A 72,089-nucleotide genomic window follows, 5' to 3' on the forward strand; every position below is an offset into this window, starting at 1 on the left:
CTATCAAATACAAATACACTCGCAGGATATTAAACATCACTCTTACTTAGCCCAAGATTTCAGAGTCTGAGAGAACATGGAAAAGGTTGTTTGACTCATTGAATCTACTGTAGTCAAAGAACCCTGTGATAAAGGCTGACAAACACGATGCACATTCAGGATTCTGTTTTTATTTTTTGTCTAGCTGAGAATGTATCAATCTGCTGAGGCATTTTAAGGATTTGAATTGCTTTGCCAATATTTATTTGAGATGTGACTAGAAGCTACAAGTTGATTATGAAGCCAGGAAGAGTATAACAGGAACATTTATTGAGCTAAAGACATTGGCAGCAACTCAACCCACAAGAGGCAGATAAAAATAAGTGAAAATAAACAATTAGTAATGTGTCATTTAGCTCACAACACAGTATATGTTTTCTTGGATATGAAACATTCTATACCTGACTATGCACATATCAGCTTATAAAGGCAATAGGGCTGAATAGTAGGCACACTTAAAATAATTGTATAGTGGAAAAAAAATGGCCTTTCAAGTATTCTTTGGGTATGAAGGAACCTGAGATGTTTCCTAGGCATGAGGTTCTATTCTTTCAAAAATGATGAGACTGGTATTTAGACATCTTTTTTGTCTTATGATTTTATTTCTTTTTATTTTTTAATTTTTTATTTCAAGTTTTTATTTATTTTTAATACTTTCTTTTTAAAGATTTATTTATTTATTCATGAGAGACACACACAGAGAGATAGAGAGAGAGGCAGAGACATAGGCAGAAGGAGAAGCAGGCTCCCCACAGGAAGCCAGATGCAGGACTCGATCCTAGATCCGGGATCATGTCCTGAGCCAAAGCTAGACATTCACTGCTGAGCCACCCAGGCGTCCACAATATTTTTATTTATTTCTTCATGAGAGACACACACACAGAGAGAGAGAGGGAGAGATATAGGCAGAGATATAGGTTGAGGGAGAAGCAGGATCCCTGTGGGGAGCCTGATGAGAGACTCAACCCCAGGACCCTGGGATTATAACCTGAGCCAAAGGCAGGCACTCAACCACTGAGCCACCCAGGTGTCTTCAAGTTTTTATTTAAATTCTATTTAGTTAACATATAGTGTAATCTTGGTTTCAGGAGTAGAATTTAGCAACTCGTCACTTATATGTAACACCCAGTGTTCATCACAGTAAGTCCCCTCTTTAATGACCATCACCCATTTAATCCCATCCCATGCCCCCTCCCTCCATCAATCCTGTTTATTCTCTATAGTTAAGAGTCTTTTATGGTTTGCCTCCCTATTTTTCCCCTTTTCCTTATGTTGATCTGTTTTGTTTCTTAAATTGCACATATGAGTGAAATCATATGGTATTTGTCATTCTTTAACTGACTTGTTTTGCTTAATATTAATACATTCTAGCTCCAACCACATCATTGCAAATTGCAAGATTTCATTCTTTTTGATGGCTGAATAATATTCCATTGTGTATATGTGCCACATCTTTTTTTTTTTTTTTTTTTTGGAGTTCAATTTGCCAACATTTAGCATAACACCCAGTGCTCATCCTGCCAAGTGCCTCCCTCAGTGCCCATCACCCAGTCACCCCAACCCCCTGCTTACCTCCCTTTCCACTATGCCTTGTTCATTTCCCAGAGTTAGGTGTCTCTCATGTTTTATCACCCTCACTGATATTTTCACTCATTTTCTCTCCTTTCCCTTTATTCCCTTTCACTAATTTTTATATTCCCCAAATGAATGAGACCATATAATGTTTGTCCTTTTCAGATTGACTTATTTTACTCAGCATAATACCCTCCAGTTCCATCCACATCGAAGCAAATGGTCTGTATTTGTCATTTCTAATGGCTGAGTAATATTCCATTGTATACATAGACCACATCTTCTTTATCCACTCATCTTTCGATGGACACCGAGGCTCCTTCCATAGTTTGGCTATTGCACATCTTCTTTATCCATTCATCTCAATGGACATTTGCGCTCTTTCCATAATTTGGCTATTGTGGATACTACAACTTTAGACATCTTGAAAACAACAAGCATAAAAGACTCTTTTTCCACTGTTGAGGTATGCTCATGTTTTATATTACTTTAATAGAAGAGCAATTTAACAGTAGACCCCCAAAGCACCATGGGAATCTAACTTTGCTGAAAGAAATAGAAAGTGCCCTGAGGAAGGAAAAAGAGGTAAACAGTGATTGGCTGAGGCAAACCTTGTGCCTTCTGGGAAAATAGGAGATCATTATTTTTCTATGTCTGAAATTTGGAATTTGCAGGAAAAAAATGACTCTACAAGAAATAGCTTCTGCCTTAACCTGATATGTAGATGTAGTTACCCTGATTAATATCCAGGATGAGGTTTTCATCCAGTTAGGCAGGACAGAAAAAAATGAAGCTAGACCACCAGGTGAAGTTCAGCAAAGCAGTATTTCCTGAAGAGCCCATGGTGCCCAACAAGAGAAAATAACTGATTTAGAGGATGGCATCCTTATTAATGAGAAATGGAGAGAGCTTCAAGGAATGGGTAGAGATGAAAAGAAAGCAGACTTTGATTCTACATGCGGAACAAATAAGTGTGGACACACACCTTACATCCTTCACAAAAATGAACTCAAAATGGGTCATAGACCTAAAGCTGAAACAAGCAAACAAACAAACCCTATAAATCTCCCAGAAGATAACAGAGGAGAAAACCTAGTTGAGTTGGGGGATGGTGATGTCCTTTTAGATACAATACCAAAGATACAATCCACGAAATAAATAATCAATAACCTGGAATCTACTAAAATTAAAAACTTCTGCTCTGCAAATGGCACCATCAGGAGATTAGAAGATAAGCCACAGAGGAAATATTTTCAAAAGACACATGGGATAAAGGACTTTTATCCAAAATATACAAATAATTCTTAAAACTCAACAGTAAGAAAATAAAAAACCTGATTAAGAAATGAGCCAAAGACCTTAACAGACATCTCACCAAAGAAGACATACAGATGGCAAAGAGGCATATGAGAATATGTTCCACATCCTATGTCATCTGAGAAATGCTGATTAAAACAATAATGACATATGGCTACACACCTATTGGAATGGTCAAAACCCAGAATGCTGATAGTATCAAATGCTATGAGGATGTGAAGCAACAGGAACTCTCATGCTTTGCTGGTAAAAGTAGAAAAACAGTTCAGACACTTTGAAAACACTTCAGAGATTTCTTACAAAACAATCATGCTCTTACCATATGATCCAACAATCCCACTTCCTGGTATTTACCCAAAGGAGTTGAAAACTTATGTGCACAAAAACCTTTTACATGGATATCTGTAGTAGCTTTATTCATAGTTGCCCAAACTTGGAAGCAATAAATGCATTCTTCAATAGGTGAGCGAATACATCAACAGTGATACATTCAGAGAATAGAATATTATTCAGTGCTAAAAGCAAATGAGCTATGAAGCCATGAAAAGATACGGAAAAACTTTAAATACATAAGTGAATGGAGCCAATCTGAGAAGGCTGCATGCTGTATGATTTTAACTGTAGGATGCTCTGGAAAAGACAAAACTGTAGAGAGAACAAGAAAACCCATGGTTGGGGCACCTGGGTGGCTCAGTGATTGAGCATCTGCCTTTGGCTCAGGTTGTGATTGCAGGGTCCTGGGATCAAGCTCCACATCAGGCTCCCGGCAGGGAGCCTGTTTTTCCCTCTGCCTGTGTCTCTGCCTCTCTCTCTGGGTCTCTCATGAATGAATAAATAAAATCTTGAAATTAAAGAAAATAAAACCATGGTTGCTGGGGTGAGAGTGGAGGGAGGGATGAAAAGACAGAGCACAAGGAATTTCTAGAGCAGTGAAAATACTCTGTATAGTATTATAATGATGGATAGATGTTATTTTTCCCAAACCCATAAAACGTACACCACCACGAGTGACCCCTAGTTAAACTACAGACTTTGGGTAATTGTAATGTGTCAAGTGTAGGTTTGTCCTTGGTGAAAAAAAATGTCCTATTTTGGTAAGTGATGTTCATAATGGGGAAGGCTGTGTGGGGGCAAAGGATATTTGTAATCTTTGTGTCTTTCTCTCTGTTTTGTCGTAAATCTAAAACTCCCTAAAAAATCAAGTCTTTGAAAAAAAATAATAGCATTAGTAATTCTTATCTTAGATCTACCAAGATAACAATTATTTGAGGTCACTAGCACAGTACATATTTATACATAAATATATAAATTAACAGCCTCACTCGCTGCCAGCCTAAAAATCTGTTTGAAAAACAATAGTCAGGGAATTATGCTATAAGGATTCCAAACTGTGGATTACAAATGTTTTTCCTAGTTGGATATCCTTTTAAAAAGACAAGTGATAAAACTTCTATTTTCAGACAGGTTCCAAGGGGTAGTTCTGAGATGACTCCTGAGTTGGTTTATGTTAAAATTGACTGTTTTAAACAATCCTTCCTTTATAGAGAAAGCAAGTAATAAATATAGTCACAGGGGCTTCTTCTTCTTTTTTTTTTTTCTGTTTACTTAATGCACAATCTTTTTTTTTATTAAACATTTTAAATCCCCAAAATGGACAATCCAACAATTGTATTTTCTCCTTAAATAATATAATTAGAAGATAGATTTGAACCAAAGATTATCATAACACTTTCTTTTTCTTCAAGCTGATATTGGCACTTATGCATTAATACATTTTCACAGAAATACAGAGCTCCTCTATGTCTGAGTTTTCATCAGATAAAAAATTTCCTGAATTCATCTTTTCTTTAATCAATTCATGAGATCTGATATCTTTTTTTAAAGATCTACTTATTTATTTTGGGGAGAGCAAGAGAGAGAGAGTGAGAGAGAGAGTGAGAGAGAGAGAGGAGGGACAAAGAGAGAGGAAGAGAAATCTTCACACAGACTCTGGGCTCAGCATGGAGCCCAATGCGGGGCTAACTGAGATCATGACCTGAGCCGAAACCAAGAGTCAGACCCTCAACTGACTGAGCCACCCAGGAGCCCCAAGACGTCTGATATCTTAACTACTAAGTATCCTCAAGAAAAGCAATGGATGGAGTATAAAAGGTGTTTCTTTTTTTTAATAAATTTATTTTTTATTGGTGTTCAATTTGCCAACATATAGAATAACACCCAGTGCTCATCCCGTCAAGTGCCCCCCTAAGGTGTTTCAATCACCAAAGGACTTTCAGAAAACTTCATCATCTATAACAGCTTGTTTCTCTGAATGTGTCTATTTTATTCTGATTTACCAGTTATCCTTATCACATATATCTCCTCTCCTCTGGTGATATCCTCTTCCAAATGAGTTAATACCATATGTAGCAAAATTACACAAAAATGTCGAGAAAAATAATTCCTATTACATACCCACAAAGCAAGCATATTACATATGTTATATAAGCCTTACAAAAAAAGGAAAAAAGAGAAATAAGAAAAAGAAAAAGAAAAAGAAAGAAAGAAAGAAAGAAGAAGAAAAAAAGAAAGAAAGAAAGAAAGAAAGAAAGAAAGAAAGAAAGAAAGAAAGAAAGAAAGAGAAAGAAAGAAAGAAAGAAAGAAAGAAAGAAAGAAAGAAAGAAAGAAAGAAAGAAAGAAAAAATCTTTTTGCATGGTAAGTTGTATATACACTGTTAACTTTTAAGGAAATTGAAGCAAAGTTTTAAGAGATTAAGTGATTTTCCCAAAAAATATTCAACAAAAGAGTGATGAAACCAGAATTTGAATCTATGTTTGCTGACCTACAAAGACTAAACTTTTCAATAATCTTAAATGGTCTTCCACATTTGTAAAATAAGTATAATATTTCCCTTGGATAGTTGTTGAGATAATTAATTAAGATGTTTACGGAGTGCCTGGAAGATGGTAGCCATGATTCAACAAATGCTATGTCAGTGACCTGGAAGTGGGGTGAGGCTGTATGTAAGAAATACCTAAAAATGTAGAAATCACTTTCAGATTGGGTAAGAGGCGACAGCTGGAAGAATAGGGAAGAGCATAGTAGGAAAATACAAAAAAAAACAAACTTGTTATTTTAGAAAATTCTAAGATCAACATAAACAGATCATTGGCAAAAATATGGGCATTCAAGATACTGCTGGTGAACACTCAGAAGGAAATTAGAAGAGCAATAGAGAAAACCTATCTCTTTCTAGACAATAACTACCCCATCACAGGAATAATTTTAGTAGAAATACATGTGTTAAATCATTGCTATTCAGGTTCAGAAGGCAATGAGGACAAAATTTTTGGAAACTGGAGGGAAGAAGACCCCTGTTATCTGGTAACAGAAGACTTAGCTGGATTTTGTCCTGAGATGAGGTAGAAAGCAAGATTTGCAAAGAATGAATTTGTATATTTATCTGAGGAAATTTCCAAGCAAAGCGTTGAAGGTGCAACCTGATTTCTTCTTGCTGCTTATAGTAAAATATGAGAGGAAAGAAAAAAGTTGAAAAAAGAACCATAAAGCCCAAAGGAACCAGAACTTACTGGCTTGGGAAATTCTTAGCTTATCCAGATTTCAGAATATGTTAAAATTAAGAGATTCATGGCCAGCATAGTGCTCTGGAAGAAAGCCAAGGATGTGGCTGGATGACGTTCTGTTGGTGCCTGGCAGGGACCAAAAGGTCAGAATGTTCAATCACATAGAAGGCTCTTAGAAGATATTAGGTGTACGAATGATGAATTTCATCAGACAGCTCAGTAGAGGCCAGGAATAGAGATATGTTTATCCAGGGAAGATTTGTGAAGGAGCCTCCTGTGTAATGAAGTAAATTCCCCAGACACAAATGGGAGACCCACAAGGCTTTTAGAATGTTATATCAATGGAAACACCATAAGTTTGGACTCAAAAGCACAATGACAAGTTAAAATAAAGGAAGGCTATCTTATCCCCCAAATCCTACAGTCAGGAAACAGGCTGATGAAACCACTTACCTCTTAGAAGATATCAGGTGTACGAATGATGAATTTCATCTTACCACTATCCTTCAAGAAACAGGAGGGACAAGTCTGAGGGCAGAGCCACAGGTCCAGAGGATACTCAATTCATGAGCCTTGAATTCTAATTTGCCCTGCTGAATTTGTGAAATTCCTTGGGACCTGTGATTATGTCTTTCCTTCTGTTTTATCCCTTTGGATCAGGGATTTCTATCACTATCAACTCTTGTCCTATACCAGTCTCACCAGTGTATCTTGGGAGCAGATGACTTATTTTTTACTTTCACAGGCCCAACAGATTGAGAGGGATTTTGCTCCATGATGGATTAGACCCAGAGCCTCATCTATGCCTAATTTAGATGATTTAGATGATGAGATTTGGGACTTTGGAGCTGATAAGACTTAGATGAGATTTGGGATTTGAGCTGATGCTCTAATGGGTTGACAGTTGGGGGGATCCTGTGGTGAGATGAATATATTGTGCGTGTGAAATGGACGTGAATCTTTGGGAACCAGGTGGCAAACTGTGCAGCTGAATAGGGCTTCCTGAGGATGCCATACCCTATTCTCTGGAACTGGCGAATATATTACCTTACAAGGAAAAGGAACTTTGCAGATGGGATTAAGTCAGGATCTTGAGACAGGATGATTCTCCTAGATTATCCAGATGACCTGGATGTAAGAGGCAGGTTCTAGAGTCAGAGTAAGAGAAGGTGATATGGTGACAGAAGCAGATTGAAGTGATTTCCTTTGGCTATGGATCATGAACCAGGAAATGCAGGGGACTTCTAGAAGCTGGAAGAGTTAAGGAAACATATTCTCCCCTAGAGTCTCTAGAAGGAATGCAGCTTGCAGCTACCTTGATGTTAGCCTATAAAGCCCATTTAGGACTTCTGATCTCCAGAAACATAAGATTATCAAATTTATATTGTTTTGAGCCACTAAATTTTTGGTGATCTGTTACACCAGTAATGGAAAACTATTACAGTATCATAATAAAAACTATTAATATTGTGCCTTTTCATTTATATATTTAGCCATGGTGATAGATATCTTTCTTATATGCATTGTTCAAATCAATTCCTTAAACAGAAAATACTAAGCAAAGGAGGACATTTCATTACAAAGAAGTCTTCTCATTTTGCCTAATGCCTGATGTATCATGTTATAATGAAGAGAAATAAATATTAACTGGACCCAAATGGACTATTTTAAAGATTTAATATTTGCTATTTATAACGGGCTTTTACAGTATCTTGATCTGTATCAGTTCAAATGTCTAGACAATATTATTTTGCCTCCAGAAGTCCCTTTTCCCTTATAAATTGCAACCCTACCCTACAATTCGCAATCTATAATCTACGGTCTTCAGCTACTACAATAGCAGATTTTCTAACAATTTTTCTAGAGTGTGCAATAGAATTGAATTTCACTTGGAGATTTTTATTTGGCTTAACAAAATTGATAAAAATGTGCTGAAATAAATTTTTGAAAGAAATTTATATATATATATTTTTTGGTTGGTCTGAATCTGGGGACCATATGGCTTAATAGTTTGAGCATTCTTTTCCAAACTTTTTAGATTGCACATTCCTATCATTACATATTTTAAGCACAACCCACAGTATATGTAAATTTTCGTATTTATATACTATATAAGCTTACTATATTATTCATATTGTATATCCTATACAAAAACAATTTTTAAAGAACAAAACACAAAAATTGAAATGAACCTCTTTCAGATTTTCTGCTTATACCCCAGCAGGTCATTTTATATGTCCACAGAGATGTGCACAGCCAGTTTGGAAACTGCTGATGGCAAAGCTTGAGTGGTAGAGGCAACCCGACTTTGTTGGAGGACCAGCTCCTCTTCAGGCATTGTAATCTCTGACAAATTAAATTGGTTTGTTGAGTGAACTAATTCACTTAAGCACATCGGATAGGTAGCCTTTTTCCTGGAAATTAGAAAGAGCTTAACCAAAAATTGTGGTTATTATTAGTATCTGATAGTATTATTATATTATATACCTTCTATATATTATTATATTATAGTATTATTATATTATAGTATTCTTATAGTGTTTATAATACTTGCTGAAATATCGTATCAGACTTTTTGCTTGTGTTTCTTCTGGGTTTCAGGTTTGCTTGGGGGAAAAAAAAGTGACTTTTTGATAAGCAAAGAGTTGTCCTTCTTGAGAAATGAACTTGTTTTTAACTTCCACGGTCTCTCTCTACCTACGGTGCTTATCTCAGTGGCATTGTGTTCTGATCGTTCTGCTTTGCACCAGCCTTTGAGCTTTTACTGGACTGGTTGGCCCTTGTCGATTTGGTAATGCATGTTTTATGTTTACATGTGTTCTGATATGACAGACTTCTGTAGAACAGAAAAACATTTTCTAGTCTATGTACCTTTAGTCCCATGCCTTATATTAGCTGGAAAATAAATGCTTTCTTAATCACAATTTTTATTATAAAGAGCATTCCTTAAGGTGATAGGATACCTTCGGTTCGGTGAGGGGCACAGCCTCTCATTTAGAGGAAACAGGCTTTATAGGGAAAAGGCAGTCTCATGTTTTCTTCTCCATGTCTCGCCTCCTAGGTTCTTCTCAGCAAGCAGGATGAATGAGTCTTGTACTTATTGATGAATATTACATTCCCTTATTTTTAATTAACCAACCCTTCTATAACAGTTTGCGATCTATTAAGTGCTTTTCTAATTGTCGAGAGAGTCCCGTAAGTTGGTTTAATTGCAGCAGAATGATTTTGTGGGAAGAGAAACGTTGGCTTTTTATACTTGAGTCTAAGAGATTTGTATTCCTTTGTGTTTTTAAACTACCATTTCCTCCTCTGACCCCCTCCCCATCCTGCACACACCCCTACTCAGGGCAGTCAGGTGTAAAATTAGAAGGGAAAGAAATAATGCAAGCATGGAAAATATGAGATAACATTTCTAAAAATAATTCTGGTAACAGAAGCCGTCCACTTTGAAACCAATAAGAGGGTGTTAAGTCCTCTCCAGACTGTATTTCTCAATCGTTCTTCATTGGTGCTGCCTTCCGCAGCAGGCTAGGACCTCACATTTCTCAATCGTTTTCCTGGGTCACTTACCTATGATTTTAGAAGATTGCCCAACGTTTGATGCCAAGTTTCTTTTTATAACCCAGAGAAGTGCGTGTTCCCACCACACTTCCTCCATCGCTTATTTCCTCCTCTTACTGTCTTGTTTACTTCTGCCCACTATGGGGGGCCAGCCTTTGGTTAAGTTGTGAAATTTGTAGAATGTTCTATAGGCTTCTCCAACACCTCTCTGCAGCAAGCTGATGAGATGTCTTGGAGAATTATTAAGCCCAGTCTCTTTACCTCCTAACAATTAAAACTAGGACAGGTTGGAGAGAAGTTATAAGAAAATATTTCAAACTACAATGAGGAAAACTTGCTTAAGAACAAAAGCTGTTGAAGAATAAGATGACTGACTTGGGATAGGATACAAAATCTTATATATATAATATATATATATAACATATATATATATAACATATATGTTATATATATATAAAACAAAAGTAATACATTCTCATAAGAAGTAAAATAAATCAATCAGAGATGTAGAAAGAAGGAAAAAAACATGAATTTACCTTTTTCGGTACCCTTAAGTCCTACTGTAAAGAATTTAGCATGTATTATCCCATCCTTTTTCTTTTTTTCCTTTTTAAGATTTTATTTATTTATTCATGAGAGACACAGAGAGGCAGAGACATAGGCAGAGGAAGAAGCAGGCTCCCTGTGGGGAACCTGATGTGGAACTCGATCCCAGGACCTTGGGATCAAGACCTGAGCCAAAAGCAGATGCTCAACCACTGAGCAACCCAGGTACTCCCATCCCATCCTTTTTCTATGTCCTTTTTCTTAGCTTTTTTGGGAAGAGTTCCTACGAATATGTCTTATTATGGCAGAGGGAGGGAGCTATTAAACATAGTTCACCACTCCAGTGCTTAAAACCTTCCAATGAATCTTCACATCATGCAGAGTAGAAGGTGAAATCCTGGATGAGTGACCTCCCCACCTCAGCTTTGACTTCCTCTCCTGCCACTCCTGATTTCCTCTGCACTAGCCACCCTGTTCCTGTTCCCCGAGCTCGTCCTTGAACACACAAGGCTCCCTCCAGCCATAGAGCCTCCTGGAAGTGTCTTTTCTCTGCCTGGATTACACTTTTCTCTGATACTCATGTAACTAATTCCTTCATGTTCTTTATGTTTTTGCTCAGATATCATTTTCTCAATAACTTAGTAGTCTTGCTACCATTGCTGCTCTGCTTATTTATAGAAAGGGATTCAGGCCTGGTTAGTACTTGGATTGGAGAAAGAGATTCAAGGAGATGAAAACCCTACATCACTACTGTAGCATTCTTCCGGAAACCTACTGCATGTTTGCTTTTAATTCAACAAATAGAAGTTATGCTTGTATAATTTCTGTTCTTTTTTTAAGATTTTATTTATTTATTCATAAGAGACACAGAGAGAGAGAGAGAGACAGAGACCCAGGCAGAGGGAGAAGCAGGCTCCATGCAGGAAGCCTGACGTGGGACTCGATCTCAGGACTCCAGGATCACATGCTGGGCTGAAGGTGGTGCTAAACCTCTGAGCCACCTGGGCTGCCCATAATTTCTGTTCTTAAGTCCTCTTTCACAGTATACCCTTTTAAAATTATTTTTAACCTTGAGATTTTATCACTGACTCTTTCACTTAAGAGATCTCTTCTTTCCCCTTTGTTACTGGGATTCTTAAGTTGTCATTTTTGCTACCCAGAAACCTCGAACTGTGTGTCCCTCTCTAGCCTGGCTCATTCAGGATTATGCCTTACTCTCCTCTCATGTCTTAGCAAAATCTATTTGGTTTTGTGGAAACTTCTCCTAAAAGGCACATTCACTGAGGGGAGGAGGGGAAGAAGCTGGAAAATCCATGTATTTCCTTAATAACCCAAAGGAGTGCATTTCAAATGGTGGGATCCAGACATTAAACATAAGCAGGTCTCTTGCTTTCTGTAAGATATGTCCTGTACCTAACCGCCAAGGATTAGAAATCTTCGGTCTTGGAGAATATTTCTGTTTTTCATGACAGTCCAGGGGAATTAAAAAGAATTTAGAATCCATCATGCTAAAACAAATTTTATCACTTATAGTATATGTTGCATCTAGATAGGGAAGATCGACAAGAAAGATGGCTTTCCAGCCCTTGGCTCTTTTGGAGTACTGACTTTTTCATCCAGTTCCTGAAAGCAAGAAACTAGAGAGTAAAAAACAGTATGCGCTCCTGACAGCTGCAATGCCAAGATAACTGCCATTTCCCAGGAAGGGAAATGTCATAAGAACTGGGACACTGATTGGAATTAAATGAGATAATCTTGATATTGATGATATCTACTTAGAGTTACATATTGCTGAATTCCTTGTCTGTTCTCTCTGTTTTTAACTAATTGAGTTAGTACTTTTTCTTTGCCTTTGCTAGCTCAAAAATAAGGAGGGCAGAGTTTTCTTTGACTCCTAGCATCTTTTTCATTGTTCTTTCTGTTAATGTTTGTGTTGGCCTCCATCACACACCTATAAATGGACAAGTGAAATAAAAGATCTAATAATATTGTATTAATATCGGTGATATTGCTAAAGAGAAGCAGTATTATGGGTGGAGAGTAGTTAAAAATTATGCAATTTATAATTTTTTTAAATTAATCAATAACATTTAAGATTACTTTTCCAATAAAAACATAAAGCTAATAGCCTGATTTCCTATTATCAAATCCACTGTTTTTTTAAATGCATCTAAATGTTCCTGATGTGTTAGTTCAAAGTGAATATTCACTTGTTTCATTGTCACGGGATTCTCTAAACATTCTCTCACTATTTGTTTCACTAATATAATAAGTGTTGACGTCAATACTCTTTCCTTGCTTCCAACTTTATTCACTCCATGATGGTATCAAATAGTTTCCTGGATGAAAGAGAGTATCATAAATATTTTATTATGATACAATCATTATGTCAAATACTTCCTGATCTTCTCTTTGAACTGTTTATTTTTTGCTTTTAATGGGACATGGTTTGAATGACAGTTTTGGATGTTGACGTTATACATGTTATTTGGAATATTTGACATGTGAATTTAACCATACTTTGACTTTGACATACTTAACCACTATAGATATGTATGCATGGTTAGAAGTATATTACTTCTATTACAGAGCAAATATTTACTAGTATTAATAGTTGTGAATTTCACTTTTATTCTACATCTACCCTAAAGTCCACTGAGCTGACAATTATTTTAGAAGTACTATATGCAGAGGTCTGTGCTACCTAAAAAGATCCCGTCCTCCAGATGTTTATCATTCAGACATGCTATCTCATTCCAAGAAATTTTGGAGCAAAAAAGGCTTCCAATATCTTGGAATCTTCTTAATGAGTTGTTCAGTGTAATGAATATACTAGCTTTAACATTTTAAGTCAGTTTGCAATAATTTATAATGATTCAGGAAGAGACAACTTAAAATGCAAATGTTAAACACTAGTCAGCATTTATCCCAAATTAATTCTACCGTTAGACTCCAACGTGAAAGTCCAAGCAGCCAAAGTGGATTAAAAATGCTTGCACAAAAAAAAAAAAAATGCTTGCACAATATTCATCATACAGTTAGTAGCAAAACCTCCAAATTTATTTTGTAATCCCCCCTTTATTTTCAAATAACACAATAAGCAGAATTGAGAGCTTTGTTTGAAAGGGGGTACAGTCTTGGAATCATAGTAGTGGCTTATTCTACGGGAACCACAGTTCAAACAATGTCCACATGTCCAAGAAATAAATTGGATTTATGTATTTTATCTGGTTTTCACTTTATTGATATAAACTTTCAAATTTGATAATTTAATTAAATTAACCTATTGACAGAAACTCTGCTTGTTAGGAACTATATCTAAATTAGTGATGTCCTGTTTGACAGAAAACTGGGCTTTTTACTGTTTAAAAGCAGAATCTAAGTATTTCAAGGTTATGCTCCCAGGGATTCTGAGATATCAGTATTACGATATAGCTGTAAGTCAAAGATCCAAGCTCCAATCCACAAAGCTCCAGGGCCCCACAAAGCAACTTTAGAGGTTCTTTAAATAACAAGTGCTAAATCCTACTTTCATAATACTGGCAAGAATCGAAGTTCATGAAAAATAAATTGTAAATCTGGTGTTCTGGTCCACTAGCATTACTCTCTGCCCTTCCAGATTTATTCTCAGGCTTGCTTTCCATCAAGGGAGCTTCACTGTAGGAACTACAAAGCCTAGGATCTTTCTTCTGGCCTCTGGCTGTGCTCTTCCAGTGAGAGTTATCATCAGAGGCACAGAAAGTGGGCATGTAGCCTTCTGTCACTTTCTTGTGGGGCTGTCACTTTTCCACTATGGCTTTTGCAGGGTGACTCCTCGTCAACATCTGCAACTCTCTCTGGGTTCTAGTAACCCAATTTTCTCCTTCTCTCTTCCAGGTTTAGAGGATTTATGTCTGGACTGGTGAGCCTCAGAAGGTAGTTCTGGGCACGGTGCCATCCCTTTATGATTCTGTTAATCCTGCCCTACCTCAGCAAATATTCCCTTCATTGAACTCTCTCCAATTAACCATTTGAATTAATTGTGTTTTCAGTTCCCTGCCAGAGCGCTGCTGATACGCGTGGTTTCATCTTCCTCCTTGCCATGAACCTATCAACAGGTCTCTCCACTCAGCACCACTCTTTCTCATCAGGAGTATGGTAACCACTGCCACCACAGACAAATATTAGTAGCTTACTACATGCCAGAGTGAATGCTCAACGCATGCTGGAAACCCTAGCAGGTATTTTATCTGTATCATTACCTCAATTGTAGACTCACAATAGTCCATGAAGTAGCTGCAATTATTTCTATTTTACAGATGAAGTTAAGGAACCTGGCTGAAATCTGTCAGCCACAAAGTTGTGAAGCAGACCAATGCAGGAACATTCGCTATGGAAACCCTACTTTCAACCACTTGAGTTTATTTCCTTTCTGTAGATAGCTGCCTAATTCGTTGGCATGAGTGCCCAAACAAGGAGCTTTTTATCTTAAAAAACCTAAATGCTTCCTTTACTTTATCTGAGTCTGAGATACCTACCTTGAAAATCTAAACCTCAAAGACTATATATTATATCCAAAATACTAACACTGAAAGAAGCAGCATGTGTACCATGCATGAGATGTGTTGCCTATGGGTGGTTTGCAACTGGGAAGCACAGAGTGACCGGCATAAAGTCTGAAGATTTACATGCCGTTGGACAAATGGGATGCCTTAGGAAATGGGTATCTCTCACCTCAACACTGGTGGCAGCAAGAGGACTCAGACTAGGCAATGTAACTAACAGACCCCAAACTGGGCTAGGAGTTTAGTGGGAAGAGGGAGGACAGACCAAGAGAGGACCCACCAGCAGTAAATCTTCAGCATTTGCTAGCTGGGTTCTGAAGAGACACATCACCTGTTTCACATGCTTGACTAAGGCCTGGCTTTCTCCTTTAAGCTTCCATTTCATCTCCCCAAATACGATTCACAACAGTATTTTAAGCTTAATGAAATGCCAAAGCACCTCACCCCACCCCCGCCCCCAGAGTAATGGTCCTGTGAGATTTGGATTATTATCTTCAAAAATAACTCTCTGCCTAAGAGTTTTAGAAGATACAATCAAAATAACCAATCCACTCCTTGGGTTATCTTACTATCCTCTTTTTAATGGGCACTGCACAATTCTCTAGTTTGAATGTAAACTTTCCTTATTCATTTTATTCTTTCAATTTCCATTTCTTTTTCTTTCTTTTTTTTTCTTTTCCTAACTCACTTATCCTTTCCTTTGTAGGATTTTCTTTCTCTGAACTTCATCTATTATTACTTTTAGGAATCAGGGCCCCTACCAGTTGAACTCTTCACCTGGAATAAGAATAATCAGGCAGCGAGCACCTGGAAGGCAGGTACTCCAAGGTGAGTCATGCTATCTCCTCATTGTGTTCTGAGGCTTTCATGCCCTCCTCTCAGGAAACAATGTCTCTCATTCAATTTTAAAAGTCAACAGATTAGAATGGAGTCAGACAAAAGCAAAGCTGTGCAATTGTCCAGTTCTAACCAAGGTTTTATGATGAAGCCTTTGTACCCCTAGACAAGAGTGTATATCTCGTGTTTGAGAAACACACAGTGCCTGTACTAATACCATCTCCGACTGATGTAAACAGGCATCGTTCCCCAAAACAGCACTTTCCTTTAAAATAAATATTAGCCTGATATATGTAAGGATTTTTTTCTACCTTTACTATTTAGAACACAAAACAAAGAGTTGCCTCGATAGTCAGAAAACAGTGAAGCATCTGTTCTTACCAGTGAAACCATCTATTTTCCTCCTAGTGCATATAAAACAAAATTAAAGACTTTTTGATCCCTTTTCATTTCAACCTGATAAGGTTTAAGGCTTGGAAAGAAAAATGCCCAGGACAATTTTTAGGACACATTGTCACAAATGTTCAAATGAATAAAAACAAACCTCAGAGTACTGTGTTGAGGAAAGTCGAATGAGATTATAGACCAGAATGAGGGGAATCACAATCACGCCTTTAATGTCATGTTTTGTTGAAAATATGTTGATGGAATCCTGATGGAAGGAAAGAACTGGCAGCTAATGGAGAGGAGAGGAAAACTATTTGTCCTGAATAGTTCCAGGGGCCACCCCATTCTCACTTACCACCATGGGGGAAAATGCAGACTAATAGACACTCATCTAAGCTGCTTTAGCTGGAACTCGATGATGGAAATTTCATAGAAGTGTTCTTTCATGAATATTACCTGTCTTTTCATTTACGGAAGAGGCCAGACATTCTGCTAAATAGTCTCTCCCTGGAATTTTAGAGTTTGGATGCTTGTCCTGGAAGCAGGAAACATCAAGCCTGATTAAAGTGAAAAAAAAAAAATCTGAACATATATTAACCAAATTTTGACTTTTATGTCTTACCCAGATAGTTCCATTTTAATCCATCCCATTCAAAAGCTAAAGAATCCTAAAAGATTTTATTTTATTTATTGGCCTGAGGGGAGTCCAATTTTCATTGTCTATTTTAGATGACATGAGAAATAGTCCCAAGAAGTAAAATGTGTTTAAATTTATTTTTAAAAGGTACTTACACTTCCAGAATTACTTCCAAAAATGCATCAGGCTTCTTTCATTTAGCATTTTAAAAGATAGTATGATATTTTAATTTGTGATCTGTGACTACCAGAGCTTTTTAGAAAAACAAACACAAGTCATGCCAGCATTTTTATCAACATGGCTCTTCATTTCAACAATCATTGATTTTTCAAACTTTAAAATTTCCCAACACATCCATAAAATACACTTTCTCTGGCATGAATCATGTTATTACTGTGATTCAGGAAGTTCTTTGCAGGACTAGCTAATGACACCCAACTTATAAAATGAAATGATATGCTACCTTCAACAATTGGTGTTAGGAAAAGAGAACACGATAAGTTTGTCATATGTAAACAGTAGTCTCAAAACATAGGTGACCATTATTTGGAGAGAGTAATCATTCCAAGAACTATAAAGATGGATGAGAACTAAAACCTTTCTGTCCATCCTTGGACAATCATTTTCCTAAATCCTTGAGAAAATTAGATGTTGAATGCTAAGAGGAGATTAATGTTTTAAAGGAATAGCTAACTTTGGATCCGAAAGTGATCTTAGAATTTTTTCACATGAGTCTGTAACTGTCCTGTACTTTTAAAAATTCAGCTACTAAAAGCTGGAGCGCCGGGGATCCCTGGGTGGCGCAGCGGTTTGGCGCCTGCCTTTGGCCCAGGGCGCAATCCTGGAGACCCGGGATCGAATCCCACGTCGGGCTCCCGGTGCATGGAGCCTGCTTCTCCCTCAGCCTGTGTCTCTGCTTCTCTCTCTCTCTCTCTCTGTGACTATCATAAATAAACAACAACAACAAAAAAAAATCTTTAAAAAAAATAAATAAAAAATAAAATAAAAGCTGGAGCACCTGGGTGGCTCAGTAGGTTAAGTATGCGCCTTTGGCTGAGGTCACACTCACAGGATCCTGGGATCAAGTCCCACATTGGGCTTCTATTCCTAGTTTGAGATCATAATTTAAAAAAATGTATTTTCTAAAAGAAAAAACAAAACAAAATAAACAAACAAAAAAGTAAACAAACAAAAATGTATTTTCTAATGCAAATCATCCACTTATTCTTGGGATAAACCCCAGTTGGTTTGATGTATACCTTTTTCTTTTCTTTTCTTTTCTTTTCTTTTCTTTTCTTTTCTTTCTTTTCTTTTCTTTTCCTTTTCTTTTTTAAGATTTTATTATTTATCCATGAGAGACACACAGAGAGAGAGGCAGAGACACAGGCAGAGAGAGAAGCAGGCTCCATGCAGGGAGCCTGACGTGGGACTCGATCCCAGGACTCCAGGATCACGCCCTGGGCTGAAGGCGGCACTAAACAGCTGAGCCACCTGGGCTGCCCAGATGTATACCTTTTTCATCTAATGTTACATTATAAGTTAATTTTTTTTAAATTTTGAATTTGTGTTTATGTATATGAATAACCTTTCTGCCAGATACATGTTTCTTTTCTCATTTTGCTTGTGTACTATTTAATGCAAAATAGTTTACATGTTATGATTATAAATCTATTAATATGATTCTTTTTGAGATTTGTTTTCAATGTAATGCTTATAATAAAGTCCTCAAATCCAGGGTTATGCATCCTAATATGTTATTTTTAAATACTTTGATGGTTTCATATTTCTTCTCAAGATTCACATCTGTGTTATGTATATTCGTTTTTAATAAGATATGATTATTGGATAGCCTCTCTATTCCCATCAAAGTGCAAGCCATATGATAATTTATCCTTATATATCTGGGTGTATTAGTTACCTATTACTTTATAATAAATTACTTCGAAACTTAATGGCTCAAAACAATGATAAATCTTTGCTGTCCCAGAGTTTCTATTGTTCAAGAATTTGAGTGCAGCTAACCTGAGTGATTCTGGCTTGGAGTCTTTAAAGAGGTTTACAGAGGTTACAGTCAACATGTTACCAGAGCTATCATCATCTCCAGGCTTGAACTGAGGTTGGAAGATTTACTTCCAAGATGGTTCATACAAATTGCTTGTAAGTAGCTTCTGACTGTTTCAAGAAGCCTCAGTTCTTTGTAATATGGACTTTTCCTTTGGGGTTTCTTGTATACCCTCAGAACATAGTAGTTGACTTCTCCCAAAGCAGGTGATGCAAAAGGGAATAAGACAAAAGGCACACTGCCTTTCATCAAAAGCCAAGTATATTTATTTCTACAATATCCTATTGTAGGGTAGGTCAGCACTATTCAATGTTTGAAGGGAAGAATAAGGACATGAATGAATATCAGGAGACAAGAAGTATCTAGGGGCTATCTTGGAGGCTGGCTACAATGTTGGATCTATTAATGAACTACCCATTCTTTACCATTAAATCGAATATCCCTTTGGGTTCCAAATGTACAGTAGTTTCTTATTTATTTATTTATTTAAAATATCTTATTTATTTATTCATGAGAAATACAGAGAGAGCAAGGCAGAGACACAGGTAGAGGGAGAAGCAGGCTCCACGCAGGGAGCCCGACGTGGGACTCGATCCGGGCTCTCCAGGATCACGCCCTGGGCTGAAGGCGGCGCTAAACCACTACGCCACTAAGGCTGCCCTGCAGTTTCTTATTTAATAGGATAATGCATCTCAATTTATTCCTCTGTTGTATTTTTTCAAATATTTATTTTCATAGGTGAATTTCAGAATTATTCTATCAATTTGAAAACAGATGAGGAGAATTTTTTATGAAGGCATAATTTATATATAATAAAATTCACATATCTTAAATAGATAGGGTTATTTAGTGGTATGACTGATGTATATTAAAATATAGAGAACTGTTTTCCAATCTATAATCAGAGTATGCCTTTCTATCTTTTTTCATTGTGTTCTGTCTTGTTCCTCAGTAGATATTTTTTCATTTGTTAAATTGAAATTTGTTACATTTATTCCTATTTTATACCTTGCTCCCATTGTGAGTGAGATTTTGTTCCCATTATTTTTCCAAATAATAATATTTATTATTATTCTGCAGAAAAGCTATGATAACTTTTAAAAAGTGTGTTAGTGTTTATGATCGTTGAAGATTTGTGCCTCTTAGGTTTTCAAAATAGACAACTCTATCATTTGCAAATTATGATAATCTCATTACCAGTGTTTTATTTTTAACTTTTGAGTAAATGTTAAGTTCTAATAAATTGATTAGTACGTTAGGAACAGTATTAAATACAAATGTTTACCATCAGCAACTACCTTGAGTTGTTTAATTAAGAGGGGACGATAATAATAGCAAACACTTATAGAGCACTTACTTTCCCATCAGGCATTTCTGTAAGTACTTTGCATATGTTAACACATTATTCCTGAGCCTAGCTTTATGAGATGATCACTCCCACCCCTACAGTGGAGATTCCGAGAAATGCAGTAATTTACCAAGGGTATGGATAGCCGAAACAGGAATTCAACCTTCATAATCTCATTCCTTTCTTGATTCCCTTAGCTCCTAGTTATGTCACCTTTAAAGAGTCTATCTCTGAAATCTTTAGAAAGGAACACAATTCTGGAATTAGAACTGAGTAGATGTGGTGTAAAGAAGCGAGAACTTACCCCAGCTTCATTACAGAGTTGATCCTCATCTCTAAGACAGCATCTTAGATCAAAAACTAAAGCTGGAGAGGACCACTGAGGCCAACCAGTCCCACCCTCTGTAGGTTACAGAGGAGGGAAAACAAGAAATCTACAGAAAACTCCTCTTCTGATGTTACCCAGGTACCTAATAGAAGCTACCAACCTATTAAAAACCGAGTAAAAGAAGATGGAATTATATAATTCATGCCTTTCTGCTGACATGTCATTAGATACTCCTCCCTTCTATTCACAGTGATAAATGACCAACAGGAATAGGTTGCAGAAGGAGAAATGTTTGAATCAATGTTCCTTGGATTCTTAGACTGGGCAGCACTGATACTCTTTGATGTTAAAATGGTGGCATACTCCATTTGTGTGAAAAGTAGGGGTGTTTTTCAAAGTTTGTCAATGTTTATTGCATTGTAAGCAACAGATACAAATGGAAACAAAACAAAACAAACAAACAAAAACCAGATCAACAAACACAAAACCTTAAATGCATCTGAAAAAAGGGCCTGGATTCGTTTAGATTTTTCAAACAGAACTAAGCCTGGTATTCCAGTTTTCAGGGGGTTCGGTGTCGGTTGTTTTCCTTTTAAACATATTTTCAAAAATTTTTCCTCTTTTTAAAAAGTGTTGTTGTTATCCTTTTATTTTATTTAATATTTTTGAGGAGGGGGACTTTTACCAGTCCTACTGGCAAGAACATGTTGTTCTTTCATAGACACATGGAAATTCTTATTTTCACTAACTTACTTTTTCTTTCCATGGAAGACTCTTTGGAAACGTAGCATCTCATTTGGAATAGCAGCGAGTGGTGAAAATCCGTTTTTAGCATTTTGCCCATCATTTCTGCAAGGCCAATATTCTACTCTGGAAAGATGGCACTAGCTATGTCCTCAAAAAGCAGTCCATATTCCTTAAAATAGTTCTAGGTTACCAGTCTCAAGTTACTCTTTATTCTTACAAGATGGAAAGGGTTAATGATTTGTCTCTGTTTTCCTGGAGAGTCTTTCCAATTCCATTTCCAGGTGTCCATAACTGGCCCTTCACAAACAAAATACTGCAACAGCTACTGGTCTTCCATAATCTGTTTCTCTCTTTACTTGTAATATGGATTATAAATTCAGTAAGAAATCTATCACTAATCTCATTAGCAACAAATGGAAAATGGTCAGATGACGCACAGTTTTGAGAGCTTCGGTGCATAAATTAGATCTAGTACGTCAATTGATTGGAATATTCTGACCTTTTCCCCTTTAAAAAAGTATATTAGGGAAAAATAGGTTTGGATGACATTCTATGTTTAAAATATTCTGCATTAACAATTTAGGCAACTTCTTTGGTAAAAAGAATGGAAAGTTGGCAGCGAACACCAATGCATATACTACAAACCATGGCAAAATACCCAAGGTCTATTTTACACATTGTCTACGTATGGACATGCAGTATGTTACCGAGATGGTTTCACGAAATGCCCAACAGGAGAGGAAATGTATGTTTTTTTAAGTGACAAGTAATAAGTCATTCTCTGCATATATTATGAAAAAGAACCTTAGAAGCTGGATACTGTTGTTTTTGTGTGTGTAAAAGTCTGTTTGATCCATATAGAACTGTGGTACATACTCATGCATTTTTTTTGTTGTTGTTAAAAGTTTACTTCCAAATGAACAAAAGTAAACCACAGAATTGAAAATTAACGGGAAAATTAGAATTATGTAGGCAATTGATCCCTTCTTTCAAGTGTAAAAATCTTTTGAACCACATCGTTTAGTCTTTTAAAAATACGCACATAGTGTCTGCATGTGTGTGTAGATTTTAGCTAACATCTTCATATTTTCAAAAGTAGGGACTTATCTTTGACTTGGAAAGAATCTGTTAAGCAACAAATACAATTAGACAATGCGTCGTCTTAAATCCGTTATAAATGCACAATTATAAATGCGCGTGTATTTAATCTATTTGAGACTTTGTTGGTATGTCAAACCCTTAATAATATTCACTTTGTTTCAATTACTTGTTAGGAGTCCTATATTTTCTGAAAAAGATAGCCCTTTGTTAATATTCAGTTGAAGATGTGATGAAGAGTCTCTCTATGGGCCAATTGCAGACCCTTCGTATAATGATCCCTTTTGCTAGGCAGTGTGACACAGCAAAACAAATACTTCCAGTGTTACATATAAATGTATATTTCATTTTCCATTGAAGTTAATATGCATGTAGCTGTTATCCCTAGTCTGAAATAATCTGTAACACACCCTCATACAGAGTACATACAGAAGTACAGAGTGCAAAAGAAATATGGAGATACATGAATGGAGGTACAGTGAAAATAATGCCCTTTTCCTATGCTTTGGAGGATGGCTGACAAACAAACAAAATGCTATCAGTGTCCCTAATTCTATAAACATAACTGGCAAGATGCAAGTGCTAACCTCAGAAGTGGCATCCAGTTTATAGGGGATGGGAATAGTGAAAAAGTTCTTAACTTCCTAACATAGCATCAATAAATTAGAAAAATCAAGTAAATCAAGTAGCGAATTCAATCTTCTACCTATACAAAATTTTATTTTATATTCCAAGATGCTTTTACATATGTTGGTTATTTTGTATCTGCTTTCTTAGATAGGTAATATGGGTATGATCAACATCCCAGGTATGAGGTAGTGTAAGGGATAGAGACATAAAGTAGAAAAATGTAACAATAGCAAGCTGACTATTCTAACAACCCTGTGGCATTGACAGGGCAGGTAATATTTCTGGTCTTAGGAGAAGAAAATGGAGGTGGTGTGTACATCCACGTTTCATGGCAATAGGTGGCCAGGCTACGATGTAGTCTTCTTGGGGCCAACTGAATTTCCATTCTTCCAGGGCTTACCCAAATTCCATTCCATGTTTTTCTAAAAGTGTGGAATTTATGTTAACCAGAGATAAATTGGTTTTTCCTCAGGATCTTTCAGAATCTCAATGTGCTTAAGAATCTCCAAGAGGGGCGCCTGGGTGGCTCAGTCAGTTAAGTGTCTGCCTTCAGCTGAGGTTATGATCTTAGGGTCCTGGGATGAAGCCCAGGCTCAGTGGGCAGTCTGCCTCTCCCTTTCCCACTGCTCTCCCCCCACCACCCCACCCATGCTTTATCTTTCTCTCCCAAATAAATAAATACAATATTTTTTTAAAAATTCTACAAAAGAAGTACTTATCATGAAATATTTTCAAAATTTTGAGATCTTGAAATTTTTCCCTTTCCATTTTCATCCTCCTATTAAAATCTTCTGGAACCATTGTTTAGCAAAATATGGTTTGAGAAACATACATAGCACTCTACTTTTGTAAGTAAAAATAGAATATTTTTCCTTTAAAGTATTTGGTTAAGGTTTAGGAAAAGTAGTACCTGATGTGCTGAAAGCAAAGAATGATACCCCAATGGCACTGTTCCCACTTGTTCCTGGGCAGTGGTTCCCTGGGGAATCATGAGGGTCCTTTGGAGTTACCCATTGCTTAGCAGACCAACTCTAAAGTCCAGAGAAACTCCTCTCTTGTCGAGATGATGATATGATGATGGTCGCATTTCTGTATTAGTTTCCTAGCACGGCCAAGACAAAGAACCATAAACATGGTGATTTAAAACAACAGCAGTTTATTCACTCAACTTCCAGCGTCTAGAGGTCTGAAATCAAGGTGTAGTCAGTCCATGGCTCTAGAAAGGAATCCTCCTTGCCTTTTCCTAGCTTATGGTAGCTCCTGGGAATTCTTGGCATTCCTTGGTGTGTAGCTATATCCCTCCGTTCTCTGCCTATATCTTCACATGGTCTTCTTTCTCTCTGTATCCTCTCTTCTTCTTCTAAAAACATTAGTCACTGGATTGAGGATCAGTTCTAATCAAGTACAAGTCATCTGAACCTAATCACACCTGCCAAGACCCTGTTTTCAAACGAGGTTACATTCTGAAGTTCTGAGCAGACATACATCTCGAGGGAACACTGCTTAACCCATCACGCCTGCCAAAGCTTTTAATTGGAAGGAAAGTTTCATCTACTAAAAAATAAAGCTTAAAAATTTTAGGTTTGAAAAAAAAAGTAAAAAAAAAATAAATAAAAAATAAAAAAAATTTTAGGTTTGGAAAGAGGAGCAGTAGTAACCTCTTACATTATCATGCAGCAGAATGAAAACAAAGATTCAAAGAACCAGATAAAGAAATAGAAGAGACATCATTGATTATAATTTGATCCCTATTTTGCATAAAAGTGCACAGAGAAATGTAAATGCATATGCTTTTTGTTTTTATATAGTTGGATTATTATAACATACATACCTCTATTTTTACCTTGAATTTCTCACTCAAATATTATGACAACTTTACCGTGACAATTGATATAAATCTACAAAATTTGCTTAGCTTCATTTTTAAATTTATTTATTTCAAAATGTTCTTAAGGTTTTTTTTTGAGGGTAAAAGGAGCAGGGGGAGACGGAGAGAGAGAATATTAAGCAGGCTCCAAGCCCACTGTGGGGCCCATTGTGGGGCTGGATCTCACCCCCCTTGACTTCATGACCTGAGCCAAAATTGAGAGTTAGACGCTTCACCAACTAAGTCAACACAGGTGTCCCAAAGTATTCTTAATTTAATAGAAGTGCCATGATCTTTATTTTTATGTAGCTATTATTCACCTCATTTTTACTAGTGTTGTATAGAAGCAATCTGTATCCAAGTGAGGGCTTGCAAAAAACGAAGGATGTCTCCCTTCTCTCTCACCTCCTTCCTGACCATTTGCTTCAGTCTCTCATCCTCTGTAGAAGCAACCACAGTGAAAGATTCTTTTTCTTTTTCTCTTTTTAAAAATATCTTGGTGATTATCCCATGACTTTAGGTGGTATACCTTTATTTCATGATTTTGTGGAATTTTAGCCAGCCAATGTTGGCTTCATTTAATAATCTCTTCTGAATGGCAAGATAAAGGTCATCTTAGTCCACTGGAGAAAAGCTGCTAATTCCAAACAAAATAAGCTGCATACATCACCATGTCAAATGAGACAAAATCCTCTTTGAAAGGTACATTTCTAATGTAGAAAGAAACAAATCAACCTTACTTTTAACCACCCAAGCAGTTAAAAGGAAGGATAAGCTGTGAATTATACATTAAATGTTGTGGATAAACTTTCTAGATGGGTTTATGCACAGGACTCGTGTGAATGAGAGGAAACAGAATCAAGCTTTTAAAAAACACGATACAAGTGCCATTCTCAGATTGTGTTTGGCTTCCAGAACCTGGATAACAATTACACTGTGGCAGACTATAAGTGCTATCAATCTCAACTCTATTTCAAGTTTAAACTTTCAGCCAAACATGGCAAAGCATAAATGTAATTGCTTTCCAAGCCTTAAACCTTATCGGGTTGAAATGAGAAAGGGGACAAAAAGTCTTTAATTTTGTTTTATATACACTAGGAGGAAAATAGAAATCTTTCATCTGAAATCATTCTGACATTTTGACAATGTATAAAGTGAGGTCTTCAGATGCATGATTGGAGTCCTTTTCAGTAAATTGAAGGTTTACACATGTTCAAATGGCCGAGAGTCTCAGCAATTCTCTTGGTCACTTGGATTTTCATTGTACTCTGATGACCAGAAACCAAGCTTTCCACTATGCTTAAAGAACTTAGGCAGCTGAATTTCCTTGAAATTTCTAGATGTCTTTTCTTTTTCTTTTCTTTTCTTTTCTTTTCTTTTTTTCTTTTCTTTTCTTTCTTTTCTCTTCCTTTTCTTTTCTTTTCTTTTTTTCCTTTTCTTTCTTTTCTTTTTTCTTTTCTTTTCTTTTTCTTTTTTTCTTTTCTTTTCTTTTTTCTTTTTTAACACCAACTACAACAGAAGCTTTTCACAGCCATTCTAACCTCTTTATTTGGACCTGCCTGGGGGAGAAGCTTTACATCTTGAGAATGTCTAGTCTGGGTTTGAGCAAGAAGGAAGAAAAAGATAAATCAGAACAGGATGCTACCCATTCCTTAGGTGAAGAAGACTCTCAGATTTAAAAAATAACAACAGCAATAACAACTTAATATTGCAGACCATGGGGCATCTGGGTGGCTCAGTGGTTGAGCATCTGCCTCTAGCTCAGGTCCTGGGATCGAGTCCTGCATTGGGCTCCTCACAGGGAGCCCACTCCCCCTTCTGCCTATGTCTCTGCTTCTCTCTCTGTGTGTCTCTCATGAATAAATAAATAGCATCTTCAAAAAAAATTTGCAGAACACAATAGTTTAAAGCCAATATTTTAAATAAAGCTTTTTCATTATATTTATTTTCCTGCCCTACAACATTGTATAGCTGTTGTATAGCCATGTTTTTTGTTTTCATTTTGTTTCTTCCTATGATTTCTTCCTCTACTTTAATTGTTAAGAATTTCCATGTCAGGGAAAACCACCCAGGCCTTGGAAATAGGTGAGTAGTTTTCACTGATTTGCCATTGAATTTGGCTATATCACAACTTTGAACTTTGAATGTAAATGTTTCCTGTTCGCTGCAATGTAAATTATTTTTGTTTATTTGAGAATATACATTTCTGTGGGTCAAATTCTCATTGGAACTACTTGTAACATCTTACTGGATTCCTCATTAATTAATAAGTTGAATAAAATATTTGATATGTGTTTACTGAATGTAAGTCACAGTTCTGAGTTTTGGAAAACATTTGTACTTTGACAGTTGTCACTCATGGAGGCTCCGTATGTCTCGAAGATTAGAAGTTATTTTATAAGCAGTCCATTCCAAGACATATAAATCATACAAAATTGAACTTCTTACTCATAGTTGGGACTCAGAAATTCTAGTCCTTCAAGAAAATAGTAGTCTAACAGAGGTTATATTTGGAAGCCATGCAAATCTCAATTTCACGTCTCTAGGGAAAATGCAAAAGGGAAGGGAATGCCTTCCTAATGCACAGCTAGACTTAAATACCATCTATTTTTCTTTTTTTTTTAAGATTTTTTTCACCCATTCATTTGAGAGAGAGAGAAAAAAACACAAGTGGGGGGTGGGGAGAGGCAAAGGGAAAGGGAAAAACAGACTCCCTGCTGAGCAGGGAGCCTGATGCAAGGCTCTATCCCAGGACCCCAGGATCATGATCTGAGCCAAAGGCAGACACTTAAATGACTGAGCCACCCAGGTGCCCCTCTTCTATTTTTCTATGTCTGCTACAAGAGTAAGATATCTGCCCCGTATTCCAGAATGGGGACCCCTGCTAATATACTCAATACTAAGAATGTATGGAAGTTGCAAGAAACCACCACTGATTCCTCCTCACCATGGATCAATATGCATGCTGCCGAGAACACCAAGTCCCATCATACCTGCGAAAGGCATTGTGTCCTGGAATTTGCATTGAGACTTCCCACTGGGAATGGTGAGTTACTTTGTACCTCTAGATGAGAGGGAACTACTCAATCTCCACTGGGACCCCATTGTCCTGCCACAAGCTGGACCTATTGAAATGCACTATATCAGGAATAGAACATGCACCATTGAAAGAGAAGAGAAGGTAGAAGGGTTCTGGACTGAATATCTGGCTCCAAGTCCATCTCCTCACATCTGACATTGCTGCTTCCTGCAGCCAACATGCAACATGTATGGTATTTACAACCCAGTCAAGTTCCTAGAGTTGCCAACCACCCTCTCCTTGAGACTAGATGGGCATATTCTCTTTTCTTCTGCTAAGGTTGCTGCTGTCTTTATTCCTTCCATTGACTTGGTGGACATTATAGCACACATAGAAGCCATTACCAAATTCACCCAACAAGTCTTAAATAATAGTTGACAAAGTCTGTCCTTACTGAACTCTGAAATATCTCTAATGGGAAAAGTTGTCCTTCAAAATAGAAGAGCCTTGGACATTATTGCTTCTCAAAAAGTTACCTGTGCCAGTATCCAATGGTGTATATTCATACCTGATAAGTTCACTACTGTATCATCTTTAGTAAATCACATGAGGTTGCGAGTGAATGCCCTGAGGGATCTGACCCCCAGCCTAGGGGGCTTAATAAATCAGTGGTTTGGATTATGGAGCTCTTGGAGGAAAAAAAAATTGGTACTTATTTTGAATCATTACGAGAATCATTCTCGTAAGCCGTGTTTTCTTTTGCATGTGTCTCTAATGTTACTGTGGCGTCTGCCGCAATGCAGCCAGACGGCCACCAAATGAGCCACCCCCATGCTGACAAAACTGCTTGCTGATTGCTCAGGGCACATTGTGGAAATGGGATGCTGCATAAGAGATTCTAGGAGCCAGTCACCAGGAGTGTTGAAGGAGGTCATGGAGAGGACATGACCACATGTGACCCAGGAGCTGGGCTTGGGCCACTGGAGGTTCCTCACCCCTCCCTGTCCTTGAAATGTACAATGTATATTCCACCCTCTGGGATGACAGTGGGAACCGGTTCCAAGGACACAGCCTTGAGAAAGATGGTATGCATGATGGAGCCTCTTTAAGGCCTTTGTAGAAACACTGAAGATTATGGTGTTGGGTGTGGAGATCTACTCCTTTGGCAGCACCAGAGACAAGTCTCATAAGTCAACTCCCCTTTGCTTCTTGAACCCACCACCTGCCCACCTGGAGTGGCCTGTCTGTGTTTCCCATCTCTCCTGGCTCTCCGTGTGTGGGGCCAGTTTGTGAATCAACACTATGTCTTCTTGCCTCTTCCTCTTTCTTCTTCTCCTCTTCCTCCTCCTCCTCCTTCTCTGGGTTCAAGCCTGAGGAATGGTAGCAGGACAGTTTAGAATTCAAGAACCAGATCCAGGATCCCACGTTCTAGGCCCAACTTGCAAACTTAGAAGCTGTGAGCCTTTAAAAAAGCTGCTTCATCATCCTCTGCCTCAGTTTCCTCTTTGGTAAAAAGGGGATTGTCATCATCATCATAATCGTTGTCCTGTCAGGAGGATTTAATCAGCTGATAAACCTAAGTGCACTTTGATTGTGCACTTGATCTATTGAATTTTGAGGGGGAGCTATGGCTTAAGGCCCTTCTACTAATAAGAACAGATGGGAATATATTTTTTTAGAGATTTTTATTTATTTATTTGGCAGAGAGAAAGGGAGAGAAGCACAAGCTGAGGGAGTGGCAGGCAGAGGAAGAGGGAGAAGCTGATGTGGGGCTTGATCCCAAGACCCCAGGATCATGACCCAAGCCAAAGGCAGATGCTTCACCCACTGAGCCACACAGACACCCCTGGACAGGAATATATTTATTTAAATTACCTTCTAATGTTAAATCTCTGAATATCTGACTTTATGAGGCATCTTCCACATTCATCAATATTATTACTGACTCCAGAATAAAATTTTGGAAGATTTTCTCCTTATCTTTGGCTCTTCTTGAGTCTTGCACTCTGGCTTTGGTTCTTTAATTTATATTTAAAATAAAGTTTTAGTCATGTTAGTCCCTCTCATTTCAAATGTTCACTATTAACTTCTCTGGGAGTACTTTGCTATTTTTCCACTTTTTTCACTGTGCTCCCAGAAACCTTTGCACTTTCTTGACTCAAGCAGATATCACCTTTGTTACCATTGTTTTGCTGCATCCTCAATACATTTTATCCTTGTTTGCTAGGGTGGGGACTTTGGTTGCTCATCTTTTTGTCCTTGTGAGGCCTTAACAAAAATATCTGGCATGTTGCGTGTACTAAATACACGTTAGCAGATTGGATACATAGAGGAAAAAGTGGATAAAAGTGTTGTTGAATCAGTATGATTTTTGTTCTTTATCGCCTATGAAAATTCCAACCTGGGTTACCTGAGTGGCTCAGTGGTTTAGCACCACCTTCAGCCCAGGGCATGATCCTGGACACCTGGGATCAAGTCCCACATCCGGCTTCCTAAGTGGAGCCTGCTTCTCTCTCTGCCTATGTCTCTGCCTCTCTCTCTGTATTTTTTCATGAATGAATAAATAAGATCTGAAAGAAGAAAGAAAGAAAGAAAGAAAGAAAGAAAGAAAGAAAGAAAGAAAGAAAGAAAGAAAGAAAGAAAAGAAAAGGAAGTTCCACTCTTTCTATCCTCTCTTTGATGTCTTGTTAGAGTTTCACCTGGTGAATGAAGCCCTCCTTGATTATCCCAGACTTGGGAATATTTTTTTTTTCCCTAAAAATTGCTCCAGGATTAGAATCCTACTACTACTACTGCTGCTGCTACTACTACTACTACTACTACTACTACCACTACTACTTATTCCCCTTCTCCTCCTTCTTCCTCTCTTCATCTTTTATTATTGTTATTATAATTATTATTTAATAATTATCTTTTTTGAATTGCTACAAAGTCTTGGGGTAAGGACAATGTAATACAATCTGGTATCACCTTCAGGTCCTCACACAGCATTAGATTCATGTTAGATGCCTAGTACATTCAAGATTAGTGAAGGCTGCTGTGCTTTTCCCAAAAATTCACTGGGGGCAAGGAGCCCCCCTGAAACTGAGAAGGCAAGAACCCAAAGACCCTCCAGGGAGTCTGTGGTTGAATGAACCTGTTTGGGCTTCAGAACAGACAAATGAGCGGCTGGCCAGCTCTACTCCCATTCTGAGTTTCCAAGTTGTATGCAACAAGGACTATAAATAACTAAATTCTTAGAAAAGACAGAGGAAGAGGGACAGGAAAACACTGCCGAAGCAGGGGAAGCAGGGACATACAGGCGCTGAGAGCAGCTCAAAACAGAGCCTTGAGACATAACGCAGGTGCCTTGAAACAAGTGACTGTGGATGGAAACAGATGTGTACCAAGCCTCGCTGAGTAAGAAAGAGAAAGTGCCCTTGGGCTGTAGTAACTCTCGTTTTGCAGGATTGTCGCACTTTTGAAAAGCCTTTGAACAAGTATACCTAAATGGCGTAAAAACAAAATGACACCCAGGGATAAAGGTTGGGAAGCATCTGGCAGCAGCTTCAAGTTCTGCTAGCCGGGCCTCTTTTCCTTCCTTGGGTTTTGATTGTTTTGCTTTCAACCAAGGAATAAGAAAGAATAGCAGGCAAGTTTCCAGGGTTTGGAAAATTGTAGGACACCCCCATTACTATTAATTGCAATATACTTTCTACATTCCTTTTTTAAGAGAAGTGTTGGATTAGGAAATGTACAGGCTCATCAACCAAAGACAGAATGCTGGCTACTATTCGGACCTCACAGGAGATTTTTGGAAAAAAAAAACCTGGAATGGTGAATGGAAAAAGGACAATCTAAGAGCAAGGCCCACCATTGAAAAGCAATCCGCAGGCACGTTTGATTCTGAAATCCCATCTCAGGTCTTTAAACTTGGAAAAAAATGTGTTTTCTTTAACTCTTGGACTGTGTCAATCATTTGTAAGACATCAGAAATTAATTAACCTTTATATTTTCAGATTTTTCTGAAATTATGAGAAGAGAACTGAATAAAATAACAACAGTCCTGATATCTGGCAGAGGATAAAACGTGGCTTTAAGAACCTTAAGATCCTTTTAAAAAAAATGCCGACATTAAAACAAAAGCTAGATGAGGGTCGAGACACGATCTCTCAGAGATAAACAATTTCATGGATTTGATTGCTCTACTGTTCATCATTTTCTGGAGTTGTGCTTATAATGTAATGATACCATGATAGCGTAAAACCATGTCAGCTTTGCAACAAGATATGATTTTAAGTTAAAAATGAAATTGTTTCATGTTTTGGTTCTTCATTTGGCACAAATGGCACTGTACCTAAATTCAAAGGACTGATTTCATGTTTCAGTATATTTATCACTCAGTACCCATTGGTGCTACTGTTATGTAATTGGAGTAGACTTGTAGACAAGCATTCCTTCCAACCATTATAAGATTTCTTATGCAATGATGCTGAGTTGGTTAGAAATGTAAAGTTTCAACATCATCACCATCACGATTATAATTACTTTCTTTCAAAAGTTAAGAGCAGCTCAATATGAAAAGAACATTCATGAAATAACTCTGAGAAAGCTGAAGTCGTTGCTTTGGGTCCCACTTTGGATGTTTCTTATTTGAGATGCTGGCTGTAAAGGTATATTTTTCGGTTGTTATTATTTCTGTTTATTCCTTTGCAATTTCATATACAGGAAGGCTGAGGTCCAGTGACCTCTTCACCTACTCTTAAAATAGCTTCTTTATATTGCTTTCAAAGTAAGAAGTAATAAGACTAACATAATGGGAAAAAGGATGTGCTGTGGGGCCAGACAAACCTGGAAGCAAAGCCTAGCTCTGTCTTTTAACAACTGTATCACCTCTCTGAACCCTTTGTTTGTTCATCCATGAAATTAAGATATTAGGACTGACCCTGCCTCTGATGTTTCAAGGATTTAAAACAATGTAGGTAGGTCTTTAGTAAATATTGGCTAGTGTGAAACAGTATCTCATTTGTTTTGCTCTAACAGTTGACAGATTAGGTAGGTCTACTGTCCCAGATGACTCCTTTATGACTATGCCCTATTTAGAGCCTCCTTGCAGATAAAGTCATGAAACATTATTTTCTTACAGATGGATTTCCTCTAGAGATGTATGGATATGCCTTCCTACACACTGGTACCTTCAACTGCTGATGGAAGGAAAGGTCAGTCTCATTTTATTAAAACAATAAAAATAATGTAATTTAGAAACAATTTGTGCTTTCTTCCACCTCTCTCTCCCCAGAAGAGATGAAAACTTTGCCAAACTGGTGGTATCATTCACAAATCATGATTGTGGGATGGAGAGAGCTCTCCAGAAGACATTTTCCAAACAGTGGAATTGCTTGTATTATTTTCAAAATGAAACACAAGATCTGCACTATTCTAGCAAATTTATTTTTGGATAGAAATATTTAACCCATTAATTGAATGGATAGTATTGACCTTTGCATAAACCTGATGAAAAATTATGCTGCGTGCTTGAATTCTCATGTAGAAAATGAGGCAAAGGGATCATTTAAATCTAACCTTGCATTGTACGTGAGCAAACTTCAGTAAGAAGAACTATGTGTATCTAAAGTAATATAATGTAATGCATTTTATAGCATATACTATGTGGATCTTAAAAAATGAAAGTATTGAGAATTGCCCAACAACTATAAATACTTGTAGGATTATCTCAAAGAAATAGCAACATTCCCCCCTGCCTCAATTTAACGATAAGAAGTTAATTGGCGGCAGATGTCACCCTCAACAAGCATAACTGATTTGTTTTTTTTTTTATTTGACTTTTAATGATTCAAATAAGAATGAAAGTACAATTGTCTCTCTTTAATTCACATTGCTCTGAAATGTTCATAGACAGGTATATTGCCATTGTAACGCAGTTAATTCAAGTGTTTGTTTTTTGTTCTATTACCATACTGTTTTGATTACTATAGTTTTATACTGTATCTTGAAATCTGGCATTGTGATAACTCCAGCTTTGTTCTTCTTTCTCAAGATTGCTTTGGCTAATAGGGGTCTTTTGTGGTTCCATACAAGTTTCAGTATTATATGCTCTCATTCTGTGAAAAATGCTATTGACATTTTGATAGGGATTGTTTCTAACCTGTAGATCGCTTTGGGCAGTATGAACACTTAACAATATTAATTCTTCCATTTCACGAGCATGGGATAGCTTACTATTTGTGCTGCTTTCAATTTCTTTTATCAATGTTTTATAATTTCAAGAGTAAGTATTTCAGCTCCTTGGTGAAGTCTGTTCCTAGATATTTTATTCTTTTTGGTGCATTTGTGAATGGAATTGTTTTAGTAATTTCTCACTCTGCTACTTTGTTATTAGTGTATAGAAACATAACTGATTTCTGAGTATTAACTTTTTATCCTCCAACTTTACTGAATTCACTTGGAACTTCTAATTTTTTGGTTGAGTCTGTGGGGTTTTCTATGTATAGTATCATGCCTTCTGCACATAAGTGACAGTGTAATTCTTAGAACTGGTATAGCCTATTGAATGCCCCCCACAAACTAAGATCACAGCTGGAAAAAATTAGAAGCAACTTAATTGCAGGGAGATGCCTGGAAATACTTGAAGTGAAATGGGTTCATAAACAAAAGAGGTAAATTATTTTATTGGGTAAACAAAAAGTGTCTTTGAAACCTATGTTGCCAAAAAACCATAAGTTCGTTTACCTATTCATTTTGCTTAACATAGGTTTTTTTTTTTTTAATGATAAGTAATTTGAAGGCCTGAAGCAGACATGCTATTTAACTATTTTTTAAATGTGGTCCAGAAAAGGAGAAATCAAATGATGATTGTATCATGGTTAAATGAAAAACATGCATAAAAGAAAGGTAGTGGAGGAGAAGAGTAAGTTCACTAGAGCATACAATTTATTTGAATATGTCTTTCTGAGTTTATGACTTTATGAATGGTGCAAATGGGAAAGATTACCATTTGAAGTGTCCATGCTAGTTCTCAGTATAAAGGAACCTGTTCCATAAGAGACTCTTCTCTTGTATACAGATTTGTATGTTCTTTCTTATTAGGTCACAATATGTTGTGCTTTAGTATGGCTGATGCTCTTACTGTGTGTACAAAATACACGGTACAAAAATCTAAACCTTCACTTTGAACCTGATTCTCTCTGTTGTCTCAGGTTTAGCATTAAGACTCCTTGGCATAAATCTTCAAAATGGAAATAATCATGTATCCATAAGACCTAGGGCCTATTCAAAAGAAAAATGATACTCTTTAGTGCCACAGACCAGGACCATCACTGAGAAAGCAATCCCCGTCACTGCTTCAAATGTTTCCTTTTTTAATAAATTATGTTTTTCCTTCATAACATTTGGATGTGTTTTTCATTTTGCTCTATGGACACTAATATTTTATAAGTTTTTTCCCACTTCTAAATTCTGGACACATGATCATCATTCTTCTTGACTACTGAGGACATTTTCTTGAAGCCATTTATAGATACAAACACTTCCTCCCAGACTTCATATAGACTTCACTCCATGATAATAATGTCTTTTGAGCAATTGAATGCAAGGACTCCTAGATGTAATGTGGAAGGCAGAAAGGAAATTCACCGTGGATGGAAAAGAAAATGAACCACCAGAGACAAGATAAATGCGTACAATAAATATAATATTGTACCCCAGGGGATGAGAGAGTCACTGTACCTAATGGCTACAGAATATGGTTAAGCCATAAAGATAACATAAAATAAAATAGTACACTATTCCCAGTTGCCACTCTTCCAAATGTTGCCATAAACCTAGCAGTACCACCGGAAAAATTAACAGACATTTCCATGATGCATGGACCACCAACGAGGCTCAAAGAGATATGACTCAATTGTAGTTTTCTGGTTTATCTTTTAAAAGCAGTTTGCATAGGAATGTAAAGTAAAGACCAGCTTCAATTTCCAAAAGAAACCTAAACTGTACATAATTTATAAATTCACATAAAGGGGTGTGTATATACCACTATTAAGGCCCAGGTTGGCATTATTAAGGAATTATACAATTATGAAGAAATAATTATAAGTAATGAGTAATTATTGAGGCTGTTATTAAGGAATAATGACAAAATTCATGAATCTTAGGGATAATTACCTATTTTAAAGAAATTATAGTTTCCAAATATAATGTATATATTATTTTTTAAACTTTTAGAATTATGAAATACAATGAACAAATAGTGCATAAACATAAAATAGTGTCTTATTCAGCTGAATGAAGTGTAATAAAAAAAACACCTGGGTTTTTTATGCCTAAGTCAAGAAACAGAATGTTGATACATCCCAGAAGCTCTTCTCTATCATAGACTGCTCCCTTTCCCCTAGTGACAACTACTTTTCCAAATTTTTTATAGCTTTATGGAGGTATAATTGTCTGCACATATTTAAAGTCTGCAATGTGATAAATTTTGCTTTATTTAGATGCTTGTAAATCAGTTATCATAATAGAGTCACTGAGCATATGTGTTAGCCCCTCAAATTTTCCTGTACCCCTTTACAATTCTTCTTTACATTTTCTATTGCACGCCCATCCCTAGGTATCCAATCTTTTTTTTTTCTGTTCCTATATTTTAGTTTGAATTTTCCTATAATTTTCCAGAGATGGAATCATACAGTTGTATTCTTTGTCTTTCTGCTTTTCCTCTGTACATTTGTTTTGAGACTCAGCCATCTTGTGATGTTTATTAATAACTCATTGTTTTGTATTACTAATAGCCCATGATATATATAATGTTAAGATATAATAGTATGTAATTATATAATATAGAAATAATAATATTACTTATATTGTATATATTATTTTATAACAATATATTATAATAGAACATTATGTATAGAAAACAATTATTTTATCCACTTTCCTGTTGATGGACAAATACATTTTTGTCAGTCTGGTATCCTTTCACATACAGGAGCATCAACCTTCTGTGAACATTCCTGTACATGTTTTTATATGGGTACATGCTTTCCCTTAAAATACCAAGGAGTAGAATGGCTGGGTTATACTGTAGATTTATTTTTAAATGTTTAGATAACTGCCAAATGATTTTTCCAAAGTGGTTCTATCTGTTTACATTCCCACCAGCAGTACATGAGAGTTTCAATTATTCCACATCTTTGTCAAAACTACGTATGGTCTGTCTTTGAATTTTAGCAATTCTATTTAGTAGGAAGTGATATTCCATTGTGTTTTTAAAATTCATTTTCTAAATGACTAATAATGTTGAGCCAATTTTCATGTGTCTATTCCTCATCTGTGTATCTTCTTTGGTAAGGTGCTTGCTAAATTCTTTATTCTTAAAAAAAAATCCATTGTTTGCTTTTGCATTTTCAAGTTGTAAAAATTCTTTATATACAAGTCTCTTATCAGATATATTATTTGCAAAAATCTTCTGCTAATCTATGGTCATGCTATCCCCTTCACAATGTCTTATGAAGAACAGAGATTTTTAATTTTGATAAAATATGATTTATCAATTTTTGTGGTTCATGCTTTCTGGGTTGAGTCTAAGGAATTTTTACACAGCCAATTTTAACAAGCCATTTTTCCCCTTAAGTATTCTTTAAGAAATGCTATAGCTTTACATTTTACATTTAGGTCCATGATCCACTTTCTGTTTATTTTTGTATATGGCACAAGCATGGCTCAAAGTTCCTTTTTTTTCCATATAGGTATCCAATTGTTCCAACAGTATTTATAGAGAATTTTAAATAGCCTTCGCTCAATAACTTCTAAAATAACTAGAGAGACAATTAGTAAACATATAGAGACTATGTAGATAATATACTTTAAATCAAAATAAAATAGTGTGGGTGACAGAGAATTGTGATTTTTAGCATTTTAGAAGTGAAAAAGAGATAGACTAGGAAATTTTATTCTTTGTTTCCTTTCCAACAGCTCTGGGCCCATTGGAAATCTGTCTTCCTCCCTAGTGTAATGCCTAGGAAATTATTCTGTCTCAATATCCTGAGTGCCCAATTGCCTATTATCAGTATGATGAAGGTTTTGGATTCTTGGAAACAGTCAAATGCAATATTTCACTATGTAATTAATTTCTGGTGGGAGTTTTCCACCAGATGTTGACAATGTTTCTATTATGCATTCAGAATATTTGGGATAAAAATGAAAATTTTCTCCCAATCAAGAAAAATTATATATATATATATAGAAAGAGAGAATTATGAATTTTATATATATAATAAATTTATGTATATATATACATTTTATATATATATATATATATATATATATATATATATATATATATATATAATGATGAACATCATAGATTATGAGGACCAGTAGTTTAGCTGGGAACAAATACTGTATCAGGCAAAATTCAGATTCTAGGCTATTTATGATGATCCAAGATGCCAATGATGACATTAATAAATTACCTTTGGAAGAATATCATTAATAACTATTTTAAGCCTTTATGTGTCTAGAACTGTAATTTTTTTTTTAAAGATTTTATTTATTTATTCATGATAGTCACAGAGAGAGAGAGAGAGAGAGAGGCAGAGACACAGGCAGAGGGAGAAGCAGGCTCCATGCACCGGGAGCCCGACGTGGGATTCGATCCCGGGTCTCCAGGATCGCGCCCTGGGCCAAAGGCAGGCGCCAAACCGCTGCGCCACCCAGGGATCCCCAAGAACTGTAATTTTTTTATGTTTCAAATGCTTCATCTAGAAAGCAGTGAGGTTAAAATTGAATATAATGTGCAAGGAAAGAGAAGTAGAAAATGTGGCTGTTATCTAACCCTGAAATTCTTTAACCACATTAGGCTAAATAGTTACTTTCCCCTCTTTGAAAATCACATGTTGTTATGTAACAGAAAAGTGTAGGTTTATATCCACTACTTTAGCTTTCCTGAGAGATAAAACTGAAGCCAGAATTGTCAAATACACACATAAACACACACACACACACACACACACTTAATAAAATAGGTTATAACACAGGCACATTGAAAAGGTAAATCTCTATCTCTTGTTCAACAAGTTCAAAAACTAGGATATAACTGCAAGACATTCACCTTGAAAACCCTGAGAATATAAAGTGTAATCCATGTTGGATGCCATCTCCTATCCAATTAATACTTGTTCCCTATCCTGTTACCATGAAAGCTTCATAACTAATTCACAAGACGTACCCTTGGGACATCTGGACTTTAATTTTTTTTTTAAAGATTTTATTTATTTATTCATGATAGTCACACAGAGAGAGACAGAGAGGCAGAGACACAGGCAGAGGGAGAAGCAGGCTCCATGCGCCGGGAGCCCGACGTGGGATTCGATCCCGGGTCTCCAGGATCGCGCCCCGGGCCAAAGGCAGGCGCCAAACCGCTGCGCCACCCAGGGATCCCACATCTGGACTTTAAAGGTGATGGTTAGCTCCTGTGAAATACAACCCACTATTTATGACCTCACTGATGTTACTGTGTAAATTAACTGGAATATAAATGGCTTGGATTTACCTAATCAAGAAACATCAAAGGGCTTTTCCAACTTTTGCCATTCACGATTGACTGTAATAAAAATCATACTCAAACAAATTCATTTCTTAAAAACATAAAAGGTGAGGGGCACCTGGGCTCAGTGATTGAGTGTCTGCCTTTGGCTCAGGTCATGATCCCGGGGTCCTAGGATGGAGTTCCACATTGGGCTCCCTGTGGGGAGCCTGCTTCTCCCTCTGTCTGTGTCTCCACCTCTCTCTTTGTGTCTCCCATGAATAAATAAATAAAATCTTAAAAAAAAAAAAGAAAAACACAAAAGGTGAAACATTTCCTCTAACACTTAATATTGTATCTGTTATCTGCATTCAGTGGCTTGAACATCTCATACTAAGGAATGATACTCCATAAGAAAATAGTTTTAGAAATAATAACATGTAGAGAAACTAAACTGTTCACTTCCAAACAGAATGTAAATGACTAAGAAGCAATTACGATCTCCTCAGCTTCAAAAAAACTGAAATAGAATATTAATAATGAAAAGAAGTAGAGCTAGGATAAGAGGTTCATTGTTTAATGAGATTGTACTCGCAGTGCTCTGAACAGGGTCCTCAGCATCTCTACTTCCAGATCCAAGCTCTCATTCCTGGCACTCACTCTAGACGCTGGGAGTATCTCCTGCTGACACAGCTGAGTCCCTCTCTAGGATTGTCCTTGGCTGAAGAGAATTTATGTCTCCTCCTTGGGGATGGTCTATGTTCAGTGATTTGTGTCTCTGCATCAGGTCTCACTCCTTTGCCTTGACTTGAGGCATCTTGAAAGGACCATTCCAGTTGCAGAACTTCCCTCTGGATTGGCTAAACCCCGTGATGCATCTGCTTCTCCTTCAGTCCTTCTCTCCTTGCTCCTTATAGGTGATGGGCTTAAGACCTCTCCCAAGGAAATCTTTTGTACATACATCTCCATGTAGGGGTCTGTTTTTGGTGGGGAGCCTGACTTACAGAGAGTCAGTTTCTCTCTCTGAGCAGAGAAAACAGCACTTTTCTCATGAATAAACTTGGCTCACTTTCCTTCCAGGATCACCAGGAGCATTTTTGTCACACAACATTAGTCTTAATTAGTACACAAAAATTCTATTTGCAATCATTTTCTACATCATACTTCCATTCAGCTTTTAGAATCATGAGGAATTTCATGAGCACAAGTGAAACCAGGAGACTCAGTAAATCACGTTGGTTAATAGTGGAAAGAGAAAGTAGAGAAATTAGAACTGGTGATTTCGGTGTTTGTGTAATTATAGAATTACTGTTTTGTTATTGGGCTACATTCAAAACACTTTCTCTTATTTTTCTTCTTACTAATCTTTCATGGATCTGAATTTTATATAAACTACAAATAATGTGGAGATGGTATCTATCAATTTTAAAAGGGCATACTTCCCTAATATAATTTTCTAGAGATTAGAAAAAGGTGTATATTGATGCTTTTGAGTTAGAGAAATCACTAAGAAAAAAAGAAGCAAATTTTAATTTTCCAAGTTTAATTTTGATCATTTCCATTAGCACCAACAATATATGTAGCAACATTAAATCATCAAAGCAATCCTAGTATTTTTTTGCATAAAATCAGTAATATTTTAAACATTTCAAATCACCACCAGAGGAAAAAGAAAAGTAAGTCATCCATTGGCACAAGCTCTATGCAAATGTTATATATACTCATGTTTTTAAATTGAACATATACTTATTTTAAATTAAAGCATCTGAGAATCATAGGGCCTGAAATATGAAATATACTGGTTAAATACAGTGGTATATTGGAGCTGACTTGCACTGGCTCATGAAAACCAATTGTGAGCATCTCTTTCCAACTTCGCCTTCAGTGATAGCACGTTTGTAGCTTAAAATGGACCATTGTGATAGTATTTACGTATAAGAAATCTGTAAAAAAATACACATTAGGGCTTTAATTATATTTTTTCTGGTTGTTAAACTCTTACCAGGACTCCACAATCTGTAGACCAGATGATGGGCTCCAAATTAAAATATCCAAAAATAAAAATGGAAAATACTTCAAATAATTTATAAGTATTAATTAAAGAAGAAAGTAGGAGATCAGGGGTTTTCCAATGAATTCTTATTTGATTTCTATATTCTGGGGAAAAGATCTGTAGAGTGCCTAATTACTACACTCTCTCTATTTTTTTTAACACATGCGGCAAATCATCATTAAAATGTTATAATTAAGGGGCAGCCCCGGGGGCTCAGTGGTTTAGTGCCACCTTCAGCCCAGGGCCTGATCCTGGGGACCCGAGATCGAGTCCCACGTCGGGCTCCCTGCATGGAGCCTGCTTCTCCCTCTGCCTATCTCTGCCTCTCTCTCTCTCTCTCTCTCTCTGTCTCTTATGAATAAATAAAATCTTTTTAAAAAATGTTATAATTAAGAACTTTTTTATTAATTCAATATTTCAAAGAGTATTTTTTCTCAGAAAAACACATGAGTTTTCTCTAAAGATGAGAAACAGAAGTGCAAGTTTTTGTGAAGATTCAACAGAAAAAAAGGAAGGATTTTACTTTCTGTCTTTACTTGTGATTAGCCAATCCTCCAGCAGTTTATGCTTTATTGGAGGTAAGTTTGACAAGTAGTGTTCAGAGGAGATTATAGCAATGCTTATAATACATTTGACATATGTTATCACAAGGTAACATTTAAAAATACCTCCTTCAGGAATGTCTAGCAAAACTCATTTCATTTATCCTAACATTTCTTTCAGCTCTTGACTATCAGATTAAAAATTACAATTTCGTTGTATGTTTATTTGGCATTAAAAGATCACAAAGCTTTGAAAAGATTTTTGAATTAGGTCTCTATTATGACAAAATGAAAATGATTGAACTAGCACTGGTCCTCGAATCAGGAAGAAGTAATAAGGGAAAAAACATTTATTTTTCTGCCCTTACAAAGAAGTTATAGTACCTAGCTAACAGATGATCAAAAGTAATTGAGCATCAAAAGGATATCTGAAAATAAAAAGGATCTGACATGTTTTATAGGAACCTGAATTCTAATTTTCTTTCCTTTTCCTCTTTTTCTTTCTTTCTTTCTTTCTTTCTTTCTTTCTTTCTTTCTTTCTTTCTTTCTTCTTTCTTTCTTCTTTCTTTCTTCGTCTGAATTGCCTCTGTTTTCTCTGGATACCTTTAATTTGTTTGTTTGGTGTCTTCAGATTGGAAATTCTTATTCAAAATTCTGGTGATCCTCTGGTATAACTCTAGAAAAACCTTTGGAATTCCATAACATACATATAATGTACAAGATGCATATTAGTTAATGGGTTTGCATGTGGGGTGATCAGACTGCAGCTGGCCATTTAGTTAGAAGTCCCTCTGGCAAGTAAATCACACCTCTTAGGTTTTAAAGCAAACAATTCTTTAATCTTCTTGAGATGGGGTTCTACTCCTAGTTGCTAAAATTCCAGGTGGAGGATATGGGAAGGAGTTTGAGAGACTGTATTGGTTTTTGATGCTGCATAGCAAGTTACCATAAACCCAGGGGCTTAAAACACATTTATGATCTCTAAGTTTCTGTAAGTCAGGTGCTGGCATGACTCATCTGGGTCTTCTACTCCAGGTTCTCTTTTGACAGACTGAAATCCAAGGCTGTGGTCTTATCAGAGGCTCCAGTGAGATAGATCTACTCCCAGGATCCCTCACATTGTTGAGAGATTTCTTTTCCTTGTTGTTTCAGAACTGAGGCTCCCATTTCTTTCAACTACTTTGTGTATACTCAGCACTCCACTTTACCTCACCTCTGGGTAGTAGCCATAGTCTGGAGTCTAACTCTTATGAGATTTTTAGGGCCAGTCAAACTCTTAGGCTGCAAATTCTTCCTATCTGCCAAGTCTTTTCCTTTCCTGAATCTGCAGTTTTCTTAAAGTCTGTTGAAATTTCTGAATTGTATTTGAGTTCTCTCTATTTTTTTTTGTTTTTGTAGAGTTTCTCCTTCTTTTATTTATTTTTTCTTTTTTTTTCTCCTTCTTTTAATGTTAATTTTATTGTTATTTTAATGAGGCTGGGGAGGAGAAGAAATCTGCCATATTTAACTTGCTGTTTCTCCTTAAGATTTTGGATTTTTCCTTTCCTTTTTTTTTAAAAAAAAAATCTGTTTATTCATGAAAGACACAGAGAGAGAGGCAGAGACATAGGCACAGAGGGAAGCAGGCTCCCCACAGGGAACCCCATCCAGGCCCTGTGATCAGGGCCTGAGCTAAAGGCAGATGCTCAACCACTGAGCCATCCAGGTGCCCTGGATTTTGCTTTTCCCAATGCTATGCCTGCTCTCTCATATCCACAGTATCTCATGGGAGGATAAAACCAGAGCAGTGTCTCTGTTTTCCCAAATCACATGAAGCATCTTTTCAGAGTTCTTGCATCAGAAAATATAGAAGGAAAATAAAATAGAAAGATTAGCTAATGACAACAGTTAGATACAGGAACTCTTAGGTCCTGGAATAGTCATGGTCAGAGCAGGTATCCCCAGAAAAGATCTGATGGGGAGCCCCAAAGCCTGGAGTGCCCATGGGCCTCAGAGAAACCCACTTTTTAGCCAGAGAAGTAGCCTTGCCCTCTGGCATCCCTTAGGCCACTCATTAATTAGTACACAAGAGGAAGTACCTTGGCATATTTCACAAAGATAGGCTACACAGTCTTTGCAAGTGCAGTACATGCGACAGCAGCAATGTGTGGAACTGTAGCCATCGCAGTTCATTCTGTGTCACCCAGTAGGAGAGGAAGGTCAGGATTGCATTTTCATTGTGTCCATGTGTCTCTCCTTCAAATCACTAAGGACCAAATGCATTACCTCCTAGTGACACATTTTCGCCCCTCAATAAGGCATTAGAATTTGATAAAGGGAATGCAAAATCAAACAAGAGCAAAGAAGAATGCTGTGCAGACTTAGATCTGTTAAGTATAACCAATTTAAAATACTAGAAAATCTGCATCAGGTGTCGGAACGCCCTCCCCCTCCCAAATCAAACCCAGGTCCTAATATTAACTTCTATAACTAAAATCCTGTTGAAGTGGTTATTCCACAGTGAAAAAGTAAGCTACCCCTGAATTTATTCACATTTCCATTCTTTGGGATGGAGATACTGCTTACAGGTTTGTTATGTGAGTATTTCCTAGTTGCTAGCCTTAAGAATTTCCTAATATACAGGGACGCATTCTCATTTTTTGTCTTGAGTTAATTCTAATAGATGCGGCATATGGAAAGTATGCATGTAACGGTGGGAGTGTATGTGTTTCAAGGAAAGTTTTTGAAAATTATCCTAAAAATTTTAATTTTAAAATTAAAATAATTTAATTATTAATTGCTGAATATGCCCGACAACAAGTATGGATGTTTTGGGGGAGGACAAATGAAAGACCTCAAGAACATAATTTGACCAAATTGTTGCTACTGTGATTCAGTTCTCTCCCCTAAACACTAAATATTCCTGACTGTCTCACATAGTTTGGTGACACGGAGCTAAAAAGAACACTATTCTTCTTTTGTAATTAACATGGAGTGGTAGGGACCATACATTATTCTCTTATCACCCAGTGAGTAAATGATACTGGGCCCTTCCAGTGGACCCTGTTTATCCACCTGCAGCAGAAGCCCAAACTGAAATAAGCAATTTGGGCCTCACATTCTCTTCTCTGTTAACTTGACAATGTCCTGTTTTGTATTTGCTGCAAGCCACACCCCGAGACTTCAGAATGCACTTAAAAATAAAAAATAAAACACTTGCCACATCCTTATTCAGCAATTTAGAAATCCTCTAATTATTAATATCATTTTTTCCTATAGAGGGATATTGGCTTCATACAGTGAGCACTAATCTTTGTTTTAGAAAAAAATGCAAGTCTTAGCATTTCTTTAATCTATGTCTTTTAAGGGTAAGCTGTTGAAACTTAGAAAGGAGAGAGAAAAAAAAAAAGGACTGTATCCAGCGATTATTTGGAAAAAAAAAGAATGACCTCAAAAATTTGAACTTAGATGCATGAAAGGAAATACATCATATATATTTTTTTCCTATGGGTGATGACAGGGCTTAAGATGCAAAATGCTATGCTTGCCTGGAAAAGCTACCTATTTTAAAAAAAAATTAGAGTTTAAATGATCTCCTGGGTACTACTATGTTACTCAGGACTGTCGACACAGAGAAATGAGGCATTCCAGTTACTGAAATGTTGAGAAATGGCCCAAACACTGCCAAGTGCATGTCCCCTACCGTGAGCCATTTCTACTTTCCCTGGACACTAGCCCAATTATGGAGTGATAGTCATTCCAATGCCAAATATGGAGACTCAGGATGCCAGGCCAGAAATGTCCCTTGATGTTTTCCCCTGTACTCATTCAAGAGAATGAACATATAATTGTTAACTGTGATAAGATAATACTTCGCTCACTCTTGTAAAAGTGTCTAAAAAAGTCTTCAGATTTTCCAGCAACATTTGGATAGTGATATGTAGTATATGGTGTGTGCCAAACTCAAAGTTACAAAGCCTTATTCTTGGCAACAACTACAAACAATTTCCATTTTACTATGAAAACTAAAAGAACACACAAAGTTACAGTCTTCTTCTCTGGGGTATTTCCAACGTGTTATCCTAGAGTAAGTATGTTCTTCTTTTGAATCATTTTTCCACCAGAATCACAAGTAATGTAAAAGGACAATTAAAATGATTATTCTAGAACATAAAACCCTCACAAAAGAATATTAAAATGTTACTTATTTTCTTTTGGCTGATTATAAAAAATCATTTAGAATGGTACATTTAGAAAGTAAAGTAAAAATATGATAAAATGTCACCCGTAGTTCCTATATCCAGAATTACAAGTAATGTCATTGTTTTTGTGCATGTATTTCCGGATAGATATGTATGCACATGTATTTTGTGTCTATGCTTTTGCATGTTTATTTTATCATGATTTGTGATCGTACTGTGTAAGTTACTATTTAAGTTTTCCCTTATCATGAACATTTTTAAGGTATCTGAAATCATGAGTGCAGATAAATTTTACAAAATGCTTTGGTCAGAAAATATTTATGTGTCATCATAAGCAATGGCTACCATAAGCAATATAATTGTAGAGTGACATATCTGGAATGGTTTTTAAAAGTCTTTAAATCTTAAAACAATCTATCCATAAAGGAATATTGGATTTACTCTATAGAAGTTTGGACCTTCATTTACCTGCTTTTGTAAGAGAAATGCCATAGGCTCGGACTATCATAATTTTTTTTCTTATGTGGATGCTGTAATCTGGTTTCCATTTTGACTTATTTTTCCTCTTTGAAAGAAGTGGCAACCTGGTTTTCTTGAGTATTCCATTGAGTCACTTCATGTATTTTTTTGGTACAATTTATGTTCCCTGTTTAGAACTGTGTTACACAGGATAAATATTTTGAATAAAAATATACTATGTACATCAGTTTATATATTCCTATTGATTTTATTTTTGAAATGAATTTTAAGTTCACTTATGAATCAGGTGTCACTTCAGGTATTAAATTCCTTTGTCCAAAGTGTGGCCACCGCCTTGGCTATGCTAGGAATGTAATCCTCTCTGGACTAGATAGTTTCTATTTGTTTCACCAGATTCACTCTGCCCTTCCTTTTTTCCTGTGCTCTGTCTTAGGAAGCTGGTCTTTTGGGGTTCAGACACTGGGAAGTTTGTGTCGAAGTCAGGCAGTGGGAGAAAAGTGAGGCCAGATGCCTCATCCACAGGCTCCCTCACTGTGGGGGTCCCTCACTCTCTCTCTCCTCTACTTGTGACATCTTATCTGCTTTGTCCAAATCCCTGTCTTCTGGTCTGCCCAGAAGCTGGCTCTGTTCTTCTGTGTTTTATTTGGTAGAGAGGAGTAGACTTAGAGTCACAAGATTTAGGGGGAAAAAAAAAAAAAAAGCAAGAGAACATAGCCTATTTATACTAAAACATTTATAACATTTATTTGTTATTTACTTGAAATATAAATTTAATGGAGCACCTTATATTTTATCTGCTGATCCTAGGAGTGATATAATCATTTTGCTGCCCTCTCATGCCGTTTATCTTTGTGCTTTCCTTACCAGACCCCCACATGGGTCCTTTGTCAACCAGATGTTCTCAGGTTTTCCTTGTTTGATTATTCCATTTGTTTCCTATTAGGAACCTCACTGACACACTGTCTCATCAACTTTTCCATCATCAAGCTAAGTTTAAGATAAACCAATTTTAGGTGTCTTTACTTGGTGTATCTTGATTTGTACCTGTGTTAAAAGGAAAGGATGTCTGTCCCATCTCAATGTAAAAACAAATAGTCATGAGCTCTTTTAGGTTATAGAATGCAATACATTATGTCAAAAATGACAGAGAAAATAGCATCTATAGTGACCCTATGTCAGAAATCCCAACTATGCCGGGTTAGATCTGGAGTATATATGACCCAACTTAATTATTCATACAGTTCTCTTTCCATCCAGGTTAGATCTAATGTATTACAGGATCAGCCCAAACATCATGGTGAAAAGCTAAGGAAAGTATACATTGTGTTCTTGGCATATTCACTATATAACTGTGTGTCCTTCAGAAAGGTAGCTAGCTTCCAGGGGCACCTGGGTGGCTCAGTTGGTTGAGCCTCCAACTCTTGATTTCAAATCAGGTCATGGTCTTGGGGTCATGAGACTGAGCTCAGCATTTGGCTCCACATTCAGTTGGGAGTCTGCTTGAGATTCAATCTCTCCCTCTCCCTCTGCTCCTCCCTCCACTTTCTCTCTAATATAAATAAACAAATCTTTAAAAAAAAAAAAGCAAGGTAGCTAGTTTCCAGAGTTCATAATTTACCTATGAGTAATGTAATTATAATAGTGTGAATGCCTTAGATATTCTTTTTTTTTTTTCAAAGTAAAGGATATTTTTACTATCAAAATCTTTGGGTTCTGTTTCCTCATCTTTAAAACAAAGAGAAGGAAATGATTTGGTATGGGCAGAGCACACAGAGGATGTTCTAGTTGTTCGTAGCCATTGCACACATAAAATAATGTGTTACTTGATTACCAAATCTGAGTGTGAGATGCTACTTTGACTAGATTTAGGAGTAAAATAGCCATATGATTTATTATCCAAAGCAGGCAATTAAAAAAAAAAACCCACCCTGCTTTATTATTATACAATTTACTTATACTCAAGTGCACCCATTTTAAGTGTATCCAATGAGTTTTGACAAATACACACACTTATGCAATCACCACCCCTATCAAGATATAGAATATCTCCATCATTCCAAATGGTTCCCTTATGTCTCTTTGCACAGTTTCTACCCACAATTAGCCCAAGGCAATTCTAGGCTATTTTCTGTCATTGTTGATTAGCTTTGCAAAGGACTTGTGAAATACAGTTTATTTTATAAATAGTCCCAGATGGACCTCTAGTCAAGAAAGAATTTCAGTTACAATAAGAAGTCACTCTGGAAATTAAATCATAAATGTAAAGAGGAACATCAAATTCCTTTTTTGTCCTTCCCAACTTCAGAGATTAGCCATTGCAGAAAATTGCCATTTTATGAATAAGGGACAAAAATGTACATTTTTACTTTTTTTTGTTACTTTTTAACATTTTTTTACATATTACATTTTTATATTTTTGCTATTGTCATACTTGTAGCTTCATTTAATAATTAATGGTGACCCAATGCATTATTCTAATACTCTACAGAGAACATATGCTCTTTGTTTCTTCTCAGTAAGTTGGATTTTGAAATTTGATTTAGTAATTTTAATTATTATATTAGGCAATGGTAGGAAGGCATGTTTTGCTTCTGGCTTGTTTAAGTCGAGAGAATTTATTTTATCTTCAGCCTATACATTCCTCAGCCTACAGACACACACACACACACACACACACACACACACACACATATACACAATTCCCTAAAATAGGAAGCAAACCCTTCATCAGTGAAAAAAAGTTTGTTAGTTTATAGTGCAGGAAAAGGGAAAATAGGAATCCTATTTACATTTTGATTAGAGAATTGTTTTTTGGGGTAGGGGTGGCCCGTTCTTTGTAATTCAGCATGTTTACCAGCAGGCCTGACCTCTACCCACTAGATGTCAGTAGTAAACCCCCTCCAGCCAGGCTAATCAAAACTCTCCAGACCTTGCCAAACGTACCCTGAGGGGCAAAATCACCCTTTGGAGAATCACTTTTGGGAGTATTGGGATGTATAACATTTTTTACTCTCCTATTAAGATAGCAATCAACTAGAAGTTGACCTATAAGATTTTCCTGCGGCTTAAATCATTGTTTGGCATTAATATTGCTACATATTAATGTTATGCATTGACATTTTTGCCCACTAACATTACGCCCATAAAAACGACGTCAATATGTACTGTGGGATGATAGGTAAAGCAGGAATCATGGCATTTATTATTTTTTAAAATTAATTAATTTTTTTTAATTAGGGCAGGATGCAATGGACAGATTTACAATTAATTAGGAAAAACTTCCAAGGGGTGGAAGATTTCTTTCTTTTTTTTTTTTTTTTGAAGCAATAACATGCAATAAAACTATCATAGGTTACATTAAATTTTAATTTGTATGTGAATTAGCTAGTTTGCCTGAAACATCGAAATCATTAATCCACTGTTGTTCTTCCTCAGTAGAGGAGCAGTGAGAGCGGATTTCCCCAATTGGCTCGCTTTGTACAAAGGTAACAGATCCAAGATCTGCAGTGCAAAGAATTTGGAGAAACAAACAAGTGAGCAAGCCATCAAAATGTGAGAAGTAGGAAAAGCCCTCATTTGGATCAGGAAAGCATGTATCAGCCGTTTATATTTAGTAAATTGTTCAGAACACAGCTCGTGGCTTCCTATCAGTACGAATTAGAGATAACCTTTCACTATAATAAAAAAAAAACAATTAGATTGTTGCACTCGCTGAAATGCACACATGTGACTAAGATAAGTTCCCAGGTTAATTCCTCTAATTCATCTCTCTTTCTCCATGGACTCTCAGAATCCAGATTATTTAACCCTGAGAGGAAGTATGTCAAGACGGTTCTCACCCTTGTGCTTGAGAACTAACGTATTCTGAGATCCCACAGAGGACAGTTTCCTTGTGATTTACCAAGTGAATGAGCAGCGTGGCTGAGAAAAGTACTTTACCCTTCTACTTGGATGGCCACACGTCTTGGCCCTCAGCTCTTTGCAATTTATTTAGAATTTACTTATAACCTGTGTTCCTGCAATAGTGGCCATCTCTACATACATGGAGAGGAGAGGTATCCACAGCATGGATTTACCAGAGCAGCTTTTTAAATGAGTTCCCAATTTAAGTCTCCATCATCTTCCTAACCTGCCATTTGTGAATGAGTTAAATTTCCTAACTTTATTTTTCTTTAAAATAGTATTCTGATAGTATTCTATTTATAAAAATAATTTTAAGAGCATTTCAAACTTCCACCTCCAGCCACACACACACACACACACACACACACACACACACACACTTCAGAATTCAGTTCAATAGCCTGTTTTCCTTGCTCAATGCTTTTTCTTATTTATACTACTTTTCAGTATTAAATTCATAAAGTATAGAAGGTATGCCTTAATAGATCTATTAATTATTCACTCTTTTATGAGCAATTAAGAGCATTGGTTTTGCTCTTAAAAGTATGTACCCCTACATATAATGCATTTATATCAAATATCCTGAGACAGATTTTCCACAGATTACAAACTCATTTTGCATATCTCAATTTATAAACTTTGTTAAAAGATACCTTTCTCTTAAAATATGGAATTTTTATAGTAATTTTCATTTTTTGCTACTACTGTTGACACTGGGGTCTCCCAACTTATAGTTAGGTGCAGAATGCCTCTAGATAAACATCTAGCTTTAATAAGCCAAGGTGGGGAAAAATGGTTATTTCAAATTATCTTAATCGCATCTTCCTTGAGCAGACTTACAAAGTGACTTCTGTTGCAGCCTAAAAAGCCAGTTAAGAATGTGTGTGTGTGAGAGAGAGTGTGTGTGTTTGTGTGTGTGCGTATGTGTGTGTATGGGGAAGGTCAGAGGTTGGGCAACAAGGAGAAATTTGTGTCAGGTTATGAGTATGTAAATTCAACACATTTTCAATAGTTTTTTAGAGAGTTGTCCCCATAAAGGATATTCTGGGAGATTTGGTGTGCTGTGCATTCAATACATTGTAGCGTCTTACTCTCAGGAGCTATGTAGATTCACACAATTGAAAAAGAATACTTCTAAAATCAAGGGTATTCAAGTAGTTGGAAGACCCTAGTTGTTGAAAGGAGCATACCAGTGTAACTGTGAACTCTCCACTGGAGGGGAATAAACTTTTCATTACTAAGTAATTCCAAAGATGAATATTCCCTCTTCTTTTTGACATGCTTTTCTTTCTTTCTTTCTTTCTTTCTTTCTTTCTTTCTTTCTTTCTTTGTTTCTTTCTTTTCTTTTCTTTTCTTTTCTCTTTTCTTTTCTTTTCTCTTTTTTCTGTTTTCTTTTAGTATCAGTTTGGGACTTTTGATGCTTTAACCTTACAAAATTCCTTGAGTCTCCAAGCCCAGTGGGTTCCTCTTTCCATGTCATGCAGCAGTTATTTTTGTTTTTTCTTTTGGTGATGCCACATATTCACTTTAGCTCTCATAGTTCCCTTCAGTGCTCCATCAACAGTCCCCATCTCCTTTCCTTCAGTCTCTTCCTTATCAAATTAACTAAATCTGCAACAAGCTAAGTCTTTAGAATGTGACACTTTAATTCTGGTTTTAAAACTCAGTTTCTTTCATTTCCTCAAGGGTAAACCCTTAAATTCTTAGCATGCTATTCAGACCTTCTACTGTCCAACAATCCATCTTCCCTTTTAGTCTTTTGTTTTGTTTTTCATCTTTCTTTTTAATCTTGTCTGCTCTTTACTGCTAGCTAGTCAATCCAACAATCCCTGCATTATCTTACTTCCTTTCCTTTCTTCATACTTACCTCTCTTGCCTAAAATGCATTTGCTCCCATTTCAAACAATTCTTCTAGGCCCAGAGAAAAAGTCCCCTCTTCTATGCAGTTGTCTCAGTTCATTCATGATGAATGTAACCTCTCTCTCCTGTGAAACTACATGAGCCGTTGTCCTCACCAATGGAACATACCTTGTCTTGTGGCACTGTATACATATATCTTCAATTATTATTTAACTAACCTATGTTGATAGCTTGTTTGCCCAATATGATGTCATGCTTTATTTTTTAGCTTAATTGTCCATTTATGTATTTTTTATTTATATTCAAGAAATGATAATGGATTATGAAGAAAAGAAGGATCTAATTAAAGGAGGGAAAAAGAAAATTAATCCTACAGATTTCATGTATGTTCAGTAGAATTAGGAGCTATTTAAGACCTAATCAAAAGAAGACTGGCTCTGTAAGACAAACATAAGTGTTTTTCAAAGCTTACTTGGGTGATGGCAAAGGACAGAAGATATTGTTATTGTAATATCTGTACTTTGAGGAATCATTCTATTAGTTTACCAAATTAGATAAATGAGAGATGAATTAGAAATTATAATAGACTAAAAATATCTACCAAAGAGGAACCATTCATTAATAAATGTTTATTTCTCCTTGTACCACTAAATGCCAAGCATGAATCCTATTATGATAAATCAAGTATGGGAAGAAGTAGCTGTTGCCTTGAACTTTGAGAAAAGTTTTGTTGAGGTCTTATGTGAGCCTTGAAGGATCACAGAGATTACAAATCATGGAGAAAGGGAGTCAGGAAGTTTTGGAAAGTGGCAGGCAAGAAGGGGAGAATAAAACAACACAGAACTTCACAGGATTCTAAGAAAACTGCTCTAAGAAGATATTAAACTAGAATTTAGTACTTGGCTTATGTCATAACCTGTTCATGATAAGAGGAAATCTTTTTAAAATTAAATATTCTAAGGATAGGCCTTGCAGATGTGGAAAAATGTTAACAAGATGATATTTTAAATTTCCTCTTGGTTAAACTTGCCTACTTGTAGCCAGTATTAAAAGAAAGGAAGAGGAAAGAAAGAAAGAAGAAAGAAAGAAAGAAAGAAAGAAAGAAAGAAAGAAAGAAAGAAAGAAAAAAAGAAAGAAAGAAAGAAAGAAAGATCTCTTTCTCTCTAGATCTAGCCCATTGTTCTCTCTTCCAACAAGTGGTGACCCAGAAGTATAAAAAGCTACCCCCTAGTGTAACATGTTTTGCATCATTTTGGTACATATATAAAATGAAAAAGGAAGTCTGTGGCCTAGTGACTAATGTTTATACCAATATGGATTTTATGATACCACATGCATTAATGTTAAAATGACAATAGAACTCTACCCATATAAAGATTTCTACCCCAGTCTCCTGAAATAGACAGAAATTTGTCCCAATTCAATGGACTTTGTTATTAAGACATTACATTTTTGAATTAGATGTTTATATTAATAACTGGGAAATTGAATTCAAAATAAATCACTTTTGAAATAGAAAAACATTTTAACAAGGACCTATATTAGTTTCCACTACATAAGTCATCTACAAACAGTGGAAAATAGGTTGCGGGACTTGAATTTAAATTAACTCTTTTTATATGCAAGTAACTAGTCAAGAGAGACCAATGCCATACAGGCCAGGAGTTAAAACAAGGGAAATTATTCTTCTGGAAAATTTAACACCTGGGAAATAGATCCTATTAAATAAAAGACATTTTATAGGAGAAATAAAAGCCTAACCAACGTTGTGATGATTCCAGTTGGAGAAAGGATAATATGTTGTCTTTCTACACATTCTGAGAGCAAGAAATTTCAGAGAATATTGGTTGAGAGGGAAAAAACTCGGAACTTTTCACACTAAGTAGACACAAACCAGATTAATATTAAAATATTTCCCCAAAGCAGTTTGTGATTTGATATGCCAATTAAACTGTGGCTTTTTCAAGATACCCTACTCACATATATTGTTAAAAAATTTTACCCTTAAATGAGTAAAAAAGATTCAAGAAATATTCAATAATCACTATCTGCAATGTGTCATTAAAAACTGTAGTATGTTCTTTAGAATTTCTATTTCTCAGAATTGTCATCACATTGTTACATTTCATTTTCATTTCTAAAATTAGGTATAGTTAGGTTAAAGTAGTTATTATATTCTATAGTTACCTGTATGAGACAGGAATTTGGGGGTATAACCATTCAAATCAATTTTTGTTCATTTAAGTATCAGAAAAGAAGCTTATTAATAGTGAGCAATGTCTCTAGAAATCAGGGTTAGAAAGTAGGCAACAAGTGGAATGAAGAAATGGAGACTTTAAGGAACCCAGGATGAGATGTTTGTAATCTCTCTGGACATATCCGTCATACCTTTTCATGGAATGGCATTATTTGCCAATAGTGAATTCAGGTGAAATGATTGTGTTAACCTCGGAAATTTTCTCTCTCTCAAGCTGATGAGAACCACTTAGCCATTCTGTCCAGCTTTTAGGGGAGAGGATCTTATTGGTCCCATTCCTTTCAAGTGCTTACCCTTGTTCAATCAACTATGTTCAATTTTGGCTGCCGGAGACACATTCCATTGGGTGTTGTGGCCAAGAGAAAAAAGTCATTTTGAGCTAAGCAAACATCACCTCTGGGTATCAAGCTGAAAAAAAAAATAGTAAGATTCAAGCATTTGCATGATTAAGATCCCCATAGTCAGTGGTAGAGTTAATTTTAATCTAATTAACCTTTCTCACATAACTTCAGCTGCAAGATCTCTATCGATGAAAGAAATATTCAAGATTGTACCTGACTTAGGATCAGTTATCATTCCTATTTTCTTTTGTCCAAAGGGTTGATATTTTAATACTGTAAGTGTTGACTTATTATGTGAGGTGTTTTAGTGGCTTTTTCCCCCCCTCCTTGTCTTACTCCTTTTTGTGTATGTGTATATGCTCTGTGGTTGTGGAACAGGGACATGGTAGTACTGGCAGAGATTTATCACTGAAATTATATTTACCATGGCATTACTAACAGATGATCAGGTAGGGGTGTTATTACCACTATGTAATTCAATTTCCTTTGAATTTTAATATGAATCTGGACTTTGTATCCTCAAAATGGTATTTCAAAACATGTTTGTATAGCTCACTACTTATAAAAAAAGAAAACTCTTTGGCAGCACAATTTACGTTTCCAAATCCTAAAGATGTGATCCTGAAGCTCCCTCCTGAAGACAAGATTTTCAGAAGGATTTTAGAGTATTTAGTAAATCCTCTCTGCTTTCTCAAATGAAGCATGATTCCATATTTCTTATAGCAATTCTGCTTCTATGTAAAATGCAGTTCTAAGAATGAAAACATAGGAACCGGGATTAAGTACAGTTTTTAAATCTCCAGATCATGAAAGATAATTGTGAAAGATTATTCTGTCCATTAGCAAATACTTCTGAAATGACACAGCAGACAGGAGATAATTCATTTGGAAAGTCATTCATTTATCCTTTCCCCTTAGGTCACAAGGTGTTTAAATAATTTTGTAGAGGAAGTAGGAAACAGCTGTGGTAAAATTGTGGATTTTATGTCTTTCACTCTTGGGTGTGTAGCTGCCAAAATTAAACCATTAATAAGATGGAGACTAGATGAGGTTGAAATGTACAAACCTGAGCCCCTTCTTTGGGTGAGGCCTATAATGTGCTGCTTTTCTATTCCATTGTTCCCACAGAACACTGAAGGTACATGAGTTAAGGAATTTTTTTTTTTTTTTTTTTTTTTTTTTTTTTAGCTTAACTCTTTGCTGGAGTCACAATGGAGCTAAGCAAATAGAAGAATTCTGAACAGGGTCTGGCCAGTAGTTTATGTTCCCCATGCCTCTTCTCACCACCAGATGTAAATTGAACACTTGAAGATATTTTCAAAGCTTTTAGGTAGATGGGATATAATAATTTAGTGCACTGAAAGAAGAGATTGTTCTAAATAAAGAAATAAATCTTAAGGTACTCTAGGGCTTAAGAACAGGACTAAAGAGATCCTATTCTGGAATGTTCTCAAATCATATTCTTAAATGTCCCGATCTAGAAATTGATATAAATATAGATATAATATAGATTCACAAATATAAGATGAATTAGTGGGGAAGTTCATGGTACAATAAACTGATTATTAATGTGAGGCCATAACCAAATGAGGTCCCAATCTCAAAAGAGATTAGTCTAGCTGCCTGGAAACTTTAAATCGTATCTCTGAAAATAACATCCAACACCTAATGGAACAAATATACCAGAGAACCTTAGGTATAATCAGGCAGACAGCAAATAGCAGCATTTATTTTATAAATTATTTAAAGACATCATAGATAAAATTCAGACCAATGTAAGAGGATTGCAGAGTCATAGCATTTTATCAGCAATAGGAAACTTTGGGATTAAATAATCTCATTACTGAATAGAAGGGAAGCAAAATTCAGAGAAGTTGATTTACTTAACCAAGATCATACAATGAGGGCAGGACAGAGAAAACTTTGTGTTCCATTTCCACTTCAATTCCAGTGTTGTTTCTACAAAGCCAGGTTGATCTTTGATGTCTGATACTCTCTCCTATGAGAGAGGTAATAATTCAAGGGGAAAATAAATCATGTCTCTTACTATTAAGAGTTAATAGTCATGGGGAAAAGCAGATTCATTTTTCAAAATTACGGTATAGGTTTGTCAAACTCACAATGTATTTAGGCATACACATAAAATGAAATGTATATAAGCAAGATGCAGGAAAATGGATATATTCTCTAAATGAGACTATAACCTTTGTTATTACAAAGGTTTTTTCTTTGCTTCACTTCCTAGTCATGACCAGTACTTAGAATTGAAATACTAGTCTAGTAACTAGTTGTGGTTGAGTGAATTTGTTCAGAGAAGAAACACTGAGAGTGCTGTAATGATATTAATGCTATATGTAATGATATTATAACTGACCAAGAGAAAGATTGGGGGGAAAAAAAGGGAAGTTCCACTAGAATCAGTTGGTTTGGAATTTATCCCACAAAAACTAACATGCATTTTATCCCCTTCATTCCTTCTTCCTTGTAACACTTAGAAAATACTGCAAAAAATATATATACAATGGTTATCTAAAGCAAGACACTGGGAATATAGCCTAAGAAAACTACCAAAAGTACATTTGCAAACATAAATCAACATAAGGCTTGTAAAAACACAAGAATAGGGCTGCATTCTTGGGCATCAAACCAGAGGGGTGTTGGTTGCTTCAGAAACCATTTCTCCATTGTGTCTCTTGAATTACCAATAATTCTAGCTATGTACTCTTTAAACATCAATAACCAAATACACGATCTAATGCAGTTTTTAAACACCAAACATAAAATCAGGCAGTTACACATAGCATATGCTTATGGAAAGCAAAGAGAAGGGGTATAATAAAGAAAACGAGCATTCATTAAGTACACATTATAGCCAAGGCATTTTGTCTTTACAAAAACCCAGCTAAGATTCCTGTTTTACAGAGGAGGCTCAAAGAGTTTGAGTGTTTTTTTCCAGAGTACATATAGTAGGAAGTTATAATTCCAAGATTCAAAGCAAGGTTCATTTGAGTTGAAAGGGCAAGATCTTTTTGCTGAAGTGTTGTGAAGTGATACATTTTCTGGATCACTGATCTCTCTCTCTCTCTTTTTCTCTCTGTCTCTCTCTCATCCTCTGTGTGTGTCTCTTTTTGCACAGGCTTGGAATGGTAAAGGGATATGTTGAAAAGGAGTTATATACTCTAGATAAATTTATAGTTAATAAAATCTCCTTCCCAGCATAATGGGATTAGGAAGCCAACTATCTTCTAACCGAAAGGAACCATAAAACTGGGCAAAACTGTCAAACACAATCATTTCAGATTGCTAAAAATCTAGAAATCACCCAACATCGAACATCAGTGTAAACAGCATCTATTCATGAATACTATGAAACTTTGGGTAAGAACAGCATGAGCCTATGGTGTTCTTGCCTAGGATGGATCCCATGACCTCACTGGCTCTGCCCATGATAATTCAGCCAGGGAGAGGCAGGCTGTCACTGTCACTGCTAGTAAGATTACACAGAATTTAGAACACTATTATTAAAGTGTTGTGATGATTAATTTCATGGGTCAGCTTGAGTGGGTCACAGGATGTCCAGATATTTGGTTAAATATTATTTCTGGGTGTGTCTGTGAGAATGTTTCAGGCAGATATTAGTATCTGGACCCATAGAGTAAGTACAGCAGATTGTCCTCCCCAAGTAGGGAATCTGCAAACCTGTTGAAAGCCTAAATAAAATGGAGGAAGACAGAAGAAGAGAGAATTCTCTTTCTCTGACTTACTGCTTGAGCTGGAGGTTGGCTTTTTGCTATCAGACTAGAAGTTACATCATGGACACTCCTGGTTCTCAAGGCTTTGGACTCAGATTAGAACTAACCACTGGCTTTCCTGGGTCTCAGATACCTTGCAGATACCTGATTATGGACTTCCTAGTTTCCATAAACACATGATTAAATGTAAATATGCAAAAATACACATGTATTTTCATATATATGTGTGTATGTGTGTTTGTAGGTGTATTTGATTTGTTCTGTTTCTCTGGAGAACCCTAACTAATACAAGGGCAATCCTGATGCAAGTGAAAAGAGAGGCTAGGAGCTCTATTTGCTTAAATTTGCATAGCTAGTGATTAAACAAGAGTTCCAGTAAATGAGCACACATAGGGGGTTTGATAAGCTTTCTACACATCTGGGATTGGCCAGAAGCAATGTGGGTATACAGCAGAGATCACAACGGATTTAAGCTGCTTGTACATCTCTGGCCTTTGGTGCCAGGGCACACGCTCAAAGGAGACACAAGAAAGTTCTATGGATAGTAAAAAAAAAAAAAAGAAAGAAAGAAAAAGAAAAAAAGAAAGAAAAAAGGATAAATCTGAAGCAGCCTGTTTGAATCTGTTCCTTAACTTGCATACAGATTGTCAGCAGAGAGTAGAAAGACTCATAAGTTTGAGTTGTTTGAAAATAATCTTTAATCCTGTACTGAACAGTAAGCTATTCCTAGGAAATACACATAGGAAAGCAAACTTGAAAATAAAAATAAAATAACAAAAACAACTCAGCAGAAACATCCAAAGCCACACATTTAGAGGGAGACATACATCACAGATTTAATGAAGAAAAACAAAACAAAGCAACAACAATAACAACAACAACAAAACAAAAGCCAAAACAATTCTCAGGAGAAAAAAAGCCAATATTGTCTGAAATATGCAATATTCCACAGAAAAATATGTGAAGCAATAGGAAAATGTGGCTCAAACTCAGAAAAAAGAGGGGTAATCAATAGAAACTGTGTGTGTATGTCCCCCCAGCCCTGGTTTTAGATTCAAAGGAATCCAAATAGCTAAAGAATGCCATACTGAAAGAGTAAAAGGAAAGTATGATGACAATGATTCAATGAACAGAAACTTGTATTAACTCGTATTAAGGAGATGGCAGTTGTAGAAAAAAAAATGAGGATTTGGGATTTGGAAAGTAAAATAATTAAAATGAAAAGTTCACTTGACAGTTACAACAGAAGAGTCATATGGGCAGGAAAAAGAAAATAAAAAAGAATCGATGAAGTTGAAGATAGATCAATGGGAAAATTAACAAAACTTCAGAGATCTCTGAAACACTACCAAGCATACGTGTGTGTAATGAGTGTGCCACAAGGAGAGAAGAGAGTGAAAGGGGGGAACTAGTGGAAGAAATAATGGCCAAAAACGTCGCAAATTTAATGAAAGCCAATAATCTATAGATCCAAGAAGCTCCGTATACCCAAACGTCTTTTTCTTTCATTCTTGAATTTTAAATTCCAAATAGTAAAATAAGCCATTCAGGCATATACGTCAGGGTTGTAACTGCTTTTAAAAATATGTATGTAGAAAAAAATACGTATGTAGATATATTGAATTGGATACTTAAAGTGAAAGAAGCAGGATCATGGTACATGCACTTGACTGTTTTCACTGGACATCACCGCCAGCTCCTTCTCAGGTTTTCCTGTAAGTGCAGAGAAGGAACTGAGAGCTACAGTTTCCAGAATGTGCTCATGTATCTGATTCAGGGTTAACAAGTAAGAAAGGCAGGTATTGGAGTCCAACTGGGAAGTCTGGACAGAAGGATGAATGGCCTTGACAGGATGTCTGAAGCAGAATGTGTGTTCACTGAACTTTTGATAATTATCCACATAGGAACTTCAGACTGATATAAATCATTAGGAGATTCCCAGGGGTTCTTATTCTTCTTTTAATCTCAGGGATTCTTGAGATTTGGAGACACTGTAAGCAAGATCCTGAGAATCCGTTCTAGTGCTGAAGCTCCCACTTGGGAGCTGGTTTCCCTGACCTTCACTTCCCTACTAGCCCTTCACTATAAACCTCTAATCCCAAATATTAAAACCATTCATAATTTGAGAAAAATGTAATGATGCTTCAGTATTAACATGATGCTGAATTTTACATTCTGTGATTCTAGTTTCTTAAATATCTTTGCCACCATTAGGAGAATAACCACTACCATACCCCCCAAATAACTGGTCTGATTCTTCTAGCTAGCTGTGTAAATTTTGGTCAGAGGGGGTTTTATTTTTTTAATTCTTTATTTAAATTTAAGTTAGTTAACATCTAGTGTATTATCAGTTTCAGGGGTAGAATTTAGTAATTCATCAGTTTCATACAACACCCAGTGCACATTACTTTGAGTGCCCTCTTTCATGCTCATCACCCAGTTACCCCATCACTCCACCTACTTCCCCTCCAGCAACCCTCAGTTTGTTTCTTATAGTAAAGAGTCTCTTATGGTTTGCCTCCCTCTCCCTTTCCATTTTCATCTTATTTTGTTTTTCCTTCCTTCCCTTCTCCTATGTTCATCTGTTTTGTTTCTTAAATTCTATATATGAGTGAGATCATATCATATTTGTCTTTCTCTGACTGACTTATTTCACTTAACATAATACCCTCTAGTTCTGTCCACATCATTGCAAATGGCAAGGTTTGATGACTGCCAACGGCAAGATTTCATTCTTTTTGATGGCTGAATAATATTCCCTAAGAAGTATATACCACATCTTCTAATCCATTCATCTGTTGATGGACATCTGGACTCTTTCTGTAGTTTGACTACTGTGGATATTGCTGCTGTAAAGATTGGGGTGCATGTGCCCCCTCAAATCACTATGTTTGTATCCTTTGGATAAATACCTAGTAGTGCAATTGCTGGGTCGCAGGGTAGCTCTATGTTGAACTTTTTGAGGAATCTCTATTCTGCTTTCCAGAGTGGTTGCATCAGCTTGCATTCCCACCCAACAGTGTGAGAGAGTTCGTCTTTCTCTGCATCCTCACCAACATCTGTTGTTTCCTACATTATTAATTTCAGCCATTTGGTCAGAGGAGTTTTAAGAAACACTTGAATTGACCCAGAGTTGTTAATTTTCAACATGGCTGGGCTAGATATCAGCAGTAGAAAATGCGAAAATTCCAGTTCCACAGATGGGACAGGTCTTACCACAAAACCTAGAGTGAACATTCAAGTTTGCTTTCTGGAATATTTAAAAATACTTTTGAATCTCTAATGTTCCAATCTACAATCTCTTTTCCACTGCTAACTCTTTATTAGAATGCAAATGAGGAAAAGGCGGAAAATAACCACATCTGTGCCAGAGAGATGGATAAACGATAGCCAGAATAAAGCCTCCAAAATGCACAGAGCACATTGCCTAGTTCCCTTAAGAGAAATGCCGCTATTGTATTTTGTTGTTTAATAGTTTTGAATTATTAATGATTTATAATGATTCCTTCATCGTTAAAGCTAGTCCTTTATTTTTTCAACACAATATGGCACAGATTGAGGAAATAAAAGAGATTTTTAATGGACTCAAGGACAATGCCGAAGGATAAATGTGTTTAAAGCACTTGGATTTAGAGAAACTGGTCGTTTTCTTTTAAGAGCTATATTGACAGAGAAGCCAACATTCTCCTGTACTGCTACCTTCTATGAGCATATTTTGAAAGTGATTTCCCCCTCTTTTTAAATAGGATTTATTATTATTATTATTATTTTGGTGCAGCTTTAGGTTCACAGCAGAATTAAATGAAAAGTATCATGAATTCCTACATAATGTGCCACAGCATCCTTTACTATCTACAACCCACCCCACTACCCAGAATAGAACCTATATTCCTATATCTTTATCAGTCGAAGTCCATAGTTTATATTAAGGTTCACTCTTGGTATGGTACATTTTATGGGTTTTACTTTTTAGCAAATGTAAATGTCACATATCCACCATTATAGCATCATACAGAATAGCTTCACTGTCCTAAAAATCCTCTGTGCTTATTCTCATCATCCCTCCAATCCTCAGCCTTCCCCTGTAACCACTGATCTTTTTACTGTCTCCCTAGCTTTGCCTCCTCTAGGATGTCATAGTTGGAGTCGTACAGTATGTAGCCTCCATATTCCATACAAATGACTGATTGTCTTCTTTTACTGAGAAATGTGGACTTAAGATTCCTCTGTGTCTTTTAATGGCTCCATAGCTCTTCTGTTTTGTTTTGCTGTTGTTTTTAAATGCCAAATAATATTCCATTGTTCGGATAGATCAAAGTTTATTTATTCATTCACCTCCTGAAGGACATCGTGGTTGCTTCCACGTTTTGGCAATTAAGAATAAATCTGCTATAAACAAACCATCTGTGTGCAGTTTTTGTGTGGATGTAAGTTTTCAACTCCTTTGGATAAACACCAAGCCACATGATTGCTGGATTATTTGCTATGAAGATGTTTAATTTTGTAAAAGACCATCTTCCAAAGTGGCTCACCTGCTGCTCTATAGCCTCACAGGTGTTTAGTGTTGTTAGTGTTTTGGATTCTGGCCATTCTAATAGGTGTGTGTATCTCACAGTTTTTTTTTTTTTTTAAGATTTTATTTATTCATGATACACACAGAGAGAGAGAAAGGCAGAGATGCAGGCAGAGGAAGAAGCAGGCTCCATGCAGGGAGCCTGATGTGGGACTTGATCCCGAGTCTCCAGGATCACGCCCTGGGCTGAAGGTGGTGCTAAACCGCTGAGCCACCCAGGGATCCCTCACAGTTGTTTTGATTTATCTTTCCCTAATGACATATGATGTGGAGGATCTTTTCATATGCATATTTTCCATGTGTATAACTTCTTTACTGAGGTGGCCATTCAGATCTTTTGCCCTTTCTTTGAGTTATTTTATTTTTGTTTTAAGAATTACTTTTATATTTCGGAGTGAATGCTTTTGACATAACTCTCAAGGATGTGGTCTGGGGCATAAGGAAATGCAGAAGGGTCACTGATAATGATTTTGGTGAGGGGTCTCCCCACAAATACCAATACACGAGACATTAATTCCTTCCAGGGAGAAGAGTACCACTGCCATGCTAATGACATTGGCTTTTCCAAATGAAATATTATTGGAATAGGAGAAGTTGAGAAATAATCATTACTTAGGTTTAAACACACATGAAGCATGAAAAATGAATTCTAAAAGCTGCCAAAGTCTGCCACTTTTCTATTTTTTTAGCAGAGAATATGTTCAATTATAGAATTATACTGTTCTCAATCATAGTTATATATAACTAATAGATGATCATAGATAAGTAGGTAGAGTATTATAGGAAATGCATTCCTTCCCCCAGGAATCCAGAAAGCCAAGTTACGGTGGTTTGGTTATTTGGAATTTAAAACCAGTTTGCTTTGTATCCTTGGTGATAGATGACTGAAAACCTTCAAATTCTAAAATGTTTACATGAAGAACAGGAGCTTCAACCTAAAAAAAAAAAAAACTAGTCCACAAATGATTTAACAAAACAATAATGATAAGCATAACAATGGCTGTTCTGAATTAGTCTGCAATTCACTTAAGGTGTCAGCATCTTATCTTCCCAATCATAAATAGCTCATCCTGCAGGAAAGTAATATTAAGTTAATACCAGTTTAAAACAAGAAAGGGAAATACAAGAGAATCTACCTAAATTCTTTCAAAAAAAAAAAAAACAAAAAAAGCTTGAAAAATATACTACAAAGATATCAGAAACTAGCTGGCATTTTGACCACTTCACCCAGAAATAGCATGGCCATGTATTTTAGAGGTCCTTTTAGAAACATATTTGTACAGCCATGAAAAATGCAGATTTTGGGATGGGGGTGGGTGGGGGTGGGGTGGGCAATAACTTCATTCTTCTTCTTTTCCTAAAGTTCCTGATTTGAAAATGCTACAGAAAGTTAATTTTTTCTTCTTTTGCCTCTAGTTACCACCATTATTATGCTATTTGCTGTTACTTCTATAACTTTTCTTTTACCTATAAACAAGGTTATGATAATTCACCATTAGCATGATAGTGTCACTTTGGATGTGGCCATAAAGACAGGCTTTCTCAGGAGCACCTGGCTGGCTCAGTCAGTTAAGCGTCTGACTTAGGCTCAGATTATGATCCCAGGGTCCTGGGATAGAGTCCCACATCAGGCTCCCTGCTGAGCAGGAAGTCTGCTTCTCCCTTTCTTTCTCCCCCTGCTCATACCCTCTCTCTCTTTGAGACAAATCAAATCTTTAAACAACAACACCACTGAGGCTTTCTGTAGGCATAGCTGAGATACAGAAAGAAGCATGTGGCTGCTCAAGACACTTACAAATCTTTATTTATTAAGACTTAAAAGGAAAAGAAAAATCTCACACCATAGAATTTTGATAAGTATAGAATTATGTCCTAAAATTCTCAAGGCTGAGCTGAAAATCTTGCTTCCTCAATGTATTTTTTTCTTTTCTTTCTTTCTTTCTTTCTTTCTTTCTTTCTTTCTTTCTTTCTTTCTTTCTTTCTTTCTTTCTTTCTTCTTCTTTATTTCTTTCTTTCTTTCTTCTTCTTCTTTCTTTCTTTCTTTCTTTCTTTTTCTTTCTTTCTTCTTTCTCTTTCCTTTTTGTTTTTTTTGGTTTGGATGGTGGACTTGGAGAGGTGGCGAGAACATGAAGCAAGTCATTTAAACTAACCTTCAGTTTCTGCTATTGTAGAACAGAGCTAATAAAACTCCCTCCACACAAACTTGTTGTGAGAGCCAGTAAACCAATAGTCATGAACACAACGTCTAATCCAAGAAAAAATGCCATTTGTGTTACTCATCGTGACATGCAGTTGGAAAACAGAGAGAGCCAACACTCTGTACCTCGCTGACCATGCTCTTCTTGAACAGCTCCAAGGCTATCAGGCAAGTCCAAGGCAATATTTTTAAGCATAATAGGTTCCCTAGTTGGTATTCAGCAGACACTTTCCCAATGTTTGGTCACTACTGATGTACATGAAGGGGCAGGTATGCCCTCTGCATTTCTGCAGGTCTCTCTGTCTGCTGACAGCGACATGCACACATCTGGTTGCTTCCTGTTCATTTCACAGATTCATCTGTATGTGTGCCTTAGAATATGCCTTCAAACGTGAAAGTCCTACGAGGTCTCTCTTCCCTCATTCATAAAGTTCATTATGTGGTATTTGCCAATGTGTAACCCACCCACCCCCAATCCCCATCTTGGTGTTTCCTCAATCAGAGAGGATGCCTTTACTTTTCATCCAAATTCACCTCTAATTTGCTTTGAATGTCAATTATAAGAACCCCTGCAAAATGTTTTATTTTTCAGAATTCTTTTTTTTTTATTAATAAAATCTGTTCCTGCGTATCCATTAAAAATGAACAGAAGAAGGTTTTGGAAACATTTAAGTTGATTACAACATCTTTTACAAAGTACATAAAATTGTTTAAGTGTCCCTAATAATATGTATGAAACAATTGATTCCCCTCACCCCCCACTCCAATCTAGCTAGCTGATCTCCTTAGTCAACTGCCAATAGATTTCATTTTGGTAGCAGCAGAAAGGAACACATAGTTCTAATTATTTAACAATTACTTGAGTGAAGAGTTTATTTTTATGCTACAGGAAGCCAAGCATATCTATGAATATTGAGCACAGATACTCTTAAAATATTTTTCAAACATGCAAACTGTTCCCATTTTATGGATATTTGGCTGATATTTTTACTTAAGACATGGGTCCTCCTACTCAAGGGAAATGATGGAGACACAGCCATGACAGGGGGGTGTTATATGATTTTTGTCCCATTTAGTGCCTGTGGCCCTCCGTCATGCCACTTGGAAGAATGAGGAGGTAGATCAAATGAAGAGTGGTGGGCAGCAAAGCAAAGTTTATTAAGCAAGAGTACAGAGTTACTGGAGAGGCAACCCAACCTAAGTGGGTTGCCCCCAGAGTTTCTAAGTATTGGGATTTTTATGAACTCTTTGCAGAACTATCTTAAGCAATCAGGGTGTGCTGAGTTGTGCCAATCAGGGCTTTGGTCATATAACTTATTAGGTTAATGCCCACATGCTGATGGTGTTCTTTTGCTGACATCTGGGGTTGTAGGTTTTAACTGCCTCTTGCCTATGATATTGACAAATGCTTTGCGGTTGTCTTATTTTAGGACATTTTTCAGAAGTCATTTATGCAAAGGCTGCAAAGCAGAGTATCAGTGCTGTTTTATCTTAGCTGTCCTGACTCCATATTTTCTTGTTGGGGATCCTGGCCCCAACTCCCTAACTGTCCAATTAACTCCTAACAAGAGGACCAGCTTGGATGGTGACCCATGGAGCACTGCATTTGCACTGAGGACTGGAGAGCCTTCTTTAGCATAATACATTTCCTTAGTTTTCTTTGGTGAAGGGAGATAGACCAGTAACAATTGAGATTGAATATCCTATCACTCATTCAAGGTGAATTTTAGCTTTATTTAGAACCTTTTTTTAAAACATTTTATTTATTTTGAGCGAGAGAGAGCAAGCACACAGGGGCGGGGCACAGGGAGAAGGAGAGGGAATCTCAAGCAGATTCCATGCTGAGCTTGAATCCCTACGCGGGGACCCATCTCACAACCCTGAGATCATGACCTGAGCCGAAATCAAGAGTCAGATGCTTAACTGGCTGAGCGACCCAGGAACCCCCTAGATCCTTTCTTATTCATGTGTGGCAGTGGTGAATTCAATTCAGTATATATAGAAACTTAGGAATTGCAAAGCATCCTTACATACCAGCCTCTAATTCCAATCAATAAGCTATGAACGATTCTGTTGTGTGAAAATACACTTGTCTCTCAGAAGTCACTCCAGATTGGAGGGATACTAGTAGATGCTGATCAAATTAAGATGGAAAGAATGATGGTTAATGCTTTGAAATCTCCAGACAGATTCAGAGTGGTCTGCAGTCAGATCAGTAAAGAACTAAAGTAGTAGTAGACTTGCTAGAACTTGCTGAAGAGATGAATTTCTCTGATAATCCCAAGAGTTGTCATTTTATCGGTAGACTATACATTCAAAATATTTCAGTATAAACAATGATATGTGTACGTATACCAGTTAACTGCAATGTATTCTTTAGGGGTCTTAATTGTCATTTGAGGAATACTAATAATATATCCTGGGTGATACAAATGATCTTCAAAGGAAATATTTATAATATTTGATCTCACTTTACATGATAATTTTAGATCAAATGCACTGTATTTTCATATAGTACCTTTTAATACATTGCTATCACAAATATATATTACATATAATTATATATGTATATATTACATATAATTTATTTCATATAATATATACATACATCAATACTCTGTTGCCTCCAACTTCTGAATATTTACTTACATATTTATGTAACTATAAGTTATATTATTTTTCTACTTGGTTGATTGATTGATTGATTGATTTGTATTTGTTTAATGTCAGGTAGCTGTTTTGGTTTATTCTGTGTCACCCATAATCCCTACTTAGGTTTCAATATCTGATCTTGCCTTAGAATGTGAAGCACTTTCTTGATTACTACCTTGAAGAGCTCCCACTTAGTTTTTACTTTTTCTTTTTCTTTTTCTTTTTCTTTTTTCTTTATTTTTATTTTTATTTTTATTATTTATTTTTATTTTTATTTTTTTGTTAAAGTGTCCAGTTGGGAACCCTGATATCACTCTTTTATAATTATTACTGGTATAAGAAGAAGCATAGCCTAATGGATACAAATGTAGACTCCAGAGTTAGTCTAACACAGTCTGAATCATGATTTCAATCATTTATTGGCTATGTGACCTTGGGGATGTTATTTAACTTCCCTGCCTAGCATTATTTTACACCTGTAAAACTGAATACTAATAGTACCCTCTTCTTGGGAATTACACGAGATCCTAAATACCTGAAACACACAGTATAAATGTGTAGTAAGTGCTCAAAATTTATCATCATTGGCAATAGTCATTTTAAAAGCATAGCCTTATTTTTTTTCTCTTTACAGTTGGTAGTAATATTGTATTTCTTGCTAAGTAATATGTTAAGAGTTTTACTTAAATTCTAACTCAGTCTTCTTGGAAACTCTGAAGAATGTACTATAATTGTCAACATTTTGAGAGAGAGAGTTTGATACATGATGTGCCCAAGGTAATATGGAGAGTAAGTGGCTGAAGGGAAATGGGGATCCTTTCTTTATCAAAACAAAGCTAGAAAAATCACACAAAATGTAGATGTTGAAGGGCAAAGGTTATTAACTCTGAAATATAAAAAGAAAAAAAAACAGAATCAAAACATGTTAGAAAAAAATGGAGTAATTATTAAATTATGCAAAACTCTGGGAAGCTAATAATAAATTTTGTTTCTTATTTCTTTCTCGTAGCTTACGTTAGTATAAATTAAGAAATAGTTTGGTGCCATCATGGGTATAAATATCTGATTTGTGGCCTGTAATTCACTGTTCTATCAGTTGTATTCTTGACTAGTTCATACCATACAATTTTGTCAGAAATAACCATAAAAGTGTACGATGTACTTGTTTACCTCCTGGCTAATACAGAACTAATAGTACCAAGCAAATCAAGTCTTTAAAAGCGCTGGAACCGCATAATGTTTAAGAGATTGGTTGGGTGATTGGAAATTGTATAATACCTCTAAATATCTTTCATAGGAATCTAACCAACTTTTGAATCTTGGAATTTTCCCAGCACCATTTATTGAAGAGACTGTCTTTCTTCCAATGGATAGTCTTTCCTCCTTTATCGAATATTAGTTGCCCATAAAGTTCAGGGTCCACTTCTGGATTCTCTATTCTGTTCCACTGATCTATGTGTCTGTTTTTGTGCCAGTACCACACTGTCTTGATGACCACAGCTTTGTAGTACAACCTGAAATCTGGCATTGTGATGCCCCCAGACATGGTTTTCTTTTTTAAAATTCCCCTGGCTATTCGGGGTCTTTTCTGATTCCACACAAATCTTAAAATAATTTGTTCTAACTCTCTGAAGAAAGTCCATGGTATTTTGATAGGGATTGCATTAAACGTGTATATTGCCCTGGGTAACATTGACATTTTCACAATATTAATTCTGCCAATCCATGAGCATGGAATATTTTTCCATCTCTTTGTGTCTTCCTCAATTTCTTTCAGAAGTGTTCTATAGTTTTGAGGGTATAGATCCTTTACATCTTTGGTGAGGTTTATTCCTAGGTATCTTATGCTTTTGGGTGCAATTGTAAATGGGATTGACTCCTTAATTTCTCTTTCTTCAGTCTCATTGTTAGTGTATAGAAATGCCACTGACTTCTGGGCATTGATTTTGTATCCTGCCACGCTACCGAATTGCTGTATGAGTTCTAGCAATCTTGGGGTGGAGACTTTTGGGTTTTCTATGTAGAGTATCATGTCATCGGCGAAGAGGGAGAGTTTGACTTCTTCTTTGCCAATTTGAATGCCTTTAATGTCTTTTTGTTGTCTGATTGCTGAGGCTAGGACTTCCAGTACTATGTTGAACAGCAGTGGTGAGAGTGGACATCCCTGTCTTGTTCCTGATCTTAGGGGAAAGGCTCCCAGTGCTTCCCCATTGAGAATGATATTTGCTGTGGGCTTTTCAAAGATGGCTTTTAAGATGTCGAGGAATGTTCCCTCTATCCCTACAATCTGAAGAGTTTTGATCAGGAATGGATGCTGTATTTTGTCAAATGCTTTCTCTGCATCCAATGAGAGGATCATATGGTTCTTGGTTTTTCTCTTGCTGATATGATGAATCACATTGATTGTTTTACGGGTGTTGAACCAGCCTTGTGTCCCAGGGATAAATCCTACTTGGTCATGGTGAATAATTTTCTTAATGTACTGTTGGATCCTATTGGCCAATATCTTGTTGAGAATTTTTGCATCCATGTTCATCAGGGATATTGGTCTGTAATTCTCCTTTTTGGTGGGGTCTTTGTCTGGCTTTGGAATTAAGGTGATGCTGGCTTCATAGAACGAATTTGGAAGTACTCCATCTCTTTCTATCTTTCCAAACAGCTTTAGGAGAATAGGTATGGTTTCTTCTTTAAACATTTGATAAAATTCCCCTGGGAAGCCATCTGGCCCTGGACTCTTGTGTCTTGGGAGGTTTTTGATGACTGCTTCAATTTCCTCCCTGGTGATTGGCCTGTTCAAGTTTTCTATTTCTTCCTGTTCCAGTTTTGGTAGTTTGTGGCTTTCCAGGAATGCGTCCATTTCTTCTAGAAATACGCCTAATTTATTGGCGTATAGCTGTTCATAATATGTTTTTAAAATCGTTTGTATTTCCTTGGTGTTGGTAGTGATCTCTCCTTTCTCATTCATGATTTTATTAATTTGAGTCTTCTCTCTCTTCTTTTTAATAAGGCTGGCTAATGGTTTATCTATCTTGTTAATTCTTTCAAAGAACCAACTCCTGGTTCTGTTGATCTGTTCCACAGTTCTTCTGGTCTCGATTTCGTTGAGTTCTGCTCGAATCTTTATTAACTCCCTTCTTCTCTTGGGTATAGGATCTATTTGCTGTTTTTTCTCTCGCTCCTTTATGTGTAAGGTTAGCTTTTGTATTTGAGTTCTTTCCAGTTTTTGAATGGATGCTTGTATTGCGATGTATTTCCCCCTTAGGACTGCTTTTGCTGCATCCCAAAGATTTTGAACGGTTGTATCCTCATTCTCATTAGTTTCCATGAATCTTTTTAATTCTTCCTTAATTTCCTGGTTGACCCTTTTATCTTTTAGCAGGATGGTCCTTAACCTCCACGTGTTTGAGGTCCTTCCAAACTTCTTGTTGTGATTTAGTTCTAATTTCAAGGCATTATGGTCTGAGAATATGCAGGGGACAATCCCAATCTTTTGGTATCGGTTCAGACCCGATTTGTGACCCAATATGTGTTCTATTCTGGAGAAAGTTCCATGTGCGCTTGAGAAGAATGTGTATTCAGTTGAGTTTGGATGTAAAGTTCTGTAGATATCTGTGAAATCCATCTGATCCAGTGTATCATTTAAAGCTCTCGTTTCTTTGGAGATGTTTTGCTTAGAAGAC

At 36.4% G+C, this 72,089-nt stretch overlaps 1 long non-coding RNA gene across 3 annotated transcripts; it reads right to left on the bottom strand.

Moving 5' to 3' along the window:
* Positions 1-16,794: 16,794 nt before the first annotated feature.
* LOC140629538 (uncharacterized) lies at positions 16,795-56,402 on the bottom strand. Of its 3 annotated transcripts, none has more exons than XR_012027399.1 (4): positions 56,302-56,402; positions 55,188-55,302; positions 29,334-29,473; positions 16,795-16,924 (listed from the first exon to the last, which is right to left on the bottom strand). It is a non-coding gene; the product is annotated as an uncharacterized lncRNA (long non-coding RNA). The 3 variants fall into 3 exon arrangements; XR_012027397.1 differs by lacking the exon at positions 16,795-16,924 and adding an exon at positions 24,354-24,577; XR_012027398.1 differs by lacking the exon at positions 16,795-16,924 and adding an exon at positions 26,570-26,679.
* Positions 56,403-72,089: the final 15,687 nt, after the last annotated feature.

The sequence above is a fragment of the Canis lupus genome (assembly GCF_048164855.1).
Source record: "Canis lupus baileyi chromosome 16 unlocalized genomic scaffold, mCanLup2.hap1 SUPER_16_unloc_1, whole genome shotgun sequence".
NCBI classification, from domain to species: Eukaryota; Metazoa; Chordata; class Mammalia; order Carnivora; family Canidae; genus Canis; species Canis lupus.